At 36.5% G+C, this 72089-nt stretch overlaps 2 protein-coding genes, 1 long non-coding RNA gene and 1 pseudogene across 3 annotated transcripts; 2 read left to right on the top strand and 2 right to left on the bottom strand.

Moving 5' to 3' along the window:
* Positions 1–63: 63 nt before the first annotated feature.
* LOC147473049 (uncharacterized) lies at positions 64–4909 on the bottom strand. The gene is made up of 8 exons (XR_015210601.1): positions 3781–4909; positions 3084–3644; positions 2945–2989; positions 2557–2670; positions 1825–1981; positions 1628–1730; positions 719–881; positions 64–434 (listed from the first exon to the last, which is right to left on the bottom strand). It is a non-coding gene; the product is annotated as an uncharacterized LOC147473049 (long non-coding RNA).
* Positions 4910–5787: 878 nt separating this feature from the next.
* On the top strand, positions 5788–8931 carry LOC147473048 (pentatricopeptide repeat-containing protein At1g56690, mitochondrial pseudogene; annotated as a pseudogene).
* A 1332-nt stretch (positions 8932–10263) lies between these two features.
* On the bottom strand, positions 10264–12798 carry LOC147473047 (tubulin-folding cofactor C-like). Its single transcript, XM_086587880.1, has 2 exons — positions 11705–12798; positions 10264–10630 (listed from the first exon to the last, which is right to left on the bottom strand). Exon 1 carries the CDS (start codon positions 12736–12738, stop codon positions 11713–11715), a length of 1026 nt encoding a protein of 341 aa, XP_086444006.1. The 5' UTR covers positions 12739–12798; the 3' UTR covers positions 10264–10630; positions 11705–11712.
* A 28076-nt stretch (positions 12799–40874) lies between these two features.
* Positions 40875–42101, top strand: LOC147473046 (uncharacterized). Its single transcript, XM_086587879.1, has one exon. The coding sequence runs from the start codon at positions 40970–40972 to the stop codon at positions 41942–41944; it is 975 nt and encodes a 324-aa protein (XP_086444005.1). The 5' UTR covers positions 40875–40969; the 3' UTR covers positions 41945–42101.
* Positions 42102–72089: the final 29988 nt, after the last annotated feature.

The following is a 72089-nucleotide window of genomic DNA, read 5'->3' as shown; positions in this document are numbered from 1 at the left end:
CCACTTATTGCACCACCACTAAAAAATTATCAACGCCACCTCCAAAGATCTTCTTGAGGGCTCATTATCTAAAAGATCATTTTGACCATACCATAGCCGCTGCCACTTGCACCACCACTAAAAAAATTATCACTGCTACCTCAAGCAGCGGCACCATACTCCCCACCGCTTCCACCATAACCACCAGCAGTAGCACCTCCATCAAAATTGGTTCCACTACCATAGACACCACCTCCACCACCACCATAACCAAGCTTGGACAAATGGGTTTCATGTTAAGTCATAGAATTTACGCACTTTTAACATGTAATTAACTTTCAAATTGATCTTGAATGTCTCATGTTGACCTGAGCTCGTACTTGCACTTTTGTGGTGGTTAAGTACTCTTCAGTAGAATACGGCTTCTTCGTAAGTGATAGCATCTCAATACATTGCTAAATAAGATTTAATAGAAAATTAAAAGACACAGGTTAGAGGCAGAAAACACATTAACCACATTAGCAAAAACCTTAATAAGCACCATAATGTTCTGTTTAAATTATAAATATTCCAAAGTACATACCAAAGTCACATCTACAGAGCCAGATAGCCAATCTAGGCTTTGGCATAATAATTTAAAAAGTGTGTGCAAATGCAAATCAAATGTAGGCTTCAGTCTGCCTATTTATAAGATTAATCATGAACTGGATTGTTTATGGTATTAGCTAGAAGAACTTACAATGGTCCATTTGATCTTAGAGTTAGAAAGTGAAAGCAATCATATTGCGAAAGGAGTATGTAGACACGTATTGAGCCTTCATCTTTCTTCCAATGATCAGTGTAATGCAATTTGTATTGAGCCTTCATCTTTCTTCCAATGATCAGTGTAATGCAATTTTTTGCTGCAAAAGCAAAAAAATAAAAATGATGAGCAGCACCAAGAAAAAATATAGATGAGTTCTAGTGTTCGAAACCCTTTTATCCTTCTTTAAATTGGGGAAGAAAGCGGAAGTATTTGGCAAGAAATTGGATTTATCAAAAGCGGTGTTACTAAAAAATGAGAAAAGGACAGTAAAAAAAAATACACTACTGGAAACGGCATCCACTTCCAATCATAAAAATTTTGATATCAATTTTAGAGCACTTACTGCAATGAAAGAAATTAACATGACAAACCACAAACTCATTAACAACTACTAATGGGAAGACTTTAAAAAGAGGACAACTACTACGTACAACAACACTAAAAGGTTAGTTGCACGAAGCTTTCTGACTCGGATTCCTATATACAATGTAGCACCTGATTTTTTTACACAATTGCGTTTTGTTGCCCTTGGTATTTTTTTAAACAATAATTGTTTTTCAAAATAGATGTGTAAATAATTTGCAAGCAATGACATACTGATGTAATTTTGCTTGATTCTTCCTTATGGTCAAAAGTAAAAAAAAGTTAAGACTACATAGTACATATATAATTAATGGAGTTGATTGCAAATTAATCGCAGATTGCAAAATCATAAAAAAATAAACATTCGAAAAATCTCAGCATCACCAACACAAAGCACTCATTTATATACATATGTTAAGTCATGCATATCATATACTTAAACTGAAAAAGGTGAGCCAACACAAAGCCTATGAAGCTTACCAACTGATGGTCTTTCCTCCTGTGAAAATTTCTCCAGAGCCTCTCGATCTTTGATTGTTGCCAAAGTAGATACTTTGAGCTGGTACCATTGTTTATCGAAAACCTGCAAAGTGATTCAAGGTTTGACGATACGTTTTATAGTGCTGCAACAACAACTATTTCTACAATAATAATTTGTTAGGAAGCAATTTATCAACCTTGAATTCTTGCTTCACTTTCAATGAAACATGATGATTGCCAAGTACAATACACGTTCAGTGAGCAAGACAACTGGTTCCTCTCGCTCACTGCAAGCTTCCTCTCAAGCTTTGCATCAGACACATTTCTTCTCCATTTCTTGGAAAATGTGAGTAGCTACCATATATGAGAGAGTTTGAAACCAAAAAATCGTGAATAAATAGAGGAAAAGGATAAAAGAATAGGAAATTAATAATGATAAGCCATAAACCAAATAATCTGGGATAAATAGATAAATCAGTAAAAATATGAAGTATAGGGAAATAAGGATATTAAAACCACACAATCAAATAAATATATATAGTAGGCTCTCAAACAGGCGTACTTATATGGACCAAGAGAAAAAAAGTGGAAAGTTATCATGTAATCCAAGTCATGAGTTTGGTCAAACAGAAAAACTCTAATAAAGCCAACGAAGGAAACTCACTCTCTCTCTCTCTAAGAACCAATAGGTTTGCATCAGAATTGAGGATATATATATTCAAGTAAATAAGTTAATGAGTGTAGGGAATATAATATATATAAATCTATGTATAAATAAAGTAAGAGAAAAAAAGCATCAGAGACAAAAAAAAAACACGGAAATCAATGTAAATGTGAGAGCGTTTAGAGAAGAACAAATGGTGATGGTACCATAGTAGAGTTATCAAAAGAAATAGCACGCCTCATCTACGTGAAATCAAGGATGATACCTTAAGGCTGCTGGATTCTTTGGATGAGAAAGACTATGCGATATATGTTGTCGTGTAGATGCTATTGAGGATGATTAAAGTCGAGCCGGTGTATAACAAACTCGTAGAATTCAACTGAAACCAAAAAGGGCGTAGATTTAAAGCTAAAGATAATCACCTAAAGACAAAGATTTACATTGTGTACATATTTAAAGCTAATTATTGAGCCCGCATTAACCAAATTTTGAGAACATCGCGGAAACACCACAAACCCGTTTGTTATACTCACTGAAATAAAAATTAAGAGAACGCCTAATTAACCATAGAAGTATTACTTATATTGACGTTGAAAAAAAAAAACAAAAAACAGTTGAGCGATTGAAGAAAAACTATTGCAAGAAAAGCATACCTTGCAATAGAGCGACTGAAGAAGGAGAAAAGTGGCAATAAGTCACTGCATCCGATATTGGTGCAAGAGATTGAGCAAACGTTAGGAATTCCAGCACGTAAAAAATAGAATCTCTAACACTCAAATCAAATGTTCCTACCTTGCATCTTCTTGGAAGCAATCTCCAGTATAGTCGTCTCAGATCTTCCCTTAACGCAAGAGATATTCAAGCTGATGATTTCAGCTTGTTGGCGGAATTTGAAGCACAACAACAACAACAACATCAACATCAGCCGCTCCTCAATGAATTATCATGTTTCTCTTAACCACGGCTAATTCCTACATCTGCCAACCGCCCCATTCGTACAAAATCTCTAGCACCATCAAATTTGTAAGACCTCTTCAGTGCAGAGATGTCCTCATCTCCCCGGTATTCTAATCAGGCTATGTCATCTAGCATGTTTTCGCCATTACACAAATCAGCTGTCCTCAATCAATTCCAGCAGCAATAGAGCATGCTTTCTCCGATAAACACAAATGTATTCTCCCCCAAAAATGTTGATCACTCTCTCTTAAGGCTCCGGTCATCTTGTAATACATTCTTGCGAGCCATAAAATAATCGAACTTCAGTAGGGACTGTTGATATATCATTGTAGTATTGCAGGATGGATTCAAGTCAAGTATAATAGGAAAGCAGCCCCCACAAAAATATCCCACTTCCTTAAAAAATAAGGAAGTCAAATGAGCAAATGATACTATACTTTAATCTTTTCATGTAACAATAAGGAAGTCCTCATTTTCTTTCTCAGCCATATTTGTACTTAATATAGAATTGAGCATTTGGTGAGAACCTTACCTGGACAGTCGACACGCTGCCAAATACTATACATTCCATGCAAGGACATCTGTTGGATTTCATCTCATTTTCTGCAAAAAACTATAACAATACAGCTACATGCAAATAGAATGGATACATCAATTAATTGATTGGCTAAAAAGAACTCTAGGATTCGTACTATAGAGTAACTATGTTCTATGATCTAAAAAAAAAAAAACTATGTTCAAGCTGGAGTCGTTTTTTTCAAAAGGGATGAAAAATAAGTTCAAGCTCCGGTCGTCTTGTAATACATTCTTGCGAGCCATAAATGAATCGAGCTTCAGTAGGCAATCTTGATATATCATTGTACTATTGCAGGATGGATTCAAGTCAAGTATAATAGGAAAGCAGCCAACAAGGACGAAAGTGAACGGGAGTACGGCGCATGAGAAGTTTGTATAGTCCTTCAAGCATTCCTATTCTTGCACCCTCCCTGTTTCCTTCCTTACAAAAGCCGGAAATCAAACAATTATAAGTCGAAACATCATCACTGCAAACATCTCTTGCTAATGACATTGCACTATGCAACAGAACCGCTTCCTCCATTTTTCTATCCTTGCAGTATGCATCAATCAAGGTATTATACGTACCAATTGTTGGAGTAATACCTTGTCCTGCCATACTATGAAACAGCTCGTGAGCTTCTTTCAACATCCCCTTCTTGCAAAACCCCTCAATCAGTGCATTATATGTAACAACATTTGGCTTTACATCTGAAACTAACATATCTTTCTGCAACTCAAGTGCCTCCATTTATAATATAATTATAAGTAATCACATAAGGTCTGGAATCCTTCCGATTCTTCAACTCCTCAAACAACTTCATAGCAGCACCAACCCACATGCAGCAAAACACATTCACCAGACTTCATGCTTGCAACAGCTATTGCCAATCCTGTCATCTGATTTTTCTCTGCCACGAACAAAGAAAAACAATGAATGTACAGAACAATGTTTTAAAGGAATAGCAATAAGTTACAGCAACAGTCCATTTCCTGAAAGTTTTGTGTCTGGGCATCTTCAGAATTATGGTTTTGAAATTGTTGACTTGAGATAATTATATTTTAATGACATTTGTAGCTTATTAAATAAATATCAGATTTTATCTTAGATGCAATATAGGAGGTCGTAAATAGAAGATATCAATGAGGATAAATTAGGACAAACAAAAATCCAGAACGGTTACCTAAGGGGTTTTCTTTATAGAGGAAAGATTATATTTTCTGTACTATTCACATCCACAGGGAAGATGTACCATGCTTAGTTTTTTACCACTTAACCGCCAACTCTCCAGTCGGCATTATAGGTTCTGAAGAAGTACGTCTTGCAGGAGTAAAGGTTTTCTTAGCATCAGAGTCCGAGTCGGAATCAAATGGATTAGAATTGGACGAACCAAGAAATCCATGTACAACTGAGTTTTGTCCTCAAAAATTGCTTGAACTAATCAATAGGGAGTTGATGATAATGAAGCTGACGTTTAATTTTGACATCACTCTATCATTCTTAGTTTAATTTTGGAAGAAGAGAAAAATAAGAGAGAGGGTTTGAAGAGATGAATTTTTTTTTTGGAGAGTTGGGAGTGTTATGTAGAATTGAAAAAATAACGTGGAGAGATGTTTTTATCTATTTTGGGTTACGAACAATTGAAATCCGCAAAAAAGGGCGTAGAATTTCTTTTTTTATGAAAAATCTGATGTGTCAATCTCAGAGAGAAAAAAGGGGCTGACGTGGGTCACTGGGAGCATTTCCGAGCATTTCCCACTACTCAGTATTAATAGTCTTTGATTTATTATCTTGGTGTTGGTATAATCAAAACAAAAAAGAAGTTGAATACTAGTATGAGTATGGGCCTATGGGGTATGGGCTTAAAAACGGTTGAAAATCTATTCGGGCTCAACACAAACCCAGAGAAAATTTGTTTGGGCTCAACTAAGAATGACCCGAGCCCAAATCCAAGTCCAACTAGCTCGGCCCTTCACCAAATTATGTAATTACAGGTCCTATTTCCCGCCAAAATTAAGTCCTGGTTCTAATTTATTTATTATTAATGAACTTCCCGTCGACCCAATGTCTAAAACATTGTACAGAAGCTATCATTTCAGCAAATAATCGTATTTCTCACTATGGGCGACTTGGGAAAATTGACCGTGCACAGAAGATATTTGATGAAATGCCTGAAAGAAGCATTATATCATGGAATGCAATTATTGCTGGGTATTTCCAATGTCGTCGACATCGAGAAGCTAAGAATTTATTTGATATAATGCCTGAGAGAAACTTAGCTTCTTGGAATGGTTTGGTTTCTGGGTATGTGAAGAATAAAATGGTTAAAGAAGCGAGGAGAGTGTTTGATAGTATGCCTGAGAAGAATGTGGTTTCTTGGACTTCAATGGTTAGAGGGTATGTTCAAGAGGGTGTAATTGAAGAAGCTGAGTCACTTTTTTGGCAAATGCCCGAGAGGAATATTGTTTCGTGGACTGTTATGTTGGGTGGTCTTATTCGAGCGAGAAGGGTCGATGAGGCTAGACGACTTTTTGATAGTATGCCGGAGAAGGATGTTGTTACTTGGACTAATATGATTGCTGGGTATTGTCAAGAAGGGCGTATGAGTGAAGCGAGGGAGCTTTTGAAACCATGCGAAAAAGAAATGTGGTGTCTTGGACAACGATGATAACGGGTTATACGCAGAATTTACAAGTGGATGTTGCTAGAAAGATGTTTGAGGCGATGCCGGAGAGGAATGAAGTGTCTTGGACAGCAATGCTGACAGGTTATACACAGAGTGGAAGACTTGATGAAGCCTTTGAGCTATTCAAGAGGATGCCTGAGAGGTCGGTTGTTGCTTGTAATGCAATGATTCTTGGGTTTGGCCAGAATGGGAAGTTAGATGAAGCGATAAAACTTTTTGATCACATGAAAGAAAAGGATGATGGAACGTGGAGTGCAATGATAAAGGGGTATGAGCGAAATGGTTTTGAACTGGAAACACTCAACCTATTTACTCTAATGCAAAGAGCAGGAGTTCGACCAAATTTTCCTTCTTTCATTAGTATTCTTAATGCTTGCTCCAGCTTGGCAACTCTTGATCAAGGTAGGCAAATTCATGCAGTGGTAGCCAAATCTGAGCTTGCTTTGGAGGTGTTTATTGCCTCAGCTTTGATCACAATGTATATTAAGTGTGGTGATCTTGTTAAGGCTAAAAGATTGTTCGAAAGATTTTCTCCGAAGGATGTTGTGATGTGGAATTCAATGATCACAGGATATGCGCAACATGGTTTAGGGGATGAAGCCTTGCAAGTTTTTCAAGAAATGTGTTCTGCGGGAATGTTACCCGACGATGTTACCTTCATAGGCATTCTTTCAGCCTGTAGCTATACAGGGAGAGTTGAGGATGGAATGAAATTTTTTGAGAGTATGAGATTGAAGTATTCAGTGGAGCCAACTGCTGAACATTATGCTTGCGTGGTTGATCTGCTTGGCCGAACGGGCCTCGTCCACAAAGCGTTGAACATGATTGAGAATATGCCCATTCAAGCAGATGATGTTATCTGGGGCGCATTGTTAGGGGCATGCAGAATGCACATGAACATGGAGGTGGCTGAAGTAGCAGCTAGGAAACTTGTTCAGCTTGAGCCCCAAAATGCTGGGCATTATATCTTACTATCTAATATTTATGCTTCGAAAAAGAGATGGGAAGATGTTGAAGAGCTGAGGACATGTATGAAGATAAGGAAGGTGAGAAAGTTTCCTGGTTATAGCTGGATTGATGTTGAGAAGAAAGTCCATATGTTTACAGGAGGAGATAGTGAGAGCCACCCTGAGCAGACAATGATTATGGCAATGTTGGAAAAATTGGGTGGCATGTTAAGAGATGCTGGCTATTCCCCTGATGGTAGCTTAGGTGTTGCATGATGTCGATGAGGAGCAGAAGGTACATAACTTAGGTCACCACAGCGAGAAGTTGGCTGTAGCATTTGGGCTGTTGAAGGTTCCGAAAGGAATGCCTATTCGAGTAATGAAGAACCTCCGTGTATGTGGGGATTGTCATTCGGCAATTAAATTGATTGCAAAGATAACAGACCGAGAGATCATATTGAGGGATGCCAATAGATTCCATCATTTCAAGGATGGTTTATGCTCATGCAACGACTATTGGTGAGGGGTAACTTAGCTATGTGCTGGGTAATAGCTAAGCTATGGAAAAGCTTTCCAAAGGAGTTTAGGAGGATGAAAAAGCAAGCTTCTTTTAGATGGTGCGAGGTTCCTTTTCTTGTTAAATGTGTTAGCTAAATTGCTTGTTTACTATACGTCAATGCTACTTATTCCTGTTATCATTGCTGAGAGGCCGGATAGAACAGAAGGAGAAGAAGAAGAAGGAGACTTTGTGGGCTTCTCCAAGGAGAAGAAGATATTATCTTGTTAAGTTACTGAGGAAATGTTAAGATGAAGGTCTTCTGGCCGTTGGTGGTGAAGTTATTATATGGAGGATTAAGGATGTTTTCCCAACTAGTGAACACGCTAGTCATCCCAGAGAAAATTTGAGTGATCTACCACCAGAGGTTGGAACCTCTTCTAGAAGGAGCAGACATCGGAGTCATGGTAAAGAGAGGAATAGAAGTCCTAAGAACAATGATGAAGGCAATCAAGGCAACCCTGAGAAAGGTAAAAATAAGAGTCATCCTCACAGTAGAAACAAGACTCGACAAAGAGCCGATTTGCCATCATCAAGTTCTAGATGGCTATTCACCTTCTGTGTCGAGATGGGGGAATCAGCGTACTGAGGGTGGTTGCCATCATCAGTCAACCTATGGAATACTGCCAATTGGATCTTTGAATTGGTTGAGTCTTGACATACAGAAGCTCATGTATAGGAATACCTCAGTTCTGCCTTTGAGAAATAGTTGCCGGAAGAGAACTATACATGCAAACTTCTTTCACTTCTTTCACCTCTTTCCCTCAAGTGCCAATGTTGTACACTTCTCTCTTTCAGAGCAAGAAAGTTAATTGTGAAGTTTATCTCAGTCAGAAAACGTTGTATAGTGTCAGAATTTTACTTCATGGGGTGGTATTATGCCACAACAGTACACCAAATTACAGATTTAGTAAATAAAGCAGATTTTGTTTTCCTAATGAAGTTCATATGTACCATTCTGACGGCACTGATGCCAATAGTTGTAGTTTAATTTTTGTTGGAATGAGAAAATGTCTTCAAAATTCAAATGTTGCTTTTTATAATCCAGTGTGGGCTCATACATTGTTAAACTTTCCGTTTATTGATTTTCAGTAAAGATGATCTCTTCACTGGTAAAACTAACTTCGCCACTATGATGCAAAAAGTTGAGTTTAAAAAGCATCAGGTCTATTTTTACACCACTAAGACAAAATCTCAATTTTGCTACCACAGTTACGGTTGAGCTGTACTGCTTATGGATTCTTAGAATTTCGACCAAAACTTTGCCGAAAAAAGAAATAACGAAGCAACACAGATCGACAAAAACTCTCATTCAATAAAACATAGAGAGAGGCATTGACAGCAAACAAATGAAGTAACTTGGCTACATTAAAAGACTCTGTACAATTGCAAAAGTGCTACTATCCCACGAGCTTGAACAAGGGCTTGCCTGAGTTGAGGGTTCGAAAACTGCTGTTCTTTGAGTAGTGTTAAATGCTTTTCCAGCTGTGTGGAAGAGCTAAATTAACTAGTTAACATACGGAGCTTACGTGTGATTCTATTTAGATTGCTGCTGCTTCTAGGCATGGTTACCGAAACTGCAACAAACTTTTAGTCTAACACCTAAATGTGTAGCCATTACACTCAGAACATACACACATTCAAAAGAAAGGGGTAAGTCACGCTTTCAGGAGATAAGCTTGTAACTTGTACTACTGAACTGGAGGATAGGTCTAGTCGAAACTGGTTGGCCAGTGATGCTAGGTCTGATCCAAACTCGTCTTGTCTATGATGCCTTTGGGTGTTAGTACAGTGCTTGACTCCTCTGTGAACTCCTTGGTCCCGACCACACAAAATCCCAAGTGAGTACTGTTTCTTAAGCTGCAAGCCAAGTGACAAAAAAGAGTGTTTAGCGAAAGATAATTTAATCCATATGACTTCGGTCCAATAAGTCTGATCCTTGGACATTGGTACTTCTGCGAATTTGTTATCCCACTAAATTGATATTCCATGACTGATCCAGGTGAAGACATGTGAATGTCAGAATAAATTTGAAGACATTTATCTCACAAAAAAGCTTGAGAATGAAGGTCTCTGTGATGGATGGTAGTACTCAATGTTCAATTTTAGGTTGTGCGTAGAGGGTGAGGCGTTACAATAGTCCTAGGTCCCCCATTTGTTTTTAGAAAAAACATGTTTCTTTTTCCTTGTTGCAAAAGATACTATCATTCAAAAATGTAAAGCGAAAGGTATTTTCATTCAAAATTTATAGCAGATAAATAGATAACAGAGGAAGTACAAATTAACACACTAAGTAAGCAGCTAGCAGATTCATTAGACCAAGTTGTAGCTCACACACTTCAGTGCTAACAGGTATGCTCATGTGATACGTTCTACAGGTCTACCACATTGAATTATAATAGAGAAATAGTTGAAACTTCCTAACATAGTGTTTAAGAAAGTAGACAATCACAATTCACAGACAAAACAGAAGCTAGAGACGGACTGAGTACTAGACTGAGAAGTAGGATCCATCAACTCTTGCACTCACATCCAACCACCATGTTGTTGATTCCCAGAGTTCATGCTTTTTGAACCCCTTCCCACAAGGTAATGATATTGCTTCCTCTGGACCTCGCACACCAGATTCTGTGCTTCCTGCATAGATAAATTTATCAAAGCCATTTCCAGATTATAGTGCCTTCACAACTGGTGAATCTTCGTAAGAGAAAGAGTCATCAATGAAAAGCAAACAAATCTGATCTCCCAATTGTTAGGTAGAGGAAGAAGGGGGTGGATAATTGATTTTAAGGCTTCAGTTTGTAATGAGTGTGGATGCATATGGGCTTCCTTAGAGAGTAAATGATTGATTTCCTATTTAACCAAATAAAGTATGCCACGTTTGCAATTTGCAAACAAACATATTGCTTTTATAAATTCTGACTTAAGCTTGCATTAAGTTTAAATCGTCTGAACAATATCAAAGATACCAGCTAAGGCCCTAACTCAAAACTCTCGGGTCTCCAAGTAAAGGGGGAAGCAAACCATAACCAAACACAGGAGAACAAGGAGACCATCAATAAAACAAGACACTGGAGTTGCAGATGCTCTGGAAATCATCAGTCACTATGCGCATTATTTGCAGCAAAGCCAGAACTATATAAATCTTAATCTCTACAACTATTTTTTCATCACCAAGAATGAAATAACGATGACAGAGAATGCCCTCTCAGATAGCCTGACCGCTGACCCTCACGAAAAACAGATCCTAATGAAGTCTGTTCGTGTATGTGGCAAGCGGAGCATTATGTGTTTACAGAGACAAATCCTATAATCACTGGAAATTGGGACTACATCCATAAGTTATACAATCAGGTTTTCCAAACTCCCTATTGCATCAATCAAATCTGTAATTCCATGGATGTTCTTCCAACAGTCAATTTGTCACATTTATCTGCACTTGTCTTCACTGCGCTTGAGCTGTAGATGATGGAAATCTCAAGTTTAAGCGCAACACAGTAACAAGTTGAAAGAGATACATTCCATCATCCACAACTTTGAGCCTAACAAGTTGAAAGAGCTATAACATTCAATTATTCTTTCATTATTGACAACGACAAGAAACTACTCAACACTAAATTTCCATTAAACAAAACTACAATTACATAACATAACTAATACAATGTTAAATTCATTTATATCAATACTTCCAATACAGTGAAGAAAATTTACCTGCAATGTTAAAATTCCCCGACTCTTTTCACTGCAGGGGTCTCCAAACCCGAAATGTTAACAACCCCAACGCATTCTTCCTCCGGTATAACACACCAATTCGGAGATTGCACCGCTCTTAACCACCTAAAATCATCAACATTTTCCCAATTACCAGTATCTTCATCAAGACTACATTCTTTCAAATGCTTCTCAATCCCATCATAATCCAACAAATAAGGACCAAACCTAACACCATTACTATCCTCAATAATCGGCCTACTTCTAACACGTAAATAAAAATCACATTTCTTAGCAAAATGTATTCTAATCTGATGTGATGCCAACATAAACAAACAATCCTCCACTTCTTCAATATGTATTGAACCCATTATTGGTCCTATAAAAACTCGACAACTCTTCAACTTATGTATAAAAACCGCTCTACATTTCCCCGTTATCCGAATTTCGCACGAAATCAAATTACTTAAACTAAATTCCCCTCCTCCCTCTTCTTCCAAATCACCAAAACTCTTCACTAGTAAAGCCCCTTCTTTATCCTTAAACCCCTCCGTCTCGCGCACCCGAATCTTCTCTTCCACTACATTTTCCAGCAGCATCTTTTCTTGAACTACATTCTTAGTGGTGGACTTATTTTTGAATGAGAATTTTTTCTTGGGTAGTAATTCTGCATTGGCAATTTCTAGCTTGGCTCTCAAGTCAGAAATGGTTTTGAGTGAAGAACGGATTTCGTAATTGGGTAAATAGTAAGAATTTTCAGCTACCATTTTCTCGAGATTTGTAATCGAGAGTGAGATGTTTTCGAGATACGGTTTTGTATTGGGATCTGTGACGTGGTTGAGTTGGGATTGGATTGTGTTTTTAGATGTGGTGAAATTTTGTAAAAATGATTTAGTGGATTCTAATGATGACGTGGAGTCGGAAGAGTTGTTATTAGAACGTGAGATGGCTTGTTGTTGGAGACGTGATTGGTGGAGATTTTCGAGACGGGAAATCATTGCTGAGTGTTTTTGAGAGAGGTTTTCTTCTTCCATTTTTATTTGGAGTTTTGCTGAGTAGGCCAATGTTGAATGTGAACGCTTTGCTCAGCATACGTGACCCTCATTATATTTGTAATACACTGCCCAAGGCACTGTTTCAAATTAAGCCCAACCCCAACCAAACCAACCGAATGATAAAAGTCCACCCTACAAAACAAAACAAAAACAGTTACAATGATCCAGTACTCTTTCAAATTAACATTGTAAACTGCACATATCCTATAAAATTTTGGATATGTCATGTCACAACTTGTGAAATACAATAGTAGCCGCCGGATGGGGCTGTGCGGCCTCCACACCAAGCCTTTTTATTAGATAGATGTTCTGATGTTAAAATGCAGAGTTTTGTGGTTCCACTTGGATAATCCAATCTCTTCACCAAGGCAAAATTATCTAATCTATATTCTTAGAAAGTCTTTATGTATATATTTTTCTTAGGGAATTCATACACGTGTTTGACAAGGGAGTGCAGTTTGTTTATCTTCTGAACTACTCACCACGTGTTTTGTTTTTTTTCCTAAAGAAGAAAAAACAAATACCCTCCATTATCCTTTTCAGCTTGCCATTTAGTGTTGTTTTGGAAAATCACAATTTGATAGATTTGAATTAACGTGGATCTAAAACATTTTTTCAGTGTTCCATGAGTTCTATGAAGTGCTAAAAAGATACTTATCTCGAAAGATTTATGCTATGGCAGTAGTGGTGTAAGTCCCTCTATATAACGCTTAGTATGAAATTATGAATAGACTGATCATATGTGATCAGCTTTGGTAGATAACCATTTCTAATGTTTTTACCACAATTTGCTTTGGGTTGAATTTTATAGATTATAACAATCAGACCTACAATGATCCTTCTTTTCATCCAATTTGTCCAATCGTCATATTTTGGTTTCGTAACATGAATTTTGGTTATGTAGGCTCTTTTATAATGGAGTTTCATCCCAATTTAAGGAATATGTTAATTCCCAGTTGGAGATGAAGGTGTTGATATGCCTTTTATTACTCCGCCACCTCCCCAATTGAGAAATGTTTTTCCTGACGAGCTTGCAGATGCCACACTTCAACGCATTTATAATACTCTTATCAAAGTCTTTTCATGGTGCTATCAAAGGTGTTCAAGGAGTTGAGAATATCAAGAAGTCCATTGTGGCTTCCCCAAGGTCTGTAATACTCCGTTGTTATTTAGCAGTTGTTGCTTTGTTCTGTGTGAAAAGTACTCGGCTATGCTTAATAATTTTTGTAATGAGGAGGATTTCACGAGTGTGACTTGTGCTCTAGCATTGTCTGAATGCCAAAGAGCTTTAGCTGTTCTTTCTCCATTCACATATGAAACTGGGCGTAGCATAGAAGAACTGAGAAGATTACTAGAGTAGAGAATTCAGATGTGTGAGTTGTTACAATTGGCAAATGCCCAACTGATGACAAAGGGTTTGAAGAAGGGTTATGCTTCAATAATGGGAGAGATTAATGAGTTTCTCGGTTTTTTATCTAGAAAACACCTTGCTTTGAAACAAAAAGCAAAAAAGCACTCAATTTTCTCCTATTTTTCAAATAGACAGCAAGCGGATGCAATCATTTTTTAGCCAGTTTATACTATATTGATTGAAGTCGCAAAAGGTTCTTTGCACAAAACTTTAGATTCCGTATACTATACAAATGATGTTATAACATCAAATTTAAGTTCTCTACTACCGGTTTTCAGGCTGTTATTTGGTATATTGTACAACATCATTTGGTGATGATTCCATAAGGGAAGGTGCTGTCCAAGAATATAAAAAAAAATGTTGTATTTAGTATGTTCGAAGTTATTGTGCACATCAATTTATCATTTTAAACTTTGTTATTCGATTAGTAGAACTTGAACAGAAATATAAATTATTAATTTTCAATCAAACCAAATATAACCATCCATCTCAAAATCTCTAAGCTTTTCAAAACCCCAATAACCATCTCTCTCTCTCTCTCTCTCTGATCTATTGTATCTTCTTTGTTAATAGAGAATTGTTAAATCAAAACTTTACCGTTATTTGTAAATGGTGAAAGAGAATATTTATCTCTCAAATAAAAATTTGGTAAGTATAGTAGTAAATATATATAGGAGCATATTCTGTTTACCACATTTTTTATTCAATAGTTTATATCATGTTCTACAACTTTACCTACAACGTGGATTATAATTAACTTAGTTTTTTGTGAATGTGTTCAACTAACCATGAAGATCACCTCTATAAAATTTCAACTCATTTGATAATGTTTAACTATGTCAAAAGATGATTGCAAACAAATTTTGAGTCGTTAAAAACAATTCAAAGTTAACAACGATTTTTAATTAGGTTAGATATTTCTAAATAAGATGAATTTTTGTGGAGATGTTATCTATGGTTAGTAGATCATATTCACAAATTATTAGCACTTAACTCATTTTGTAAGGAGTGTGGTATAAACTATAGTATAAAAAGTATAGTAAACAGAACCTACTCGTATATAGCTAACATCTCAATAAATAAATGTCACGTCACACAATAGATGTTGCTACCCTTGTACATTATTCATGTTTAATCTTTAGGAAAAAAACAAAAAACAAAAAACAAAAAAAAAAACAAAATCATAAAATGTGTAAATTCATCTTTTTCAACTCAAAATCGGGTGACCTTTAGTTCAGAAAATATTCCGCGTTGATGTCACGTCTACAAAAATATCATAAGCACGTGCAAGTGTAGCGTCTTCAGGCTCATCATGTTTCTCAATTAGGAATGTGGTGGATCAATTACAGAATGAATCTGCCCTATCAAATTTTCTTACAATCAAACAATAACATGTCAACATCTTTATAAACTAAAAAATAAGGTAAAAACCTATCTAGCAAATAACAACAAATAAACTTTTAATCGACCATAAACAAAAGCAAATAGAGTCTAAACAATAATATTATAATACCAATAATAAGACTTAATTATCATTAATGATTCTTGTTGGAGGTCTTGGAGTCTAATACTCTAATCCCAAACACATGGAATCTATATTCAACCAATTTTGTAATATTGGATATGGAACCTCATTTGCATAATATCTATCCTCATGGTTCGACTGATACACTTCCTTATGCGACAATGGGCTCAGGTTCTTTGGCTACAATGGCTATGTTTGAGTCAAACTACAAAGAAGGCCTTTCTCTATCAAGAATTGATTGGAAGTATATCATAATCGACGAAGCACAACGAATGAAAGATAGGGAATCAGTTCTAGCGCGAGATCTTGATAGATATCGCTGCCAACACATTTACTTATTGCTGGCACTCCATTACAAGAGCGGCTGCTGCTATGGCTTGGAATGAAGAAGGAACTTTACTTGCTGCTACTGCAGTGAGAAGATTCTCAGCAAAGTCAGTAGAGGATAGTGAACTTCTTGCAGCTGAAGTAGCAGTGCAGTTGGCAAAACACTTAGGAGGAGGAAAATTTATTTTTGAGGGTGATAACATCAAAGTTATCAATAGTTTGAGCTCCCAGGAGCCCAGTATTGCTTGGTCTTTACAAATCATTACAAAGGCAATTATTAGAATTGCTAGTAAATTTAATTTTTCATGTTTTAGATGGTTAAGAAGATGTTTTAATGGTGAGGCTCATGATCTAGCTAAATGGGTTTATAAAACATCTGACATGAGTACTCTACCAAAATGTTGCTTAGATTTTCAGTGTACCCCCTTAATCTCTCTTTATATAAATATTATAGCTCTCCCCTCCTCAATTGAGGGAGCTTAGCTAGAGTGTCCACGTGTCCAGACTAATTACGATAAATCAGGAGGATCACACGAAATTAAATCGAAAATCCCAGAACCTCTTTCTTTTACGTCTGCAAAAACTAAGAAGAGTCAATCAAAATTAAAATGAAAACCCCATGTCCTCTTTCTTCTCCGCTAACTCATTCAAAACCCGAAAACCTCTTACTTCTCCTCTCACTCATTCATATGCTGAGTCGTTTTCATAGCTACAAAACTAGATTTATGGGTCGTTTGATAAGGCTTCTGAGAAGAAGAAGGGGTATGTTTTACCAAGGTCTAAGATGGTTAATGCTGATTTGTCAAGAATTATTAATTCTGATGAGGTTCAGTCTGTTGTTAGACCAATTAATAATGAATTGAAGACGGCCTCCTGGATTGGTCCTTTGATCACCGAGTTGTAAGATACAAGGTCTGGTTTCAATTTAGCTTTTTGTAGCCCCTTGAGGATCTCTTCTGCTTTCCAACAGTCTCCGTCACGTGCATACATGTGAACCCGTATGCTAAGACTACTAGGAGGATGGCACTTCTTGTTGAGGCGGAGCGTGTTAAGGCTAAGAAGGAGAAGCTTGACAAGAAAAGGAAGGTTATACCCAAGGTATATCACATCTTAGCCGTCATTTTAAATATTAAATGTCATGTGTACTAATTTTAAATTGTATATTACACTGTGTGAGTGCTTGGCATGTTTGTTTGGTTTTATAATCTTAGATTGTTGTGCCATTGTATTGTAGGTTTTGATAGTACAAGTTAGAAAGTGAAGTGCATCTTCAAGTGTTTAGAGTTTGAAATGTAGTTCGAATTGGGTCTACGTGGTAAAATCTGGTCTGAATGTTTTATGTTAGTCATTGTTAATTTTTTCAAAGCTAACACCAACATATATACGGATTCATTATTGTAAGTTCTTGCAACCTCTTATAAACTTGATGAGTTCTTCCTTGCTTTTACAATTTTTTTTTTCTTACCTCATTAGTATAAATAATTGGGGTTTATCCCATCCAGTGGATGGTTGATTTCTCTAACTAGGGGATATCTTTATATATATAAAGATGGTGGTGTAGAGATTTTATTTTATTTTTTTAAAAAAAAAAATTGGTGCTCAAAGTTCTCTGTGATGGGTTAATTTTACATTACTCTTACGAGAGCGTATATGGGATCTACTATGTTGGACCTACAACAGTATTACAGGGATGATTTGATGCTTGCTTCTTCTTTTTTCCATTTTATTTTTGATCAAATCACTATCTTAATATGAAGGCACCATTTGTGGAGATATTGAAATGTCTTACACCTAGGTACTCATGCTGATTCATAGCAATATATTGAGAGCTGGCAACGAACATATGGTTTCTCAACTTCAGAGTTGAGGAAGTGCAGAATACGATACCAACTTAGTGAAGTGGTCTGCGTATAGGAGAGAATAAAGCAAACAGTCAAGGTAGGTATGGTCTTTTTTCTCATTTGTCTAAGAAAATTATTAAGGTGTGGTTTTGACTTCCTGTTGGATAGTTGGGGTGTTTTGAAGTTTTGTTGTTTTAGGGAATTCCATCGTAGATAGAAATTAAACTGTAAATTGAAAAATGACATGAAACGAAAAATAAATGATGGACCTCGGTGCTCCAGCATTTACCTTTATTAGCCGTAGATACCCAAAAATGTCTTGCATAACTCTTTGAAATGTTAAAAAATAAATTGCATGTATATTCATTACTCATATTGAGAAGGTATTAAGTTGAACATTGATCTAATAAGGATCAACTTTTTGTGACAATTAGGATTTTTTTTTGGATAAATCCCCTTTACGGGGTTTTTTGTTTCTCTTTTTGGGAAATGGACAACTTAAACAGTTGTCAATCTGTGATCAACTTGCACTTGGTCTCTTACACTTCAACCAATTTTTTTGATAACTTGGTAACTCTAATTTTGGACCGGTTAAAAACTCAGATTGACTATATAGACCTGTGGCATGTATTGATATCTTCGTGTTTTCACTGGTTAAACTAAATTTATAACTTCCTGTGGATTCATCCTGCGACGTGCATGTGAATTTTTATACTGTTTCGGTCTAATCATCCAAATTGACATCCTTAATTTCATGTAGTGTGATTAGCATTCTATAATGTATTGCAGTGTCACGGTGTTACCCCCATGATGATTGTGTTGAAACATACAAAAAGAAGAATTACAATCGATTGTATAGATTTAGATAGATCATATTGGGCAGACTCAGCCATTACAAATTATATAGTCAAAGAGTTGTAATGAAACATAGGATAAAATGTCTTATACATACATATTTGTTTTTTATTTGAAATATGTTTGATGCCAATAGCAGGACGTCGATAAAATTTAGATTTTCATAGAAAAACTTAAATTTGTTCTTGAGAGATGGTTGAATCCTCTACATAAGACAAAGGGAAGGAAATCTTAACATAGCAAGTGGTTTATTCTGCATTTGTTTGTGTGCAATAGGAGCATAATTCTGTGTTGCGCAGGTATAGGAACCAATTCCTAAGCGTATGCAGCTTGCACTCCCCTCCTAGGCATATATATAACTCCTAAGCCTATTTTGAACGTTTATACTTTGTACTCCTACCCCCTCATCTCAGATTCCTGGCTCCTTCCTTGATTTGTTTTACTTTTTACATTCAGATCCTATAATTTTTTAACAATTCAAATGAGACCACCCATGAGCGATATGATTGGAAGAATTTTCCAACATAGTGACGCAAACGAATATAGACTATACACTATAGACATCTATAAATGAAAATTGGGCCACATGGCAAATCAGTGTTCCTCTTTGGTTTATTTTAAATGCAAACCAGCCGCTTCTATGTCTTTCACCGTCAACGAAAGTTGGTGTATTCAGATTGGAGGGAAGAAAACTTTAAGGTGTACTTTGTTATTTCACAGCACCTTTACATTCTCTTTTACCTAAACCCAGTTGACAGTTGACAATTAGCCTGAATTAGGCTGGTGAAAAAATATAAACACATATCATTCATAACGACCATTCTCGACAGAAAACTTCACACAGTGAATGAAATTAAACTTAACAAACAAAAAGGATGAAGGATTTTCCCTCAAACCCATAGCTTAGCGTGTGCAAATCAAAAACTCATAAAAGAAAGATTGTTGAAAAAACAAAGCATTGCAGTTTGGTAGTGAAATTAATTTACTTGGGACTTAAGTAATGGTTATAAAAACAAAATATATGAGATAAACTAACCTCAGCTAATTCTTTCTGGCTATTGGCCTGCCGTAGCTAATTCCTTGATTTGTTTTACTTTTTACATTCAGATCCTATAATTTTTTAACAATTCAAATGAGACCACCCATGAGCGATATGATTGGAAAATTTTTCCAACATAGCAACGCAAACGAATATAGACTATACACTATAGACATCTATAAATGAAAATTGGGCCACATGGCAAATCAGTGTTCCTCTTTGGTTTATTTTAAATGCAGACCAGCCGCTTCTATGTCTTTCACCAGTCAACGAAAGTTCGTGTATTCAGATTGGAGGGAAGAAAACTTTAAGGTGTACTTTGTTCTTTCACAACACCTTTACATTCTCTTTTACCGAAACCCAGTTGACAGTTGACAATTAGCCTGAATTAGGCTGGTGAAAAAAAATATAAACACATATCATTTATAACGACCATTCTCGACAGAAAACTTCACACAGTGAATGAAATTAAACTTAACAAACAAAAAGGGTGAAGGATTTTCCCTCAAACCCATAGCTTAGCGTGTGCAAATCAAAAACTCATAAAAGAAAGACTATTGAAAAAACAAAGCATTGCAGTTTGGTAGTGAAATTAATTTACTTGGGACTTAAGTAATGGTTATAAGAACAAAATATATGAGATAAACTAACCTCAGCTAATTCTTTTTGACTATTGGCCTGCCATAGTTAGGTCCATATACACGACCCTCTTTCTCAACTCCTCAAGAAAGGGAATTCCTGAGGTTGCAAAGAAGATACCGCAATTCCAAATTCAAGATGTGCCTGCAAATTTCCTACTTGATGAGCGAGTACAGTGGACTTAATCTTCTTATTCATCTGAAAGAGATACCTAGTCTCGAACAAAGGAAATAGATAAGATGAACTGACCTGAAGTATCTCCATCTTCATATTTGTCTGTTGTAGTTGAGTCGACTGAAGGTGCAACTGTCTATCAGTTCATCAGTTCATCAACCTTCAAAGAAGACGTCAGAATTACAAAAATTGTGGTTGTGTGCGTAATGGCGTGTCAGGCAGTCGCGGCGTCGCAGCGTCGTGTCGCGATTTTTGTTCTCCATCTTTCTCGTAATCCCCCTGTCCCTGTCGACGTGGACACCCTCAATGACCTCTAAAAGGGACTGCTATTAAGTCCTAAGTGAATACCATAAAGTCACATTGATGGGTAACAACATAGACTTCACTGCTGCAACCTGATTTCTGTTGCTTGCTTTCCTCAATGCATGCCTGGCATACATCCACATGTATTAGATACCTAAACAATTACCCCTTCCTTTAGGTTTCTTATCACATTGTAAACTATGCTGCTTGCAAAGACAGCGTGCATTTAACCCCTTCTAGCGTTGGATGCCTGATTAGATGATTCTAAAACGCAATTACTTTTGGCCACGCCAAGATCATATCAAAAGGTTAGAAAAACATAATCTTTTCATATACCAAAAATCCACTACCCAAACTCACACAAACATTACCCAGGTCCTAAAAACACATATCGAAGAAGAAAAAGTAACAATTAACTTGAGATCAAATTGAAACTCAATATATAACAAATTTAACCTTAAAAAAATGCCTTCATCACCAGAGAAATTGTACGTATTAATAAACCGAACCCTTTTTCGTTTAGTCATTCATCGACTGGAGAAATTGTATGGATTCAACTACACTAAAGCAAAACCCTTTTTTGTTTTGCCTTTCAAAATCTGTTAAACATTAAGGATTGAGAAGAGATAGAAATCAATTTTTAGAGAAAGGAGAAGGAATATGTGAATTGCCATCTTTTCTCGTAATATGTTATTAGTCGGGTGGAGAATTGATTGGCAAAGGTCTATTGAGTTCGACAATTTTTATTTTTTATTTTTGACTTTGTGAGAGAGTTTGGGGTTTTTGTTGGGGTTTACCTCTTCTAGTTAGTGGAGAAAGGCCGGCACAAAAAACGTAGATTAATTTTTTGGCTCCTGATTTCATGTAATTAGCTTTCCCTATTTTATCGTAATTAGCTTTGGCCACGTGGACACTCTCAAAACTCCCCCTCAATTGATGAGGGGACTGTCATAGTCAGGGATGTCAAATTTTCTTACTTCCCACAAATGCAATTGCAGCTCTCCTACATAATTTTCACCCGTAATTAATTTATGGTTTTTTATTTTCTTAACAATATGGGAATGAAGTTTAATAATATAACCAGTTCTAACTGTAAAATGTTATGGTAGGTCAATTGTCTTGCGCAATGACATCCATGAACCCCCTTATTTGGTTTGCCTAAACAGTATTAGGCTCTTATTATATTTCGTTAGTTAATTATCATACCTCATTCTTGGCATCCCGAATTCCAACACTTTTATGTGTCTTCCCTCTATGAGGTATCCCAGATTCGCGGGTTGATTTGAAACCTTAATTATTGGGAGATTGCTTGCGCAGTGTCCCTTTTACCTAGCCTGACTGATTTTCATCCACCCATCTGGTTGGATAGATGTGGGCGGCATGAGGGCAAGGGTGTAGATACTCCACTTAATCCTGTAATTTATTCATCTTTTTAAAATTTATGTGTTTATTCTAGGCATCTATGTGTGTGTGTGTGTGCGGAGTGTATCGATAATAAGGTTGTGGGCTCAATGTCATTTGGGTTTGCGTGAATTACAACTTGTAAAGCACTTAAACATTTCTGTTCAGAAAGGCCTATATAACTTTGTATAACGCTAGGGTAGTCTCTACCAGTTCCTCGAGCTCTCTGATAAGCAATACCTTAGAATTTGCAATAAACTTTTGACAATAAGAAAGAGCCCAATACCTTAAAACTCCTATAACCAAAATCCACTGAGCATATGCTCCTATGTTGCACGGGTACAACTGAGACACGGTAGGGACACTCCGGAGACACGACATTTTCAGTTAAAATGCGGAGTGTCCGACACGGTACGACTTCAATTTTGAAGTACGCTAATTTCTTCGCATTTATGAGTTTTAGTGAGATTCTCAAATTAGGCATAACAGCACTTGGCTGAGTTGATCGTAAGTTTTCGACCCAACCCTAATTTGTCCAACAAAATATGATGCCAATTCAAATAATATCTTATTAAGATTAAGAAACCATAAACTACAGTAAACTATTAGCATAACATTAGACACAACATATGGAATTATTTCTTGAACATTTAGATTCAACTTGGAAAAATAACAAACATTTAACATATTTTTCTTTTCAATTCCTTCTGTTATTTGGGCTTAATATGTTGTTTCTTATTGATTTGATTTACAGGTTGTGATATGATAGAAGATGACAACTTCATGTTGTCAATTGAAGCATTTGAGCAGATTATGAATTACAGGTTCTCTGACAAGTCACTATTGGCAAAAGCATTAACTCACTCTTCTTTTGCTGACTCATCGCCATCTTACATTCTTACCAACGTATAGAGTTCGTTGGTGATGCTGCTTTGGGGATTGCTTTTGCAAATTTCGTATATATCACATACCCTAATCTTGATCAGGGCCAACTCTGGCTTCTTCGTGCTTCCAATATTAACACTGAAAAGCTTGCTCGCGTTGCAGTCTGACATGACCTTTTTCATTTTTGTTAGGCACAATACCCCTTCTCTTGATGCAAAGGTACACAAGCTAAGAATATTCTGTTGGTTTTAAACTTTAAATATTTTGTTTGATCATGCTCTGATATTCGGGTTTGTACTATATTGAACTTAAGACCTGTATTAGTGTAACAACCACTCACTATTAACTGTTCCTGGAACCCCTCTTACCCCTCCTCTTTATAATTCTTCTCAATATTGGGAAATCAGTGGGACTGTGGGAGAGACAAGTCTTGAGTTGAAGTTATTGAGTCAGTTAATCCAACACCACAATTATTGATGAAATTATATGAAATATAAGAGCAAACCTAAGGAGAACATATCAACTTTCAAATCATCCATATGCTTTAAAATTTATTTCAAGGGGGAAAGGTGTGTGTGTATAAGGTACGGTATAGTATATATATGTAACTAGAGTATAAAAAAATGCATGTTTTTATATCAAAATTATGTAATGCTGGAACCAAGTTTAGTGGTATATATATACCTGCTTAGAGTCTCCCACAATATCGGTTATAACTCCATATCCATCTTCCATGACATTTCTCCTTCCTCTCCTACTGGCTACAAAAAAATCTTTTCCTTCCATCTCAAACTTAGGAAAAGTTCCGTAGGGAACTAGCACCTATTCACTATAGCCCACTTTGACACACATTTGGTATCCTCCCACAAAGCCTACAAAACAGTAAAAAATCCATCAATAAAACAAAACCTAAAATTTGCATGTTCTAAAAATACCAAATTACTATATGCCCTGACAATGGTGAGACTGCATATTTCTGGATAATATAAACTAATGTAATTTTTAAAATGCAGTTCATGGAGTATGAAACCAAACACAAAATTTCACTCAAGACAGCGTTAAGGGAAATTCTAATCAAGGCAAAAATTCAGGGAGAACCATTTTACATATCGAAGATTGAAAACAACCAATACGCTGCAGATGTCATAATAGATTTGCCGATAATGAGAGAAATCTTCAAAAATCCGAATTATCCTATAAGCCAATCATTTCCGGGGACGTATCAAACTAAGAAAGTGGACTCAGAAAATGCAGCTGCAGGAAACGCTATCCGCTTTCTATAGCAAATATACAAATTTGAGGTTTTAAACGTCAACCACAAAGAAGTCATTACTAAACGTGATGAGCTACATGAAGCAAATACTAGAGAAAAACAACTTCATCAATATATTGAAAACTTGAGAAAAGAAAATGCATATTTGAAGTCAATAAATGAAGCATTGCTTATAGGAGGACCAAATTGAGATATGGACTACCTAAGCATCCCAAATAATTCATCAGATTTGGATGAGGATTAACGTAGTGTTTTTCAAGCTGAATTCTATATTGGATGAGGATTAGCACAGTGTTAGATCCATCAAATTTATGTTTTTGTTTTTTTCAATTTGAATTATCTATAGTTCATCATAACTTAATGAAATATTTATTTTAGGACATATACAAAGTCGTTCAGAATTTTCTTTTGATGACATTAAGAACATGTTTTGGCTTGACTCCACCTAAGGTCATCTGAAACAAAACATTTTGCTCCTCACGTGTTAGCCTACCCCCATATGTATGACACTAAGTCGGTCTTCGGTGGGTGGTTGTGGCGACCACATTCAACACTCATCTTCCACTTATCATCACGACCAGGCAAGTAAATACCCTTAAGCAAGAAGGGACAATCACACTTCTTTGTGCCACTCTTTATCTTTCTTTTCTTTTTCTCATGTTGATCCTTTACTATGTTCTTATGCCTTTCAAAGTTCACGTCATAGTCAATACTTATTCCGATTTGATTTCCTTCTTTCCACTTTCCAGAGCAGCCGTAAAAAGGATGTACACGCGGCTAATAATGCGGCCAACACAGTTACGTGGACCAATAAATCTGTTCCTATTGTTTCTTATATAGTTATATCATCAGCAAAAAAAAAAAGTAGGTAACATTCGAAACTGACACCTCACAAACGGTTTCATCAGCTTTTTACCACCTCTCAAAAGTCAAAACCCCCCTAATCCTAGATTCCATCTCCAAAAAAATTTGTATCAAACTTTTACAATCATTGGATTCTTTTAATAGATACACCTCTCAAAACTACGCACCATCAGCACCCACGTTACCCGATAATTACGGACAAGAACCACTTTCTCCTCCAACCCACCAAATAACCATGTCCAAGGATCAGGACGTGAAGGTCCACTGTTTGAGATTAAAAGTCTTCCACCTATGGATTATAAAGTATAAACCATCACAAGTTTCTGGGTTTACTAATTAAAACCTATAAATCAGAAAAACGATGCTTACAGTCCTCATGAAGATAAGCAATTCCACGAGCTGGACAAGCAACAACCTTAGACCTGGTTCCCCATTCGATCCATAACAGGCCTCCCGTCGCCTGAAAAATGTGAATGAGAAAATTAAGAGAAAAGCTAAAGATACAATTCTTGAGAACACATCTACATAATCAGATACATATCTTACCATGAAGATTGGAGCAATTTAGTGTGAAAGGAAGCTGCGTGGGAAAAAGAGGTAGCAACTCAAATTTGAATTGAATTTGAGATACAATACCCGCTTAAAACATATGTTATAATTTGTTGGGCCCAGGCCCAACAGTAATAGTATACTTAGAGGTTTCTAAACCCAATAGCTTCAACCTAATTAAAAAAAAAATCTAATTTAAAATAAGGTGATTAGCTTTAGGTAGTCCCAATAATATGGGTATTTGCGTTGGACCCAAAGTTTTACGTTTCTTAGCTTTAGGTAACCCTATCGTTAGTTAACGATTCATTTACCAAGTTTGACCGTCTATTGTGGTGTGTCTGGTGTTATGCCCTTTCAAAATGCAACAACTACTCTTCACACGTTTTGCACGTGCCCACGCATAAAACTCAAAATCCAAATTTCAAATTACCCGACACGTGTCATAATCCATGCTCCTAATGGAGTGGAGGCTGCAAAAAAGGAGAAGCTCGCTGTTCCAAAATATCAAAATTTAAGAGATATACAAGACTAAAAACCTACGAAAAGTGAACTTCCAATCACTTAGTAAAACATAATCTATTAACCTAAAAAAAACAATTTAACTACACATATCGAAAAACCAGGTAGCCTATTTTCTTCCTCTTCTCTATTATTTACAATTATTTATTGACTTCATTTTATTATGTATATTGCAGATAATGGCGTATGAAAATTACAGCTTATGTAAAAAAAAAAAAAATGCTAAAGGAAATTCTAGAAGCCAGGACTTAACATTCAACAAGATCCGGTTTTACAACACGTAATTAGAGAGCCCGGACGATTCAAAAGCAATCAGAACATTAAAGGTACCAAAAGACTTATTCTTTACCAGTGAGACATCATAGTTAAAGAAATTGATGGAAGCCCAACATATTCTCAAGCTGCAAAAAGCAGAGGATTCAAAGCAGCTTTTCAATGCTAATCACTTTTATAAAGGATGAACGTGATATGGAAATTGAAGACTTCAATTTCAAAGAACTTATGAAGAAAAGAATAGAAGTTAAAGAGAAACAGAATCAACTCGACATCCTCAAAAATATTATGCTAGATTGTTTGGTTGATGATAAACACAACAAAGAAAAAATATATTATCTCGAAGAAAAAATTAAAGGAATGAAGGGCATGGAGAGTTCCATAATAAAGAAAAGAAAACCATGAGGATTAGTACTTTAATACCAAAATTTTATTATGTTGGTCACATAGTATTTTTTTAATGGCCGAGGTTTAACACTTATTATTTATGAAAGTTTGTCACTATTGAGTTCGTTAATTTTTAGTTTAAATTTATAATATTAGCACGCTCGCTTTTCCAATTCGACTACTTCAAGTTATATTGTGTTCGATATCGAAAAAAATATAAGTCATTTGTCACCTTTGGAGTAGGTATTCGTATCATAGCATTGTTTCGTTTGCTGACCTTCTAAAATAAGTGAGTGAATGTAAATAAGTGGATGCCCTGAACATTCTACAATGTAAATACTGGACAATGTCTTCCAAATATTAATGAGATAGCGAGTTCCTCCTTCAATATTCTAATGCCAAATACCAGATGATCTTTTAAAAAAAAACACACCATTGGGAGTGCGAAAGAATTAGGCAGTCAGCAACATTCTTAGATGTCTAGATTTTTTTAGTATTATCGGTGCAGTTTTGCAACTCCATTATATAAACTCTCCTAAATCACCACAAATTACCACAAGAGCACAATCCATCATGAAATGGTGAAACCTCATGTTATCCACTTATCCCTCAACAATCTCTCTCCTCATAATCAGAGATGCACCACACATCACAGTGTGGAAATCCTCACACACTCTGAGGTTCTTTACAATCCTAATGGGGTTCCAAAGAAATAGAGTCAATAGTCCAAATGATGTCTGTAAAAGCTCCTCCAGTGCTTCCTTGATCTCTTTTGACTTTGGGTGCGTTATGTCACCAGCAAATAACTCATGTATAATCCCATCCTTTGCTTCCATCAAGCTGTAGCCAGGGTTCTTTTTGAGTCCTTTTTCTCTAATCAGGATTTCCATGGATCCGACAAGCACCAAGGAGTGCTCCCCACACGCCTCAATAGGCATTGTCGTTGCAAGGTTTAAGGCTTCTTCCAAGTGTCCAGCACGACCAAGAAGATCTACCATTACTACGTCAAAAAAAACACCAAGAAAATTAATATCTAGATGACATATTACACCATTCACTATGACCAAGAAAATCGGTTTTGGAACCTGGAGCTTATAAACGACCTAAAAGCTTGAAACTAACTAAAAAGTGATGAAAAATTCCATGTTGACACAAATGAGGGAATGGTAGAGTTATGATTCTCTCTACGTAATTATCTATTCGATCTTGGAGGTGAGATGACTTATCAGACATTTTTACATATATGGAATCATATTTTTAGTAATACATGTAATCATTTTTAGTAATAAATGTAATCATTTCTTTGAACAGATATATTGCTCTAATCATGTATATTACAAAAATAAATTAATAAATAAAAAGTTGCGTTGCCACTTGCTAGTATGACATAATCATAAGTGTTAGGTTTAAAATATTAATTCTAACATAATCAGAAGTGCTGGATTTAAAATATTAATTCTAACACAATTATGCAAAGTGCCAAAAGTTGGAAAGCATATCGCACAATGTTTTCTTTGTGTGTTGTTACAACTCATTTTTCTGTTTCGTATAACATAACAAAATTGAAAGTAAGCAGATACCAAATCAATATATCATAACCCATTTAAAAGCATAGAATTGAAGGAGCATGCCACGCGCTGTATAGATGCATAAAGGGGTTCTAAAATTGCAGATAATGTACTTTAGAAGTAAACTAGACTTACAAGAGTAAACATTTCTTCAAGTACAGCTACTTGAATAGCAAGGAGTTCCCAATCATAATTCTCACATAAGTAATTACGAGTAATTAGAAACCCAAAACGAAAGTGAGTTTATAAAAACATACTCTTATATGTATGAAAACTGAATAGAAAATAAAAACTATCAAACTAACTTAGAAAAAAATTCAACGGGAAATAAAAAACAGGATGCAAATGCAATTAACTAAATCGGAAACTTAATGCAAATGCATTGAATTCACCACAAAGAATAATTAACATAAAATCGGGAATTGGATGCAACTGCATTAAACTAACCTCAATGTCTGCTGCTTCCTTTTTAATTTGAATGAGTGATTAAAATAATTTTAATATCTCATAGCTATGCATAGTTGCTAATATTTTTTTAGAATAATTTAATATAACGGCACCCGTTCGTAGGACGGGTTCGAAAACTAGTTATATATATATATATATGTGGTTTACAGCGAAAAAAAGTAATACTGGATATGGATATATATTTTTGTTTTGGGCCTTGTGTTTGGGTGCCCGTAATACTTAGTGGGCTTCTTAAACAGAAATCCAGTGAAAAAAACCTCTTTTGTTCACACCACCTTCTCTGTTTTTTTTTTTCCTCAAACAGAGAAATGAGTAGTCATCAAAACGAAGATGAAGATGAAGATGTAATGAAGAAAGTTACTTTACTAACAGAAGATCTCAAGATAGGTACATACATACACAATGATTGGTTAAATGCTACATAAGGCTTGATTCTAATCTTGAAAGATTGGATACGTAGGCAGCCTTATGTACAGGTGCAACCACTATATTATATATATATTATATATTAGTTTTTGTGATAAATATATATATATGTGTATAATGTTAGTGTTTAATTGTGTATGTGATTGTGGCTGTTTGAATTGTATTTGATTGATGACTATTCGTGTTACGTTTAATGATATTTAAATGCGTGAAAATAACTTTCTGCATGTGTGATCAATTGTTATGCATGATTAATGCTAGTACAATGATAAGTGAGCTGAGAATAGTATTTTCAACAAGTCGACCACACTTTTAGAACGCTCCATGCCTCAGGATTTGGTAATGATATATTATGACTTGAGATGTCATGTGATAGGAAGGTATTCATTGAATCTGCCATGAATGACCTGTTAGTGTTATGATGGGTATTCCTTCAATGTGGCGGGAATGACCCAAGGTATTCACTGAATGTGCCATGAATGACCTGTTAGTGTTATGATGGGTATTCCTTGAATGTGGCAGGAATGACCCAAGGTATTCATTGAATGTGCCATGAATGACCTATTACTGTATGATGGGTATTCCTTGAATATGGCGGGAATGACCCAAGGTATTCATTGAATGTGCCATGAATGACCTAAGATATTGAATGCCAATAAGAGGATGTTATTATGCGAATGGAAAGCCCAGAGATGGCTGTGACTCACAAGTTACAAGTTTGCAAGATGTAAATATGTTCCTGGAGGCGATATCCCTGCTTGGGACATATGTCTTGTAGTGGTACTCGGTGTGAGAGAGGCACACGGGTATGTGTGATTTGACAAATGTGTGAAGTGCAAATCATGGAGTAGGAACTAAAGGTGAGGTCAATAAATAAGTGATTAATAAACAAGATACATTGTGGAATTGAATTAACAAAAAGTATGTGAATTTGTGTAATGTTATGGATGTGAAGTGTGATTGTGAATAATATTAGTGAATGCTTATGATCTTTTATGTGATTGCGAAATGACTATAATTTGATATGTTATTATGAAAATATTAAGGACTTGTGATAGTCTGAGATCTATGGTTATGCATACAGAAACTTTATGACGTAATGATGCCATGTGAATGACTACCCTTGGTATATGTATTATGATAAATGGTATTCTCTGAATATGCGGGACGAACCAGGTTGTATCAATTATATTTAAATGTCTTAAATGAGGTTTGATTATGAATGGAAATTTGATTGGCTATGATAAATCATTTTATTGTGATGTCTAACTCTGTTTTGTAGGAGGGTAGGATCTATTAATCTTTTATGCTGGGACGTAAATATCCTATCCTAAGACAACGTGTTGGCTTAAAGGTAAGGTGTATCAAACTCATATTTAATTAGGTTATCATATGTGCATTTAATAAGTGGAATGTAAGTGGTATTTATATTGTGAGTTATTTTGAAAAGTGAGAATGATGAGTACTGTTATATGAGATTTTTGGAATTGTATATTGGGGGTGAAATATTACTTGGGAAAAAACTACATGCCGTTTTGAGAAAACGGAACTAACTTGTCTTCCAAGTTGAAATGATTGTAATAGTATATTCCTTTATTTGAAATATTGAACATGTTGTTTTTTTAGTCTTACTCATCATACCAGCAAATTCAATTTGCTGACCCATGTTTGCTTTCTTTTGCAACGTGGGTGTGTTCTTGGAAACATAGATGGTGGAGTGCAGTGGATGAGGACACGTGATTTGGATTTGCTTTTGGAGTCTTCTGGTTTAAGTTTTTCTGAAGTGTACGGTTTTGTTTTTGAGATAGATGTAATAGAGTTGGTTAGTTTCTTTGTAGTTTAATAATGTGATTGAAGGATTGTTCTTTTTGGGTTTAAATTTGATCTCAGATTTAATATCGTGGTTGATAATATGTTATTAGGGTTTCGTTTCATCATGGGTTTTCAGATGATTGAATATGGTGACGATTGAGATAATTATATCTTGGATAAGATAATTCTCTATTTTAAATAGGTTTAAATACAGAAATATGCAACGTACTTAGGTCCTATTAACACTTGTATCAACATAGAATTTTTTTTCACAAACGTATCAATGTACTATGCCCGATTTCACAAAAATAGCAATCCGTTAAGCTCTGTCAGTTAAGTGATGATGTGTTATTATTTTTTCAATTTCGTTTTATTTGTATTTTCCACTTGGCATGCCACATCAGCATTTTCTGCCACATCAGCATTTCCACCTCAGCGTTGCCAACTCAGCATTTTCGTTTTTTAAGGGACTTAAAAATAAATTAATAAATTTTTTTTGAATTAATAAATATATAAAAAAGAATAAATTAATAATTATATAATAATAAAATAATTATATAAAAAATAAAGAAATATATAAATAATATATTATTTATATATTTTTTTATATTATAATCTTTTTTTTTTATAATTTATAGTTTTTTTTATAATTTTCAAATATATATAATAAATAAAATAATATATTATTTATATATTTCTTTATTTTTATATAATAATTTTATTATTATATAATTACTAATTCAAAAAAAATTATTAATTTATTTTTAAGTCACTTAACTATAAAAGAAAAAAATATATAATATATATAATAAAAAAATAAAAGAAGTAATATGAAATGGAAATATATATATATATATATATATATATATATATGTATATTAATTTTTTTTTTATTTTTTTATTTATAGTTTTTTTTTTATAATTTTCAAATATATATAATAAATAAAATAATATATTATTTATATATTTCTTTATTTTGTATATAATTATTTTATTATTATATAATTATTAATTTATTCTTTTTTATATATTTATTAATTTAAAAAAAATTATTAATTTATTTTTAAGTCCCTTAAAAAAACAAAAATGCTGAGTTGGCAATGCTGATGTGGCATGCCAAGTGGAAAATACAAATAAAACGAAATTGAAAAAATAATGACACATCATCACTTAACTGACGGAGCTTAACGGATTGCTATTTTTGTGAAATCGGGCATAGTACATTGATACGTTTGTGAAAAAAAATTCTATGTTGATACAAGTGTTAATAGGACCTAAGTACGTTGCATATTTTTGTATTTAAGCCTTTTAAATATTCTAAAAATTTGAGGTGTGACACAGATCATCTCAATGTTGACCATATTGAAATGTATAATTGGTCTATTATTTGGTAAAGACTTTTTGAAACTATCAAAGACTATATTGAAACTGTCAAAGACTTTTTTTTTGGTAAAGACTTCAAAGACTTGGTTGAGCTACGAACCTTCATAGCAATTTAACATTTAAACAATCCGTCAAAGCTTAATTTTTTTCAGAATTGGTCTTGCACTCTCATTAACAAATTCTATGCATCCAATCAATGCTTGCTAACAGCACCATTATCGCCCTGCCCTTTCCATGTATGCGTCCTATTTTTTTTTTTTTTTTTTTATATTTCTAAATGTCGTCAAGTTTGCTTCCAAGTTTGATTGGATCGATCACTGGTGATGCATTTGTATTTCCAGGATATAGTATCAGCTCTGATCTGCAAACAATAGGTCGTGAATAATTCCCCAAGCACGTCTCTCTCTCTCTCTCTCTCTCTCTCTCCATTGCCACAAATTTTATTCTGCAATTAGGTCTCTCTCTCTCCATGGCCACGGACTATAGGTTTTGCAACTCAGTGGACATTGCTTGCTAATGTTGATTCGCTTTATTACTGGCTTTTTATAAGATAGAAGGATATACACTGAGCTATTGACACAAAACTCACCTACTGGGTAATGTTTATAGGTACATTCCACAATAACAAATCAGACCTCAAGGCAACACAATATATTACATGTAAGTACGTAAACCTGTAATAGGTCAGATAGGGTATCTCCCATCTGTTCACCATGTAGGTTTTCCTATTACAACTAATGTGTCATTGTTATCTAGATTTGCTCCAAACTTAGCAGATTTATCTAATTATCTGCTACTAGATTTACTTCTATGCCTTGTTAGCAAATCGGGATACGACAAAAATTTGGTACGGGAATAATTCGAGAATTATTCGGTGATTCAAAAAAAATGGTACGGCCAAAAATTTGCAATATGACAATTATGCGGTGTTTAATTAATACGCGTTTTAAACGTTTGGTTGCAAAAATTCAGAAGTCAAAAATTCGTGATATTATGTTAGTAAATATTAATAATAGTTGTCATTCTTTGCAACATAACAAACATATCTAAACAATTTAGCTACAAAAACATTGAAACCAATTTAATGGTTCATATAAGTACCTCCATATTATTCGTTTCAAGGCAAAAAATTGCGAATTATTGCGAATCTTTCAAACATTCGGAAGTATTATACGTTTTTCCCTTAAAAAATTCGATTCGCGAATTGCTAACAAGGCTTCTATGTAGTATCTTGTCATCCAAATGGCTTGCAACTTCTCCTTGCATTTGTTCCACCTAGATTGTAGCTCCCATGGCAAGTTGTTTTTCCCTATTATTGTGATCATCCAAATGTAAAAGACATGGTTGTAGATGGAAACGATTGGACGATTGATATTGTTAATTCACTTTTCATATTACTGATATAAAAGTGTATTGAGCTTCCAGTTGTGCACTTGTGCTAGTCTTGGGAACATCATGTTTTGTATTTCCTCACACTAAAACTTTCCTAACAATTAAGGCAATGTCCTTTGTGAGAAAAAATTCGCTCCTACACGCTTAGGAGTGAAAAGTCTCCTAAGCACCCATCTATCATACATCTACCATCTTTTTAACTAATGATTAACTATAGTATTTGAAATCTAACCAAACATTTATTTTATTCTCTTTCCAAATCTTTTCATTTTTTTCTCCACAATTATTTTTTTCTTTAATTTGTATTTCCACGCACCAGAGAATAGGGGTGTAATACGGGGCGGGCTGGGTCAACCGCGGGACAAATAGTGATGGGGCGGGTCGGGGCGGGTCTAGGGGATTCAAATCCAGTGGTCCCCGATAGGGCGGGGTGGGTTGAAGTGTCATGTCTTAGTACCATCACCCGGCTTGTTGGGTCAGCTTACGGGGCGGGTTTTGGGTGAGTCATTCAGGTCAGGTGGAAATTATTATTTTAACCCAATTTCACCAAAAAAAAAAAAAAAAACTTTCTAATTCAGCAAGTAATATATTTCCAATTCACAACATAGAGAAAAAAAATGGAATCAATCAATAAAAAATAAACAAAAATAAAAAAAAAAAAACTTGAACTTGAAGCCAAAACCATATCTGTAAATTTGAAACTTTTTTCTCGTGATTTACCATTTGTAAATTGATTATTTTCCATAACATGATAAAATAAAGATGGGAGCGAGGATCTATAGTACAAAACAATAAAATATAAACTAAAAGAATTCGAAATTAATACAAGGATGAATGATTCATCTTCTCCAAAATTCGAAAGTTGAATTTGAATTTTTGATATATATTTGCCAAATGTTCAAACTTGAATATTTGAAATTGATGTTGAACTCATAAGTTTGTGGTCATATCTCTCAAATTCCTACAAAAGTTAAAAGAAAATACAAAAATATTAGAGTTAGAGTCTTGAAATTGTGCGAGTCAATGAGGTTGGGTCAACGACTTTTGACACGGTGTGGGTCTGGTGGCTTGACGGGTCGGGTTTGAGCATAGAACCTACACCCATAGCCCGACCGCGTAAAAACGGTGGCGGGGCGGGGCAGGTCTGTTTTCGGGTCAGTGTGGATTTGGGTGGCGGGTGAAGACCGGGTACCCTACTAGATGATGGGTCAACGGTTTTTTTTACACTCCTACCAGAGAAGGAAACAAGTTTAACAAGGTGGGGGTGTTTTTCCATAACAATATAATACTAGTACTCTAGTACGTGCCCACAACACGTTCAAAACAAAAAACATCGAAATAGTGGGGCAAAGGGTTTGACTTTAACAAAAAAAAAAAAAAAAAACTAAAAAATCGTTATTGTCGTTTTGTGCTAACGGTATTTTCCACGGCGCATCCGGTTCACTCACCAGGTTATTGGGGGTAACACTAATTAATCCTTAACCCAACTAGTACTTTGACACGTGCCCACTGCACATTTTTTTTTAAAACAAAACAAGGAAAGTGGTTAGGGCATGGATCGGGTCGGGTTCGGGTTGGATATGGTTATATCCGAATCCGAATCCGAATAATTTCACAGTATTCGAATTCGAACCCGAACTCGATTATATCAAAAATTTAATATCCGAACCCGACTGAATCCGACTAACCCGATCGGATAACACTAAAAAACCCAAAAATTATATCCGAATCCGAACCCGAACCCGACATACCCAAATCCGAATCCGACCCAAATACATAAACGGATACAAAAATCAACCCGAACCCGATATATTTGGTAATCGGGTCGGGTTGGATTCGGGTCTACCCGACCCGATTCCCTGCCCTAAAAGTGGTGCGAAGGGTTTGAGTTCAACAAAACATTTTTGTCGTTTTGTGCGGTATTTTCCACAGCTCATTCGGCTCACTCGCCTACGCCTCTTTATAGTGTTAGGGGTGACTTCGGATCGGATCGGATCGGATTAACCTCCTTCGGAATTTTTCCAAATTTTTTTCGGAACTTAATATGCTAGCCAAATCCGATCCAATTTTTTTTCGGATTCAAAATATATTTCCAATTTCGGAACTTTCGGAAATTTCGTAATAACTCGAAATTTCGAATACTTGGTAAATTTTCAAAAATCTTTTACTTTCAATTATTTTGGAATATCATACCAATGTTCATTGTAGGAGGGAGAGAAAACCATGTCCACAACACCAATGTACCAACAACAATACGCGACTTGTTTACCGAGAAAACCCATTTTCATTCAAACAAGTGATCCAAGAAAAAAAGCGAAAAAGAACCCGCAGCCACCAATAACAAGCATTGCATTCTCGCTGAGGTCCGGGTATTTGTAATGTTTCAATTTTTTTTTTAGTGTGGGAAATTGAAGTGTGAAGTGTCCGCATAAATAATGGATTATGGTCTTGGACTCTAAGTAGCTTTACATAATATTCTATCTATTGAATTTGGCTTTTGATTGGTTTGGAAGTCATTGTATGACTCAATGACATTTTTTTCATATCATTGTTGTTATGGCGACGTGTAATGACAAGAGAGTGATCCAATTCAAGTGGGGAAGTAGCGGCTAGGTTATGTTTTTGTTTTGTTTTTGGAAGTAAAAACTAGAAAATGAATGAACGGGTCGAGATCTAATCAAGTGGATAGTGAGAGAAGTATATATTTTCGAATAAATTGGCAATAATATCGAAATTTCGGATCGGATCGGATTTTAGAATTATATCCAAATCCGATCCAATTTTTTTTCGGAATTTTTGGAAATCGGAAAATCGGCCCATGAAAACTACACCCAGAGCCAGACCAATTTCGGGTCGGGTTTCGGAAAAATCGGAAATTCGGTAAAAAGAGACACCCCTACCCCCTACCCCTATATAGTGTAGATAGAATAGATAAACAATAGTTGTGGACCTCAGCAGATTGGTTGGATCTTTTTCCCAATATGCTAGTTAATAATGTGGTGAATGCCACCTCCGACCACTTGTCCTTAATGATAAATCTTATGCCCAGTATGGAGGTTACTGAAAGGCCCTTCAGGTTTTATGATATGTGGTTAAGGGATGAGTCTTGTAAGCCTGTTATTGAACAGGCTTGGAAGGCAGTCACTCATGCTCTCCCTGACTGGAAAGTGGTCCATAAGCTCAAGAGTGTTGAACAAGGACTGAAAACTTGGAATAAAAAATCTTTTGGTAATATCTTTTATAATATAAAGAAAACTCAAAAAGATCTGGATAGAGTGCTCCAGAAACCTTTCTCTTGCCAAAACCATGAAAAAGCAAAACTGCTCAAGGCAAGGCTCTTCGACTGGTATGACAAAGAGGAAGTTTTCTGGAAACAGAAATCTAGTCAACATTGGATTAAAGAGGGGGGTAGAAATACAAAGTTCTTCCATCTATCTACAGTGTATAGGAGAAGAAAGAATAATATTGATAGGATTAAAGATAGTGAAGGGGTGTGGAGAGAAGGTAGGCAAGGGGTGGGGAGTGCTGTAAAAGATTATTTCGATGAGCTTTTTGCTTCGGATATGCCTTGTAATGATGATCAGATCCTAGACCTGTTTTCCCCCTGCATCACTGATAGAGAAAATGAGATCCTTAATGCCTGCCCCTCTGAGGAGGACATCTGGCAGGTGGCAAGGAAGATGGGGGCCTTGAAAGCCCCTGGCCCAGATGGCTTCCAAGGAACTTTCTACCAAAATTGCTGGGAGGTGATTGGCAAAGATATTATTGATTGTGTTAGAGATTTCTTTATGAAAGGTTGTATGAACCCTAGATTTAATGAAACTTTTCTAGCTTTAATTCCAAAAGTCTCAAATCCGGATCATATGTCTAAATTCAGACCTATTAGTTTATGTAACTTCTGTTACAAAATTATTGCGAAGATCTTAGCTAATAGGCTTAAGACACATATTAGTAAGATAGTCTCCCCGTTCCAAGGAGCTTTCATAAAGGGGAGGAACATAGGTGACAATATAGGGCTGGCCAGTGAAATCTTTCATAATATGAAGAGTATGAAAAAAAAACATGGTTTTGTGGCCTTGAAAATGGATATGGCCAAAGCCTACGATAGGGTTGAATGGTCGTTTCTGGACAAAATCTTTAATAGGTTGGGCTTCAATGCGAAGTGGAGACAGCTCATCTCCCAATGCATATCTACTGTCTCATACAAAGTCTTGTTGAATGGCTCTCCCCTAGAGAGCTTCAGTCCTGACAGGGGGCTTCGACAGGGAGACCCTCTCTCCCCTTACCTGTTTATCATTGTCTCTGAAGCGCTATCTCGTATGATAGCAAAGGCTGAAAGTAATGGGGATATCCATGGCATAAAAATCAGGAGAAATGCTCCCGCTATCACACATCTCCTTTATGCTGATGACCTTATCTTGTTCACTAAGGCCAGCTTGGTCGAGAGTGGAAAGGTAAAGACCATCTTGGAAAAGTATTGTGCTGCCTCTGGTCAGAGGATAAATTATGACAAATCTAGCATCCACTGTAGTAAAAATGTTCATAGAATGCATCAAAAGATTCTTAAGAGATTCTGGAAGATGAGAACTTTTGATAAAAGAGATAAATACTTGGGTGTACCCATTGTCATATCTCAGAGTAAAAAAGATGACTTTGATTACCTGGTTGATAAAGTACATGGGAAAATAAAAGGTTGGCGAGCTAAAGTCTTGAGCCAAGCTGGGAGAAATACTCTTATCCAAGCTGTGGCTCAAGCTACTCCTCTCTATGCTATGGCCACATACAAAGTACCTAAATCCACTTGCAATAAGTTAGATAAAGCTTACAGACAATTCTGGTGGCATGGTACGGAGGACAACAAAAGCCTCCACACCATTGGGTGGGATGGCATATGTAAGCCTAAAGCCTTGGGAGGCTTAGGTTTGAGGAAATCGGGGGATATGAACAAGGCTATGCTCTCTAAGTTGGCTTGGAAAGCTGTAAAGGACACTACATCTATATGGGCGAAGACTTTATAGCCGCGGTATGGCAAGCAAAGGTTTGATACTAAAGAGGAACCCCCACCCTGGGCCTCCTGGTTCTGGAAAGGGGTGCATAGAACTGCTCGGGAATGTCTTCCAGGGCTGATTTGGAGTATTGGGAAAGGGGACAAAGTGGAAGCTATGAAACAACCTTGGCTTCTCCATAACAATGCTCCTATAACTCTGCAAGAAGTGTTGCCCAACGCACTGAAATGGAGGATCTAAGAGTAAGAGACCTGATGCTAAGGGATGGGTCAGGCTGGGACTATCAAAAGGTGGAGTCTCTTTTTCCACCTGAGATAGTGACCATGATTACTCAACTGGTAATTAGACCTAACAGCAGTGCCAAGGATGAGATTAGATGGGCGCACACACATAATGGTCTTCTCACAGTCAGATCTGCCTATAGGTTTGTCACTAGATCTTATTGGCAAGGAGGCCCCTCCTCCTTCAATACTAAGAGTATAAAAACTCTGTGGGGCTTGCAGCTGTCAGCTAGCACACAGCTGTTCCTATGGAAGCTGTATATGAATTTGCTTCCCACAGGAGATGTGCTGGAAAGCAGAAACATTCAGGGGGAGCATAAGTGCCCATTATGTTGGCTGGCCCCAGAAGAACCAATCCATCTTTTCTTCCAATGTGAGTGGACAAAACTGGTTTGGTTCGCTTCGGAGTTAGGGGCCAGAGTTGAAGAACATGCAGAACACACTATAAGAGACTGGCTAGATGTCTTCCTGGGGTGGACACAAACAACTCCACCAAGGACTTGTAGAAAAGGATCGCTTTGCGCCTAATATCCTACAAGCTATTTGGGAAACAAGGAATAGAGCCAAGTTTGAGGGAAAGGTGCCCAACAGAGATAGCATGCTGAGAAGGACCTATGCACAGTGGAACAGGAGTCTGGAAGCATATAGAGAACCTCAGGGAGTAGTCTCTTCAAAATCTTATTTTACTACGAATTGGCTTGATAAGAACAAAAATCCTATTTTTCCTATTGTAGAAGTAAAATACCGTGGCTAATCGTTTGACGCGCTTTCAAGGGAAACAAGGGTGGCAAAAACAAAGCAGAACTTTGGCTTGGAATAGGGAAGGTATCATATTGGGAGCAGCTACAAGGCTTTTTGAAGCTGGTTCTGCAGAAGAGGCAGAGATGGTGGCTCTAGAAATAGCTGTAAAACTAGCAAGGACCACGGAAAGCACGTCAGTACTGTTTGAAGGAGACTGCCATCAAGTTATTTTGGCCGCACAAAACTTGAGGGAGCAACAGTCGACAAATTGGAAGCTTGATTCCATCAGATGTAATATTCAGGGGTTATGCCACTCTTTTACTTTCTGTAGCTTTAGTTGGATCAGTAGGCAAGTAAATGTTGAAGCGCATGAGCTAGCCAAGTGGGCTTCTAGACGTCAAGACCAGAACTCTCTCCCTGACTTTTTGCTAAACAGCAGTACTGTACCCCTTTTGCTATGATATCTATAAGACATGTTTTTAACGAAAAAAAAATAGTTGTGGACCTGTGGATGAATGGTTCATATTGGAAAAATTATATAATATATTTGCCAACAGCTAAAAATCGCAATCAAACAGTGGCAACTTTCATTAAGATGTAGGGCCTAGCGTTTGACCTGGGCGCAGAGTTGCGGGTCATTGCCGTCTATGGTTTTGTTTATTTTCTTTTTCTTTGGAGAAACAGAGGAGGCAACGCGTTAAATGTAAAAAAGTCGGAGTTTTATATTTCTTAAGTTAACCGTGATTAAGATATGAGACACGTATACTCATATTATTGGTCTTCGTGAGCACAAACAGCCATATATACCCCATGGGCAGCATTCAGAGCCAAACACTAGCTCAAGTCAGCCAGAGACATATCAAGAACAATGGCCAAGAACTACACTTCTGAGCCTCTGGGTGTGATTCATATTCTAAAGGGTGTCCCCAAGCTTTTTCACAGAAATAAGAAAATCATCCTGTTTATCATCCTTTTCACCGTGGTCTCTTACGCCTTTATTGATTTATCGATAAAATCATACTACGTCAACAACAATGATTTGTCGACAAAATCATACTCCAATGATTTCTCGATGAACGCTACAAACCCTGCCTCGTTTAATATGACTCCTACAAGCCTAGAATCTCTCAAACTATTCTTGGAAACTCAAAAAGGTTTCCCGCTTTTTATGTTAGTGGACTTGTTCCTCGCGACTGCCCTCTCAATAGTTTCCATGGTTGCTATAGTATATGTGTCTGCCATGTCTTATTTGGGAAAAGACTTGACACTCAAGGACCTGTTTTTGAGAATCAGAAACGTATGGACAAGGTCAGTGATCACCTGGTTCTATGTTTCTCTTTTATATGCAAGTTTCCTTGTTTTGGTTCTCCCAGTATCTTTTGTCGTTGTACTTGGTAATAGTCGGGGTTCTCTCATTATAGCAGCGGTTGGTATGATTGTTCTATTTTGCCTTGCTATGTTCTTGCATCTCTATCTAGCTTTAATTTGGATATGTAGTATGGTGGTTTCAGTACTTGAAGATTGTCATGGATTGCAAGCACTTGGCAAAGCTGAAAAACTTATCAAGGGGAAAAAGGTTGTAGGAATTGCTTTAACCTTTGTTGTTATGATTCTTTATGGTGCCAGTTTTCTTGTTTCTATTATGGTAAACGACAATCACCAAACATCAAAACTCCAGTTATTATTCATGTATGCAATAGACATCAAGCTGTTGGTGAAGGTACTGAGTGTGATGGCGTACACACTGTTCTACTTTGAGCGTAAAGAAAGCCATGGCGAACAAGTAGATGATGATGAGGACATTGTGTATGGTAGAGTACGTATCCACAGTTGCCCTTGTTGAGTCTCCATGATTATGTAGCTTAAACCTTGACCTTTGTTTATCATCTTCACTTCTTGTGATCCCCGACGATTATTGTAATTTAACGAAGTGTTAGTATGAGAATTTTGGAGGAAAATAATTAATGTTTATAAAGTGGGTGCATATTGGAACAATAGAATAGATTGTGCCTTCAAATAAAAAGTGCTCTTGAGTTTACACATAAACTAACTAAAGGACACTGCTCTAATTGTTAGGAAAATTATAGTGTGAGGAAATACAGAACATGTTCCCAAGGGAATCACAACTGGAAGCTCAATACACTTCTACATCAGTAATATGAAAAGCGACTTAACAATATCATCATTCACTCATTTCCATCTACAATTGTGGGAGAAGAAAGAGAAGGTGCGGGTCGCGCATTGGGCAAGGCCAAGTCGAGCGCGGGTCGCACTGAAGGTACTGGAGGTCGACCCAAGGCAAGAGTGCGGGTCGCGCCCTAGTCAGTTTTGACAGAGATTTGTCTGATTTGTATGTTTTCTATAAAAAGTCTCCAATCCTTTTGGAAATTATAGACACGAATATGCACTCATGTTGTGCTATATAAACACCTATGTAATACAAAAACAAAACAAACCAAGCAATATAAAACCTTTCTTCTCCCGTGGACGTAGGTCGCCGCATTGGCACCGAACCACTATAAATCATTGTGTTTTGTCTGTTTAATTAGGTGTTTAATTCTACATGGTATCAGAGCATTGCGCTTAATCTCTAAACACAATCTAGATGAACACAATACACTAAGTCAGATCCAAAACCAAACCCAAAGTCTGCTGTTACAACAGAGACTGATTCTAATCCCCGTTGGAAGTCGCCATCGGCCTCTCTTTGAATGGAACGAACTATATACCTTGGTCTAGGGCGGTTTCGCTATCGCTTGGTGGAAAGAGGAAATTAGGGTTCATTAATGGTGCAAAGGTGTGTCTTGCCATTGATGATGTCGAATATGAGAATTGGGTTTCCAATGATCAGCTTGTTTAATCTTGGTTACTCAATTCTATGGAGTCTACTATTGCTGGGATTTATACTTTCTTTGATTCTGCGAAGGAGGTATGAGATTCAATTTAAGATTTATACGGAAACCAGAACAATTCTGCCCGTGTGTTTGAACTTCAACTCGCAATTGGTGCTTTGCAACAAGGTGAGAAAACTTTTACAAAACACCTTGGGAATTTGAAGAAATTGTGGGATGAGTTAAACATATATCATCCACACACCACTGATGTGAAGACTCTGTTGAAACGGGCTGAAGAGGATAAAATCTTCACAGTATTTCGTAATCTTAAACCAGAATATGAAAATATGGAAAACAACATTCTAATGGAAAGCACTCTTTCATCACTTGCTGCTGTTTGTGCAAGTATTTAGAGGGAGGAAACAAAGAAGAAAACCATGAACTCCAAGGTAAAATCCTCAATCTCTCGATCTCCATCAGATACTTTGCAGAAAACGATTTTAGAAAGAAGTCACAGGGATTTGAAAAGGGTAAGGGAAAAAGGGAACCGTCTCACTGTGATCATTGTGGAAAGAACTGGCACACCAAGGATCATTGTTGGGAATTATATCCACATCTTAAGAAGGAAAAAGAACTGTCCAAGAAAGAGCATGTCATTGCTTTGAGACATCAATGTCCAACTCGTGATATTAGTCATCGGGTTGAGTCAAATTCTCCAACAACTCACTAAGTCCATGTCTTCTAGCAAAGGTCGGTTTGCCTCAACTCATGTGTCGTAATTTACATGCCTATTTTACCGTGCGTAAAATAGTAACTCATAGATAATTGATTCAGGGGCTTCTGATCATATGGCTAATTGCCCTGCCTCTGTCCATAATTTTGTGTCCAAAACTGAAAATCATAATATTTCCATAGCAAATGGTTCCACTGTTCCCATTCTAGGTAGTGGTCAAGTGAATTTTTTTGATAAAAAACTCAAGAGTGATGCTCTAGTTATTCCTTCATTCCCTGTTTAACTTCTATCTGTTGGAAAACTTACCAATTCTTTAAATTGTGATGTCATTTTTTCTCCTAACTCTGTCGTCTTTCAAGATCGAAAGTCGAAGAGGACGATTGGTGAAGGAATTTATTCCAATGGACTCTATTTGTTGAAGTCGCATAAGAAGGCGTGTCAAGCTAGTGCTTTACTTGAGAGTCGTATTTTGCATAAAAGAGTTGGGCATCCATCTAGTCATGTCTTGTAAAATTTGTTTCCGCATGTTTCTTTAAACTTTGATAATGTTTGTGATGTTTGTCAATTTTCTAAACAACCTCGTTTATCATTTCCAAACTCGAATTCTGTGTCAAATAAGTTGTTTGAGTTAATTCATTCTGATTTATGGGGACCTGCTCCTGTTAATTCTTATGATGGCTATAAGTATTTTGTGTTGTTCATTGATGATAAATCTCGTGCTACATGGTTATATTTATTGAAATCAAAAATTGAGGTTGTGACTGTATTCAAGGATTTTCATACTATGATTACTAACCAGTTTGGTACTAATGTCAAGACGTTTAGATCTGACAATGGCACTGAGTTTTGTAAAGGTATGTTACCTGAAAGTATCTTCGTAGCCAGGGGATAATTCATCAAGCTAGTCGTGTTGGCACACCTCGCCAGAATGACGGTAATTAAAGAAAGAACGTATTAACCTTTTGGAGACCACTCGTGCTCTTATGTCAAGGCATGAATGTTCCTAAGCACTACCGGGTCTCATAGCATCTTAACCGCTGCCTATTTGATTAATCTTCTTCCCACCGGTTCTTGGTTTTAAATCCCCATTGAAGTGCTCAAAGCTAGGCCGCTAGATCTCTCTCATCCCGCGAAGTGTTTGGTGTGTCCGCTTATGTGCATCACCAAGCTATTCATAGAGATAAATTTGATGCTCGGGCTACTCGATGTGTGTTTGTTGGTTATTCTACCACATAGAAAGGCTACATATGTTACAATCCTATGACAAGGAAACTGGTTGTCTCTCGTGATGTCCGATTTGTGGAATTTGAAGCTTTCTTTCACGATTCAACTGTGCCTGGGAATCTGTCCCTGGGGGAGTGTTTGGCAGATTTGGCACCTCTCCCAGCTGTTATTACGGCTAATTTGGCTCCTCTCCTAGTAGTTGGCGAAGGCATTATTCTTGTCCCAATGGTTGGTGAAGGTATAGTTCCTGCCACTGAAGAATTGGGCTCTACTGAAGCAAGGGCGCACTTACATACTGAGTATATTGAGGATGGGGCGCGCTTTGGTGCTTCTCTAGCTCCTCCAGTTTCTAGACAATCTGAACGAGAGAGACGACCTCCAGTAACTTTCAAGGATTACTACAAATCTAATAGAGAATGACATCCTCTAGTGACTCACAGGAATTTTTATTCTTTGCATGATGTTACATATCCTCTACAGGAGTATATAACGTATGCCAATATCACTTCATATCATCATGCTTTCTTAAGTACAGTCAATGACGTGCAAGAACCCAAGAACTTTAGAGAAGCTAACTCTCGTTTAGTATGGAGAAAGGCAATGCAAGAAGAACTTCGTGCTCTAGACGAGAATAACACTTGGGATATTGTTATGCTACCATATGGAAAGAAAACTGTTGATTGTCGGTGGGTGTTCAGAAACAAGTTCAACAGTGATGGTTCCTAATAGAGGTCTAAAGCTCGACTTGTTGCAAGGGGATTCACCCAAACTTATGGTCAGGACTACAAGGAGACTTTTGTACCAGTTGCAAAGATGAATACGCTTAGAGTTCTTGTATCTCTAGCTGTGAATCAAGACCGAAATTATTTCGTATGGATGTGAAAAAATGCATTTTACACGTAGATCTTAAAGAAGAAGTGTATATGAGCATTCCACCTGGACATCCGAAGGAGACTAAGGTCGGATTAGTATGCAAGTTAAAAAAGGCTATCTATGGACTTAAACAATCTCCACGACCGTGGTATGCCAAGCTCAGTTTTGTTCTAGCTATGACGGACCTTAAGCGAAGTGATGCTGATCCTTCCTTATTTGTTAAATCTAGCAGGTCAGGCTTGGTTATTGTTCTTATTTATGTTGATGACATAGTTATCACAGGTGATGACTTTATCGAGATTTCTAAGCTCAAGGAGTTACTGCACAAGAAGTTTGCCATCAAGAATCTAGGTATTATGAAGTACTTTCTTGGGATCGAAATTGCTTATTCAGAAAAAGGTATATTTCTAAATCAAAGAAAGTATGTGTTGGATATTTTGAGTAAAGCAGGAAAGCTGGGGGTAAAACCATCTGATTCTCAAACTGACAGTGGAGCCAAGTTGGATAACACTGGTGATCTTCTCACTGACATTGGTCAGTATCACCGATTAGTTGGTAAACTAATATATTTAACTATTATCCGACCAGATATTTCTTATGCAGTGAGCTTGGTTAGTCGTTTTATGCATGCTCCAAGGACTCCACATATGAATACAGTTTCTAGAATACTACAGTATCTAAAAGGGTCACCAGGCAGAGATATTTGGATGCGGAAAAATGGGCATACATCTATTACTGCTTACACAGATGCTGATCGGGCAAGATGTCCAGTTGATCGGAGGTCTACTTCCGGTTATTGTACCTTTATGGGAAGTAATTTAGTCACTTGGAAGAGCAAGAAACAGAATGTAATGGCTCGTTCTAGTGCAGAAGCTGAGTACAGGGCTATGGCTTCCACCACTAGTGAAATCATATGGCTTTGCGCTATTCTAAAGGATTTGTGTTTTGGGTTGCATCTGCCAACTACACTTTACTGTGATAATCAAGTTGCTATGCACATTGCTGCAAATCCGGTGTTTCATGAGAGAACTTAGTATATCGAAATTGACTGTCACTTTGTGCGTGAAAAAGTATAGTCTAACATTGTCACTACCTCCTTTGCTCGAAGTGACCAACAGCTTGCAGACATTTTTACCAAGGGACTTCTAGCTTCTAAGTTCCATGATATTCTCTCCAAGTTGGGTTCGCTGGATATCTTCGCACCAACTTGAGGGGGAGTGTGGGAGAAGAAAGAGAAGGCGCGGGTCGCACTGAAGGTACTGGAGGTCGAACCAAGGCAAGAGCCTAGGTCGCGCCTTGAGCAAGGCTAATTGGAGCGCGGGGCGCGCCCTAGTCGGTTTTGACAGAGATTTGTCAGATTTGTATGTTTTCTATAAAGGAAAGTCTCTAATCCTTTTGGAAACTATAAACACAAATATGCACTCATGTTGTGCTATATAAACACCTATGTAACACAAAAACAGAACCAACCAATCAATATAAAACCTTTCTTCTCCCATGGACGTAGGTCGCTGTATTGGCACCGAACCACTATAAATCATTGTGTTTTGTCTCTTTAATTAGGTGTTTAATTCTACAACAATCACCCAAACATGTCTTTTACATGTGGTTGAGCTCAGTAATACGAAAAGCGAATCAACATTAACAAGCAATGACCACTGAATTGCAAAACCTAATTACATGCAGAAGAAAGTCCGTGCCTATGGAGAGAGAGAAACACCGTACCAGGCTGTGCTTCGGGCATTATTAGTACAACTGTACAAGGGCCATGTTCAATTGTGTGCAACATTATTCAAGGGCCGCGGATTAAGCTGAGGTTTTACGACCTACAGTCTGCAGATCATAGTAGGCTAGTAGCTGATACTAGATCCAGGAAATACAAATGCATCACCAGTGATAGATGACCCAATGCAAACTTGTAAGCAAACACAACGACATTTAGAAATCTAAGAAAGCAGGACACAGACATGGCAATGATAGGGGTTGATGGGGGTGCTGTTAGTAAGCATTTATTGGACATGAATAATTAGTTGAATAGATTAGAGCAGGATATTTTCCGCTCTAAGTGCTTCATTAAAGAAAATGTGGAGAAAAAAAATAAAATAAACGCTTGGTTAGATTTTAAATAACTAGAGTTAATCATTAGTTAAAAAGATATATGGTGGATGTGTGGTGGCTTAGGAGACTTTTCTCTCCTAAGCGCGTAGGAGGGAATTTTTTCTTCAAGTTCTCCATGCGGTGCACTTAATGTTTCCAATTTGAAACATTTTAAATCCAATACCCACGTCACCCTGTTCTCAACAATTCTCCACCTTGGTGAAGATTTATCCAAATTTGAGCCAATCAACCAAATAGCAAATCTTTTCTTCAATGCACAAATGTCCAAAGGACCAAACAAAGAACAAATGTCCCAAAAGACCAAACACGATTGTACCACATAGTGGTTGCCTACAGTGGTGGAGCCAGGATTTTGAGTGAGGGTGAGCCACAAAATGGGGAACATTTGAGGCCTTGTCTGGTACAAAACTAAGAGATTGCATTGCATACAATTATTTTGGTGTATGTTATTACGACACTATTGTTTTAGTTTAATCTAGTCCTATTTTTGCTCCAATTATATGTCACCAGGGGCGGACCCAGGAGAGGGCTGAACCAGGCTTCAGCCCGGGGCCGTTTCGTTAAAAAAAGAAGTAGTATGCCTATTATTAGCCCATTAGACCAAAGAAAAAAAAAACAAAGGCGATTCTTTCTCCCTTCGACTACGAAACCCCTCCTCTCTCAGTCTCTCTCTCTCTTCGTCTATTGATTCTTCTATTCAGAGTCTGTTCCTGGAACTATTTGTGGTGATTTTTCTGTTGAGATTGGCAGGTAATTAGATTTGTTGTTCATTTAATTTGTTACATTGGTTTAGTTGTTGTTTTTGATAGATTTCAGTTGCATGAGTTGGTCTGATTATATATAGTATAATCTTGTTATGGTTGTTTAAATTAGAATTAGCTGAATAAGATATTTCATGAATTGCAAAACCATTTCTGCCTCTCCCATAGGTAGGATCTTTTTGTGCAAGTGTATTGAAACCATGTTTTCTTTAAGGAGTAATCTGTAAGGTTTCATGCTTCCTTCAGTCGTTCAATGTCGAAGGGAGTGTGAAAGATTGATTCTTTTTTTAAACCAAAAGAAACAGCCGACACATCCAATGTTGCTAGTACTACGGAAAAGGATGATCAAGGCCGTTCAAAGTTCCAAAGAGTTGAACCCATTGAACAAGTTCGTCCCAACTCTCAAGGGATTGAACCTATTGAACAAGTTTGTCCCAACTCTCAAGGGATCGGATTGAATCTAGTCTAACCGGTGTTACTAGTTCTTTGGTACGTGACCCGGGGTTACGCCGTCAAATAAGTGAATAACCTATTAATCAGCGTGACGAGATCCGACGAGCTTATGTCACATTTGAGCCACTTCATTCTAGACTCGATGAATATCCGCCTGATAAGCACCCAAAACTGTATTATAAAACCCCGTAGAGACATAACATTTCGGTTAATTTTGTGCTTAATAATCATGAAATAATTGTATTCTCGTGTTTTTGCAGGTTGGAGCAACGAACGTAAAAATGGTGATAAAACCAGCAGTTAAGCACAGAATATGGAGTAAACATAAGTTTTCTAATTAAGCCCATGTGAAGCTCGATAAAAATCCAGACTAAAGCCCAAAGACTCAAACAGTACAGAATCAAGTCAGAAACAGGATTATGTTAACAAAAGCATCAAACTTCTGAATCTTATATCTTTGGAACCAGGACTCCGAATACGACAAGTGAGCTACTCAGACGATTAGTGCGATGAAATCTACGCATAGGCGGGAAGTTGTAAAAATGCCAAAAGACCGGACCGCCACTGGACACTGCACATGGACCCACCATACAGGCTTGAAAGATTTGATGAGTCATAATGCAAGTCAAAACAAAGGTGCAAATAATTGGCATAAAATTGACACCTTGCATACAATTAATGAAGTAGTTGGGTTTAGGTGATAATTATGTAGAGAATGCAAGGTGTCAAAAGGGGGTGCAGTGTTTGGATAAGAATGGAGTAAATAAGGGAGGTTTCACGTGGGAGAAGAGAGAAAGCTCTTTTATGTATTAGGGGGGAGGTTTTTGGGAGCATTAACTTCTACTTTTGACTCCTTTTTCTTTCCTTGTCTAGTAGTTTAATTTTTAGTTTTTGTTTTATGTAAGAAAAAGCTTGTAATAGTGTTAATGGGGGAACACTTTTAGTTTTTGAATAAACTCTAACATTTTCCTTAAGGCAAAGTTAGTTTTTCTTCTTTCATTCTTCTTCTTTCACTTTTATAATATCCTAGAACTTATTATATGGTCATTGTAGCCCTATGATCATAAGCTAGACCCTTCCTTGTGGAGGGTTAAGGATGCTCATGTGAGGAACCACCTTGTTAATTGATTTTCTAGTTAAGTTGTTTAAGAAAATAACTAGACTTTATATCCTACTCCAAAATGGTAGTTGGTGTAGAGTATAGTTAGGAATTAAGGTAATGACTTAGAGATAAGTCATTGTTTTTGTTCCTTATGCTAAGAATATGATATCAGAGATGAATTATAATGTTAGGGATCAAAATATAATCTTTATTAGGATTTGTCTATGAATTCTAGGAAGATTAAGAGACAATAAACTAGAGTCAACAATAGAGGTGTGTCTTCACACGAGGAGAATTAACTCTCCACACCTTTCTATACATCGATGTTTACCTTGTTTTAGTGTGCATGTGTTCGTAACTTTAAGAATCTAAAAAAAATAGCTAAGTAATTTTAGTATAACTAAATCATAAAGAACTTACTCACTAGTTTCCTGACTTAGAGCATAAGAAAGTTGTAGGTTGTGGGTCTTTAGGTGGAACGAATCCTTACTTGATCAATACAAACGAAGAACGTGAGTAAGGAACTTGAATTTTGGTATGAAACGGACCTAGATAACCAACCAATTCTAAATCCCGCAAAAGTACCAAGATCAAATGGTGTCGCTGCCACCCAAGGAACATTGCGTACAAACTAGAATTGCTCCAAGGGGAAAACCCCCACTCTCATTCCCTTCATTCTTTTCATTTGTTGTGTTTTCGTCATTTTTTTTTGTTTTGAAATTTTCCTGTGATTTTGGTACTGATCCCAACTCGAATTTTTGGTGGCACTTGCAGGAACCAAAAGTTAGGACCTGGACCCTCATCTATACACTGTTGTAAGACTACTGTCAAAATTTGAGCCATCTGTACCGGATTACTGCGCGTGCGCAATACTGGACTCGTATCCGCTATCATACCCTCGCGCGCGCGTGTTTGTAATCCTAACCTGCTCGATTTCATCAGCAGCAACTACTGGCCTATTTCATTCCAGTAAATGGCCTAAGTTTTTGATCTTGAAACAGCCACTTCAAAATTCCTTTTGGTATTCGGGAAGTCCACGGTTTGAAACGACGTTGCTTTTCTTTGGCGGACTTGCGGGAAGCTAACATGTTTCAAATTTTAATAGACTATTATATGATTCACATGTATTATATAGTATGTCGTAGGTAATGGACTATTATTTACGTATTAGGTTAGAAATATGTATGAATCATGTGAATACGCCTGTTAATATATATATATATATATATCGGTTTGGCTAGGATGACATTCTTATCGTGACATATTTATAGTGACATCCTACTGTTGTGGATCGGGTGTGTTGTAGTGGATCAACTATCTTGCCTTTGTTGCCTCACAAGCTCTTGCTAGAAAGCAAGTGCTATTCGCTGCTTCATCTTGTTGGAAAGCAAATGGTTCGAGCTGATTTCCTTTTTGTTTGTCGCTGCTGCCGGTGTGTTGTACAATCGTGATAATCTCTACAGCTTGTTGATTATTTCGAAGCTCGAGAGAAAACAAGAGTGAAGACTTTATGTTTTGAAGTATTTGTAGTAGTAGTAGAGCTTACTGTAGATGTATTAAACATAGCCGTATGTATATATGGCCTTTGTGTACTGAGAGAAGAGAGAGAGTGAGGATCTATCTCTTTATGAGCTTTCATTTATCGATTCATTTATTTACTTTGGAAGCTATTTTGTTTTGTTGAAACTTGAAAGAGAAGGAAATATGGAAGAAATGTTAAACGCTGTAGTTCTTCTTCTATTGCTATATGTGTTTGGTGTTTGGATTTTATTTGTTTTCGTTGGAATTTTTTGGCAATAGGAAAGTCTATTTTATTTCTTAGCTGAGTTGCTTTGGATGATTGGCTGATTGCCAAGGAATGTAGAAGAAGTCCTTATCATCAAAGTTCATTTCATTTTGTTACTCAGAGTTAATTCTGACAAAACATCAAACTAACTCATTAGTCTTTTTACTCCTTTTAGCGTGGTTTTCTTAACATATATCGTGACAAAAACAGTTTGGAACTTCTTATAACAGAAACTTTCTAAAAGCAAACTAGATGAATGAAACAAAAAGAAGCATCACACTGAAGAAGTGCCTACAAGGAGTGTATCAACTAACTCTGCAAAATCTTTAAAACTGCCGCCCAAAACCGCCGATTGATTATTACAAATCAACTTTACAAAATTCTGACATGTCATCAAAATTTATAACAGAACTGCTGAATTGCTGCAAGCCTTTTGCCAAAAGCTTTAAGACCTTCTGCCAAGACCTTATGTCGGGACCTTCTGACAGCTTAGTGTTTTCCTACTTCTTGACCCTCAACATGCATTAAGCAACAGAACCATGTCTTCAATCTCCACCGACATATATGCCTTGATAAAGACTAATTCCTATTAACCCAAAAAAAAAGGAACCATCTCTTTAGTACATTAAACAACAACTTCATACACACCTAAAACATTGTCTCTAACTAACTTTGACTAACTTTAGTCACACTATGGAAAATACAACACATGGCATTCACATTTGAGGGAATATCATTATGTCTAGTTAGATCTCCCCGCTAGCCAACGTAACGTACATTTTTCCAGATACTCGGCTTCAACTTCCATAGTTATGAAGATTTAAAGCCACTATAGACCTTACACTGCAAGTACATAACCTTTGCCAGATCGCCTGATTAAAGACAAATCAATACAGCGAAGTATCAAAATTCAAAATTGCATATTAAAAACATCATAGTTCATGCTATTTCTATTTGTTCTAAGAACCACGTCCAAAGGAAAATATAAAATGCATCAAGGAAAATATAAAATGCATAAGCCTTAGGATCTCATATGTCCGAAGGCCATCCCGTTATGGATATTTATACAACAAAATGAAAAAGAAACATGCCTCTAATACTTCCATCTAAGATTACATCAAGAAAGTCATACAATAGTGGAAAGTATTGACAACACAAAAAATACTTACATTTCACAAATTACTTGTTATTTTTCTCTGGACAATTTCTCGAGTCATGCTTAGCAATCTTTCCACAGGATTTACACATTCTTCCTGGATTGTTTAGGGCTATCTCCCTGGGAGATTGAAATCTCTCCTCGTTCTTCTTCCCTCTCCCTTTTGTTTGAGAAATGTTGGGATTCAAAATCAATATCTGAAATAAAGATTTGAAAATCAAAATAAAAAAAACTATTTATATCAAATTAAACATTAAAATCAAATAACATTAAACATTAAAATCAAATAACCTGTGAGGTATTAACCGAAGGAATTGAAGGCTCTGCAACTGGAGGCTCTTCATTATATGCATCTCCTTCGCAAGAAGTTTCATTAAACTTTGAAACTCCAATAGCCATTTCTCCAATCTTTTCTATAAAATATGAATAACCCTCAACAGTATGCGATGCAATGTAAGCCAATTGAGAAGCAACCTTGATACAATGAGCCACTCTCAAAGGTTCATGGTTTTCATGGCCGACCACTAATCCAGTATCAAACTCCGCTCTATACGTGTTTGCCTTTTGCATCCACCACTTCAAAAGAAAATGCATTGGAATCTCTTCAATCTCATAACGCATAAAAACCTTTAACATATGACCACAAAGCAACCCCATAAACTGAAAGTACTTGCATTCGCAGTCTCCCTCTAAGGTTCCTCTATCGAAACTCACTCTCCAAACATACTTCTTCAGCGGGTCTCTCCATTTCACCATGTAGCTTCCGGTTCCATACCTGTCAATCTATTCCCCATCAATTTTGTACTCCATCTTTGCCTTCTGGTATTGCTCCTTAAATTTATTGAATACTCTAATTGTATAGACCTTCGCAGCATGCATAAGGAGGAAAGCATCTTCAGCCACAATTCGTGAACTATGCTCCGTAATCAGAATCTCTTTCATTCCTAGCAATCGAAGCCAGAGACTTCTCATTACCATGTACAAACTACATCATTGTAGTTCTCGAATTGACAAATTGGTCATAATGAGAATTCATCGATTCACTTCTTCCAATCGTATGCATACCAGCAAAAAAAGTGTCACTGAGATAACAAGGAACCCATTTCTCCCGCATATTATATATTTCTGTCAACCAACGATTTTCAGACAACTCGTTCTTCTTTATGATTGTACACCATCTTCTTTTAAAATCAGCAATCATATACGAGAAAGAAATAGTATTCTTCGTCGATTACCAATGTCTCAATTTTAGTAAAGGGATGACTTCTCTTGGAATTTCTGCATAACATGCCAAATCTGATAATGATGACGAAGTATCGGAAACACTTTAGCAATGGCTGCAGTCATCGCTCTATCCTGGTTAGTGATAATTGCAGTTGGCGCACGACCACCCATGGCTGCAAGCCAAGCTTTAAACAGCCATATGAATGTATGTTCTGTCTCATCAAGCAACAACGCGCAACCAAACTAAACTGACTGCAAATGATGGTTGACTCTAGTAAAGGGGGGCAAAAGGCATAGAGTATGCATTGGTACGATATGTGGTATCAAAAGAGACAACATCCCCAAAGTATTCATACTGGACTCGAGACCTCCCATCAACCCAGAAAAAGTTTAGTGCAGTCCCATTTTGATCTAGATCAATGGCGTAGTAGAACTGGGGATCCTCCGCAATCCTCTGCATAAAATAGTTTAACACGGCTGTTGCATCACCTTCTTTAGGCATCTTTCTAGACAAACCATAATAATGGTTCCAACAATCCTTCTTTGTAAACCCAACTTCCTCCCCATGAAAAACAGATGCCACTTTCCCAACAAGTAAACTGTTATCACTGAAAATCTCAGTCAAGCTCTTTGCTGCTTCAGGCATAGTTTTGTTAATTTTCATGCAAATTCTCTTCACTGGAGTCACGCAACCGTGGCTATGTTCATTATGAGCAATGCTGACATCGTATATCTCTTCATGTAGTCTTTTCTTAACACGCATTTTAGCTTCGCAACCGCACCGGATAGTCGATGTATTTCTTAATCTCACTGAATCTCTCTTGTTAGGGGCACCTTCACGTGCGCAAACAAATAAACAATTAGTAACCACATTCACATCAGTTCCCTTCTTCTCCGTCGTCCGAACACGAGTCTCAAATCCCTCTTGTTGACCATACTCTCTGTAGTAAGTCTTTGCCTCGTCAATACTTCTAAAAGTCATACCTACATACGGAGCAACTAATATCGGCGTGCTGTGAATAGGAGATTTAGTAGACGAAGAACCAACTACATCTTCTTCGATTTCTATCAGATTCATATCGGCGTCGTAATGAACACCAGCCATTATATCAAGACTATATAATACCTGCATGTCAAATTCAGCATCAGACTAGCATGACAAGGGAGACTACACAGATTGACTAAAAGTAATAAAATTTATTTCGATAAATTTGCCAAGACAAATTTGCTTCCAGAATCAATATGCCTTAAAATTTCATAAATATATAGCATTTGGAGTTAAATAAGTTGGTACATAAGCGCGCAATATAATAACTTCACTTAAAGTTTTATTTCATGATTAGCGTGAAAATTGATCAAATATTATTCTAGCAAGCATTTAGAAAACTCAATCATCAAATTTTTAACCCGATTGAAAGCTGCTTCATATTTCAAGACTATACATCTCCTCACATACAACACAAACACTACAATTTCCCTAAACATCCCAGTAAAACAGTAAGTGAAGTTACATCAAAATTTTCATAAAGACTATACATCTCCTCACATACGACACAAACAACACTAAATTTCCTAAACATCCCAAAAAAAAAGAAAAGGCGCGACGAAAAGATGTACCAAAACAAGGGAAGTAACTAACCTGTCCTTCAAGCTTGCGATGACGTGGGATGTCGGAGTGGGATGCCGGAGTTGGTTTTTCAATTTGGAGTTTGGAGTGTGGAGTTTGGTTTCGGTTTCGGACACTGTTTGACGAAGGTTTGTTAACAAATTTCTGTTTTGTGTTTTATTGGTTCGTGGGCCGGGCTTTAAGAACGTGAACAGTAGGATGTCACTATAAGAATCTCATCTTAGCCAAAACCGTATATATATATAAGTCGCATGTTTAGCATATATATTACCTTATGAGTGGTTATTTGCATGTTGACATATATAACTTATGAGTTATACATAGTAATTAAGGTGTATTTTGGTATTTTGGCCATAACTTTGGCTACGGTTCTCTGAATCACGCGTGTGACCTCAATTCGGAAAGATCTCGATGGTGCGCACGCTGTCACAATCAAGCTATGTTCTGTGGTGGTCATTTTTAAGGTCAAAATCCACTGTTTTTCCTTCCAAAATCATCATTTTAGAAAATTGTGTTGTTTAATAAGTTGATTTTGTCATGAAAGAGGAGAATATTCTAACGAGGGTTAAAATCTGAGTTGGATAAGTTGTTTCTAAACCCTTCGGGGTGAAACTGCTCTCTATATGACATTCGTAATCTCATTGAATATTGACAAAATCAATTTATTATGCAAAACACGAGTAGTATAAATTCGCCTGTTAGCGTAGATATACGTATACGTAATATATATTTGCCTCTTAGCCTACATATACGTATTACTGATGTGTATTTGCCTGTACGTATCGAAATATTTATTGATGATACAACCTTGCCTATAAGTATTTATATATGTATGAGTAGAGTATCTTCCCATGCTACTGTATCTGGTAATGTATGAGTCAGTGATATTTGCATGATTGTACTTAAACTCTATACGTATGAGTTATATTTGCATGATTGTATGATTGTAATTTCTCCCTTGCATAAATTTTAATTAAAAAAAAAGGACCTTGCATAAATGTTAACTAATAATGATAATAATATTAACATGTAGTGGCTTTATCCCTTGCATAAATTTTAACTAAAAAAATAATAATAAATAAATTAAATAAAAAGAAAAAAGAAAAAAGAAAAAAGAAAAGAAAAGAAAATAATAAAAAAAATCCCATAAATCTTAATCATATTCTAACGGTGTCTATGAAACTTGAAAGATTGAGGTTACTTAATTAGAACCGTGCTTGCACGGAAATCCTCCCTCATATCTTTTTTGTGACCTGACTGTTGGTTTATGCACACGTATTCCTAGCTTTACTGCTATGTTAGCAGCAACTTAGGCCTACGTTGGTCACTTGGAATACTTCAGAAAATAATATAATTCAACTAATAATAAGTTCCTTGTGTGCATAAGATCTAATTTTATGCTTGCATGAGATTAAAGTCTGGTACTACTAAAGAATTTGAACATACTTATCGTAGGAAAAAGTACGATAAACATTTGCGTAAGTTCTCACCTTAAAATAGTTCATCATCTGTTAATAAAAGTCATCAAGATCCCTTGTCACCATTAACTTCATTCGTTATGGCTGACGAAACTCCACCAGCTGAGAAGCCCCTTTCGGACTTCTATACAGCATTATAGGAAGGACCTTCTTCTTGCATCAAACTCGAGGATATTGACGGCGATTTTCGAATCCCGCCTAACGTTTTTGGTTTGTTACCTGTTTATCATGGTCTAGACCATGAGAAACCATACAATCACCTCCGTAGGATTCAGCAAGTAGCTACAACATTTCACCATCCAGCCGTCTCTACCGAACAAATCTTGCTTCGGTTGTTTCCTTTCACTTTAGCTGATAAAGCGTCAGTTTGGCTAGCTATACAACAGCCACAATCCATAGACACATGGAATAAGCTTGTGCAAGCTTTCATGCTGCAATTTTATACTCAGAAGAAAACTACTTAAATGCTTCAGAAAATCCAATTCTTTCATCAAAATCCTCATGAATCCTTTACGGAAGCATGGAGTCGATTTACCGATCTTCTTTTAGAATGTCCTCATCACGAGCTAGACACCGCTGTCCTTGTTCGTTCATTCTTTAATGGACTTTCTGATCATCAAAATGAAACTCTTGATATAATGAACGGCGGTTGCTTCAAAGGAGCCATTGAAGCATATACTTTTCTTGAAAAACAAGCAACAAGAGGTACACACTGGGGTAACATTGATTTTTCTAGGTCATTTAAGGATATTGTTACAAAAGCTACATCTATTTTTGAAGTAAAACCCGATCCCGAATTAAAAAATCTCATTGAATCCCTCACTAAAAAAGTAGATGCCCTCACAGTTCAAGTAAACGATCAACTCCTACAACAGGTCATGAACGTTAAAACCTCCCCGTGTGTTCTTTGTCTCAGTCTTGATGTTTATTTTTCCCTTGTTATATGCCCCACATACTCAACCATCATAAGAGGCATGTGCATTCAACATTTCTAATGCACCTTGGAGACAACATCCGAATTTCGCTTAGCGCCCGAATAATCAACAGATGGCTCCTCAAGGTTTCGCCAATCCACCTGTTCGACTAACCAACAATTTTATTCCATACCGCCAAGGAAATAATCAGCAATACCAACAAAGTCAAAATCAGTTTCAAAGTAATTCCAATGCTAACTATCAAAACAACCGCAGCCTTGTTCCAGCCAATCCAAATTCTGGCTATAATCAACAACTTCTAAGCAATAATTGTGAACTAGTCCCTGTTGCACAACCTATGCCTCTCGCTACTGATAGGACAAGCGAGACTTTTTTCGCTTAGATGAACCTGTAGGAACCGTTATTTCAAAATGACTATTTCTACAAACCGCGAACACCACACGCAGCGGAATTAATGGGTGTCCACGATTTTTGATAGAAAGTTCATACCTTTTTGAATCCAGCTTTGTAATATCTCTGAGAATCCAATAGAAATGAAATGAGCAACCACCTCTAGATCTTCTGTTGTATTCCTTTAGAATAGATTGGACGTTATGTGGACAACGGTCTACCAATCCCTTTCTTTCTCTCAAGATCAGAAACAAATTCAGATCTACTTTTCTTGTCTTTTTTTCTAATACCGTGAATAGTGATTTTTGGCCAGAGAGAGAGTATTCTATTTATAGGCTACAACAGGGACCATGAGGAGAAATTAGGGTTGGGCCTTATGACGGGCTTAGGCTTCCCATGTTCGCCCAGAACACACGGCCCAAGTCCGTCAGCAAATGGTTTATTCCACTAAAGGCCATTGTTGCACTACCGCCCTAATCCCAAATTATGTATCAACGTTTATGGGCTCCATATTATATACTCGTTGATCTCCCCGTGTTTAAGATATCGAATGTCCATTGATTAAGTCAAGTTACTGACAACTACATTAATCAACTTCTTATGTCCTTGAGTAGTACCACTCAACCTCATTGTCATGTCGGAATAAATCCACCTGCAGGGTTTACATGACTATCTTTTTGAGCTCCTCAAGGGGACATCATCCACCCGACTTCCTGCGGGCCACAGATTCCTTCTATAATCAACAACACACCTTACATACAATGTCATTACCCAATTCATCGAGTTTGTTGATTCACAAATGAATCTCACTCATTGATGATTTAAAGTAATATACAATGCACATAAGTGCTCGTTATTATATTCGGATTAAGAGGACAAGCATCCATAATAACAGAGGTGTTTGTTCTCTTATATAGTCAGTATAAGGAGAAACAACCTCACTTGGTCCTGTTCAATACACACAAAGTGTACTAGTGTAATCCTATAGTCAAGATAGACTAATACCATATTATACTACAACCGTTCCAATGGTTTGTCCAAATCCATATAGGTTGTGAATGATTACTTATACTTTATAAGGTACTGATGATATGAACTTTTGTGTGTTCACATCATATCATCTACAACATAAAGTATTAGACACATGCATATAACTAATAACATATATAATATGCATAACATTTGCCCATATGATTCTCATTCAAAATATAAAGAATTAGAGTTAATACAAAAGTAATGCTTTTAGTATATAACCCTATCAGAACCAACAATTACAAATCCTAACATCTATCCAACAATCACTTTAACAATTAGCGCAAGAAAAGAGTCAGAAAGGCGTGTTTCCTGGCCAAGCAGTTCTGAACCCTAAGCCAGCAAACACTGCCTTTGAACTCTCCAATACACTTGGTACAAATGCTCCAAACCAAGGTGAGGTGAATGCAATCACTACTCTTCGATCTAGTAAAACCGTTGACAATCAAATCCGTATGCCAGAGGATCAAACAAAAGATACCGGAGGTTCCAATAAATCTGTTTCCAAGAATGAACCTACGATGGCAACACCAAGTTCAACAACATCACCATCTAAAAAGTTGGGAAACGAGAAAGCGGATCCTTATGCCAAATTCCGCCTTAAGGTATCGTTTCCTACCCGTTTGGCAAAGAATAAACCTGACAAAAATTTTGATGAAATTCGAGAAACTTTTAAGAATTTGACAATCAACTTACCTTTTCTCGATGCCCTAAAACAATCGCCAAAACATGCAAAATTTTTTAAAGACATGTGCACCACAAAAAGAAGAACAAATGTGTCTCAACAAGCATTCCTTACCGAACAGTTTCTATCCATCACTGAATACAATGGTATAGTCAAATACAAGGACCCCGGTAGACCAACAGTTCCATGCACATTAGGTGAGAAATATACGGCTACTCCATTACTAGACCTAGGAGCTAGTGTGAACTTACTTCCTTATTACTTATTCAAACAACTAGGTCTACATGAGCTTAAACCTACCACAATGACTCTACAGTTAGCCAATCGTTCCATTAAGTATCCAAAAGACATTGTGGAAAATGTCCTTGTAAAAGTCCAAGACTTTTTCTATCCTGTCGATTTTGTCATTTTGGATACAGAAGTTGCCTGTGACTCCATTCCTATCATATTAGGGCATCCGTTCCTAGCAACTGCTAATGCCCTCATAAACTGTGGGATGGGTCCATGACCATGTCCTTTGGAAATCTTTCGGTCGAGGTTAATGTGTTCAAGTTGATGAAACAAATTCCAGAGAATGACATTGATGGTGAGGTTAACCTGGTTGACACTCTTGTACAAGAATATTTCACAAACTTTTTTCATGAGGATGAAGTACACCAATTCCTTTCATTTGGTGATTATGAATATGATGTTGATGCTTACGAGTTATTAGAGTCAATACCACTGTTTGACCCTACTACCGTCCCATCAAGCGACTTAGACGAACATCAATCTGTTTTCTCTATGGAAGACAAATTTCCTCAAGAATCTTTAATACCCACTCCTCCCACCCCTGACTTAAAACATATTCCTTCGGACTTAAAATATGTACATCTAGATCCAGATGGTAGTCACCCAATTATCATATCATCACAATTGAATGCCGATTAGGAATCACGTTTAATTAAGGTCATTCAAGAACACCGTTATGTTATTGGATGGTCTCTCGATGACATTAAAGGCATTGATCCTAATGTGTGCACCCATCGCATACATCTTGAAGAAAATGCCAAGACATCACGTGAACTGCAACGTCGTCTAAATCCCACCATGAAGGATGTGGTATGGGAAGAAATTTTAAGGTTACTTGATGCAGATATTATTTATCCCATCTCGGATAGTGCGTGTTTGGGTGAGTCCCGTACACATTGTTCCCAAGAAGTCTAGCATTACAGTTGTGTGAAATGATAAAGATGAATGCATCTCCTCTTGTATTCCAGTGAAGTGGCGAATATGCATTGACTATCGCAAACTTAATGCGGTCACTCGTAAGGATCATTTCCCACTTCCCTTTATCGACCAAATGCTTGAACGGTTAGCGGGTCGTGCATATTACTGTTTTCTTGATGGTTATTCAGGATATTTTCAAATAGTCATAGATCCTGCTGATAAAGAAAAAACAACGTTCTCTTGTCCTTTTGGTACATTTGCATATAAACGAATGTCTTTTGGCCTTTGCAATGCACCTGGTACATTCCAACGCTGTATGCTTCACATTTTCAGTGATATGGTTATGGAAGTCTTTATGGATGATTTCTCAATATATGGTAATTCTTTCGATAGCTGTCTATCAAATCTTGAAAAGGTTTTAGTACGTTGTGTAGACAAAAATCTCGTTCTTAATTGGAAAAAATGTCATTTTATGGTTACAAAAGGAATAGTTCTAGGTCATATTGCTTCAAAGGACGGAATCGAAGTCAATAAAGCTATGATTGAAAAAATTGCTTCTCTTCCTATACCAAAATCAGTTCGTGACATACATGCATTTTTTGGACACGCAGGGTTCTATAGGAGATTTATTCAAGATTTCTCAAAGGTTGCTCGACCTTTAACAAATCTCCTACTTAAAGATGTCGTATTTGACTTCACTTTCAATTGCAAACACGCTTTTAAGACCTTAAAATCCGCCCTGACTACAGCTCCTATAATTCAACCATCTTGATTGGTCTAAACCTTTTGAATTAATGTGTGACCCGAGTGACTACGCTATTGGAGCTGTCCTAGGGCAACGCCGAGAGAACAAGCCAATTGTCATTTTCTACGCTAGTAAAACTCTTAATGAAGCTCAACGTAACTATACTACCACTGAGAAAGAATTTCTCGCAGTTGTATATGCCCTGGATAAGTTTTATCCTTACTTAGTTGGTTCTTCCACAATAGTCTACACTGACCATGCGGTGCTTCGTTACCTATTAGCAAAAAAAGATACAAAATAGAGGTTGATCCGATAGATCCTCCTCTTGCAAGAGTTTACTCTAGAAATTAGAGATAAAAAAGGTTGCAAGAATGTGGTTGCAGACCATTTATCACGACTCGTCAATGATGTCGATAATGATGCCGAACCCTTATGGGATTCATTTCCAGATGAACACTTGTATTCCATTTTTTCGTCTCCTTGGTATGCTGATATAGTAAACTATCTAGTTACTGAGGAGGTCCCTTCATCTTGGACTCATACGGACCGGAAAAAGTTCTTATCCATTGTGAAATTTTATTTCTAGGATGATCCCTACCTCTTCAAGTATTGTTCCGACCAACTGATACGCCGTTGCATTCCTGACTGGGAACACCATGATGTGTTATCCTTCTGCCATGAACAATATTGTGGTGGTCATTTCAGTGGTAAGAAAATTGCGGCCAAGGTTCTACAATGTGGATTTTATTGGCCAACGCTGTTTAAAGATGCACATGAGCATTGGAAAGCATGCACCCGCTGCCAGCAGCTAGGACGCATTACTCAACGCAATATGATGCCCTTAAATCCAATTTTAATTGTGGAAAATTTTGATATATGGGGCATCGACTTCATGGGTCCCTTTCTAAATTCTCATGGCTTCCTATACATACTGGTAGTTGTTGACTACGTGTCAAAATGGATTGAGGCAATGGCATGTCGTGCTAATGTTCATAAAATTGTCGTTTTGTTCGTAAAGGAAAATATTTTCTCTCGATTTGGTGTTCCCAAAGCTATCATTAGTGATGGGGGAAAATATTTTTATAATAATTTTTTTGAATTGTTAGTAAAGAAATATGGAGTCACTTACAAGGTAGCAACTCCGTATCATCCTCAGACCAGTGGCCAAGTCGAAGTCTCTAATAGATAGATTCAATCCATTTTAGATAAAACAGTTAATCCATCTAGAAAAGACTGGTCTCTCAGATTATTTGATGCCTTGTGGGCATATAGAACGACTTTTAAGACACCTATAAGCATGTCCCATTACCACCTCGTTTTTGGAAAACCTTGTCATCTGCTGGTTGAACTTGAGCATCTTGCTCTATAGGCCATAAAAAGCCTAAATTATAATACCAATACGACAGGCGAAAAGCAAAAATTGCAGTTAAATGAGCTTGAGGAAATTGGGAGTGATGCCTATGATCTTTCAAAGTCTTATAAAGCCTACATGAAAAGAGTGCATGACAAGCACATATTGAAAAAAGATTTGAAAATTGGTCAAAAAGTTTTGTTGTACAACTCGAGATTACTCATTTTTCTAGGAAAATTTAAAACTCGATGGTCTGGTCCTTTCACTGGCTCTGCTGTCACCTCTTATGGGGCTATCTCTTTGAAAAATTTAAACGATGACAGCGAATTTCAAGTAAATGGCCAACGCCTTAAACATTATCATGATTTGTGCTCTCCAGATGTCGAAAAGACTCTTCTCAAAGATCAGTGTACAAAGACTAAAAGATTCGCTGGTGTACTTCCTTCCATGTGTTTAAAACTGGGGAAGTACGCCATTAGGGTAGCCGGGGCCCTCTTCTATTTTCTTTTCTCAAATCTCCTAGAGTGTGTGGTTGCAAGCGTTGGAACCTTAGTCCACAAAAACTCTATTTCAAAACTGAGTATAAATGTTTTTTGATAATCGAGCAAATGTGCCTTATGGTAAACACTGGGTACCAAAAATTTCACCTCCTTCTTTATCTTCTCTTTTCTATTCTCTTCCTCGCGAACTCCAACTCATCATTTGGTGTAAATCTCATCCATCTCGACTAGGTAATGATCGTATTACTTTTGCTCGTAAGCAACGTGTGCGAAGGATGGGGTGGTGTATGAATTGTCAAACACCTTTCTGTCCAGGTCTTGAATTACTATCCGATATAAGCCGGTATAAGGTATATTTTTGTCTGACACCAGCTCAGTAGGATAAACTTCGTCATCGCCCCGTTGCTCCCACAGGTTGGGATTCATTTTGAGGATCTGATGTTAAAAGACTCACATTCGTCTTGAGGATCTGACATTAAAAGACTTAACATGTATATACTCGTGTCTTTTATTTTTCCCTTTGCACTAAGCATTGTGCACAAAGAGAGTCATGATGTGCATCGGATGTTCCCTCGTTCGCACGGGCAATGGATTTCACCAGGCCAACCCCTAGCAGTTTTCTATTTGATTTCATTTCGAGGCAGTTTAAGGTTATACCATATGTACTAAGGGTAATATTATTATTAGACCATTGCACATTGGTCATGGATGGTACCGTCCTGAACCCTAAGCCCCCAAAACATAAAGGTTAAGCCACAGTCTGGCTGGATTGGGTTCTCTCCAGAGTCGACATGACAGTTGTCTGATTTTACTGTAATGGTTTTCTTCTTGAAGTCCGGTGTTGTTGACACGTTCATCTCCCCTTGTATACTTGTACATTTGTACATAAAAATTGAAAAAAAAAAAAAAAAAAAAAAAGTTATGTTCTGTTGTTACAAAACTCAACTTCCTTTAAAAATAAAAAATAAAATAAAAAAGGTGCCTTTGTCATATTCCATTGGATGACATTTTTAATGCCGATCGTTTTGGCACCTCATTCGCTCCATTTGGAGTTGAAACGAATCGAGATTTCAATTTCAAAATTTCAAGACATTTCAGGATATAATGGAAATTTCCGGACTTTATACGGGCTTGGGCCAAAAATTCGAAACCGACCCAAGTCACGTGCCCAGCCCATAAAGACTTCACGCGATACACCCCACGCGTCATTTATGTTTTGCATTTTATTTTTCTAAGTAATGTAAAACAGTTTATAAATTAATTTCTCATAATTTTGTATTTCTAGATAGATTAAATGAGAAATTATTTAAGTGAGGAAATTATTGTATTCCTTCTATACATATATTAGTTATTCCTTTCTGCATTGGACCTACTTTTTAGGCCCAACGGACTGTTTCAAATTATATCTTCATCGGAATTATTCACTAGGCCCAATGGTCAGATATCCACAAACGGTTAGATTTTCGCCTATAAATTCTGACACTCCCCATCACCTTTCACTCATCCCATTCTCTCACTCTCCACAACTTAATCTTCACATATTATCATCTTTTTCAACATAATGGATCCGATCGAGAGATTGGAAAAGGAGTGATTTTCACAAATTCTTGAATATTTAATTCCGTCGTCTAAAACTTGTCAATTAACAAAAAACCTCTGGTTACTGCAAAATAATCAATAATATCTTATTAGAATAGCGGTAAGTGAGGTATCGATCCACATCTTGAAGTGAATAAATGGGGGAGAAAAGATTTCATAAACCAATAGCTAACTTGGTGATTAATATTAAAACAATTGTTGAGGATTTCTAATTTCTTATCTAAACTAAAAATAAAAAACTCAACTTCCTTCTGTTGTTACAAAACTCAACTTCCTTTAAAAATAAAAAATAAAATAAAAAAGGTGCCTTTGTCATATTCCATTGGATGACATTTTTAATGCCGATCGTTTTGGCACCTCATTCGCTCCATTTGGAGTTGAAACGAATCGAGATTTCAATTTCAAAATTTCAAGACATTTCAGGATATAATGGAAATTTCCGGACTTTATACGGGCTTGGGCCAAAAATTCGAAACCGACCCAAGTCACGTGCCCAGCCCATAAAGACTTCACGCGATACACCCCACGCGTCATTTATGTATTGCATTTTATTTTTCTAAGTAATGTAAAACAGTTTATAAATTAATTTCTCATAATTTTGTATTTCTAGATGGATTAAATGAGAAATTATTTAAGTGAGGAAATTATTGTATTCCTTCTATACATATATTAGTTATTCCTTTATGCATTGGACATACTTTTTAGGCCCAACGGACTGTTTCAAATTATATCTTCATCGGAATTATTCACTAGGCCCAATGGTCAGATATCCACAAACGGTTAGATTTTCGCCTATAAATTCTGACACTCCCCATCACCTTTCACTCATCCCATTCTCTCACTCTCCACAACTTAATCTTCACATATTATCATCTTTTTCAACATAATGGATCCGATCGAGAGATTGGAAAAGGAGTGATTTTCACAAATTCTTGAATATTTAATTCCGTCGTCTAAAACTTGTCAATTAACAAAAAACCTCTGGTTACTGCAAAATAATCAATAATATCTTATTAGAATAGCGGTAAGTGAGGTATCGATCCACATCTTGAAGTGAATAAATGGGGGAGAAAAGATTTCATAAACCAATAGCTAACTTGGTGATTAATATTAAAACAATTGTTGAGGATTTCTAATTTCTTATCTAAACTAAAATAAAAACTCAACTTCCTTCTCATTGTTACAAAACTCAACTTCCTTTAAAAATAAAAAATAAAATAAAAAATGTGCCTTTGTCATATTCCATTGGATGACATTTTTAATGTCGATCGTTTTGGCACCTCATTCGCTCCATTTGGAGTTGAAACGAATCGAGATTTCAATTTCAAAATTTCAAGACATTTCAGGATATAATGGAAATTTCCGGACTTTATACGGGCTTGGGCCAAAAATTCGAAACCGACCCAAGTCACGTGCCCAGCCCATAAAGACTTCACGCGATACACCCCACGCGTCATTTATGTATTGCATTTTATTTTTCTAAGTAATGTAAAATAGTTTATAAATTAATTTCTCATAATTTTGTATTTCTAGATAGATTAAATGAGAAATTATTTAAGTGAGGAAATTATTGTATTCCTTCTATACATATATTAGTTATTCCTTTATGCATTGGACCTACTTTTTAGGCCCAACGGACTGTTTCAAATTATATCTTCATCGAATTATTCACTAGGCCCAATGGTCGATATCCACAAACGGTTAGATTTTTAAGCCTATAAATTCTCGACACTCCCCCATCACCTTTCACTCATCCCATTCTCTCACTCTCCACAACTTAATCTTCACATATTATCATCTTTTTTCAACATAATGGATCCGATCGAGAGATTGGAAAAGGAGTGATTTTCACAAATTCTTGAATATTTAATTCAAGTGCCTAAAACTTGTCAATTAACAAAAAACCTCTGGTTACTGCAAAATAATCAATAATATCTTATTAGAATAGCGGTAAGTGAGGTATCGATCCACATCTTGAAGTGAATAAATGGGGGAGAAAAGATTTCATAAACCAATAGCTAACTTGGTGATTAATATTAAAACAATTGTTGAGGATTTCTAATTTCTTATCTAAACTAAAAATAAAAGTAACTTGTAAGGAAATAATAACTAACTAAAGCAATTAATTTTCAAAGATCAATTTATCAAAACCCTTGGTAGAAAGTTACTAACTCACCAACAATTCTTGTATTTCAGTTTTATACCTCTTGTTAAATTTCTCCGAAACTTCACTAAATCTTAAACGCTAGTTCTAGAATTAGTGGAAAATATAACTTGAAGAACATAATAAAACATCTCAATATTAAATTCAATCCTCTATTCTCTTTGACTCCAAATGAGGAATTTTTAGGCATTCAATGTCCACAATAAGAAGTACAAAAAATCCCAAAAATCCCTTAATGACTAATAAAGTTGAGTCTAAAAGATTTTTAACAAAAAGAATAAACTAACAATGGAAAATACCCCGTATTTTTCACGGTGATAGAAACCATGCACATTTAACCTTAGTGCAAAAATCAATTAAAAAGAGATATCATTGGATTTCATCAAAAACACATATAGTGGAGATTCTAACAAAAAGGACAAAAACAAAATAACAAGAATTTCATAGAGAACTTTCACTTTCCACCATGGGGTGGAAGCTTAGCCCTCCATGCTATTAATTAACATGAAAGAATAATTAAAGACAAGGGATAAAGTGAACATTGAAACCGCCTTTATTGCTTTGATGTTGATCTTCGGAAAATTACACACTCAAGAGCACTCTTCCTCACTAATTAAATGAACTAAAACTACAAAGCAAAATTTCTACTATAATGGTGTAGAATGCTTGTAGAATGGTGTAGAATGCTTCCCCTCAATGCCAATTCTCTTCTCTATTTATAGCTTCCACCAACAAGATCTTTGTGCATATAATATCTTCACACAAAATAGAAATAATCTTTGGGATATAGGAAGAAAATATAAGATAAAAGAATTTAGGAAATGGAATACGGAAGAGATATTATCAAGGCATGAGGAAAGAAAGAAATATAAATTGGAAATCAAATAAAGGATAAAATGGAATGATATGGTTTTGAATTAGGAATGGAGTGATTGGCAAGAATATGGTGAGGATATGGGAGAATATATGGTGGCTAGGATATAAGGTATTATGGAATGATTTGATATAATAAAATCTAGGGAATAAGTAATTAATGGAAATTGGGATATTTAATGTGGTGAAAATGGTAAGCATATATGGTGGTAGTTGCAATTATCCTTTCTTGATTTCCTTCCATAATTATCAATTCTCTAACATTTCCTTCCATTCTTGATAACACAATTTACTCCATGAGATCTCACTTATTGATTCTTTAAATGATCCTATGGGCTCAGGCTTTGATTGGGCTTTGACCAACATCTTTATTTCCTACAAAAAATATTAAACCAAATTAATAAAACATATTTTGCATTGGACTTTTCCAAAGACATGCACATATATGCAATGCCATGGACTAAAGCAAATGTATGGTTTTACGTTAAAAATACGAAATTAAGCATAAATGATATTATAAAGTGCCTATAAAACTATATATAAAATATACAATTTTAGGCGCTTATCAAACACCCCCAAACCTACATTTTGCGAGTCCTCGAGCAAAACAAAACAAAACAAAATCCTAACTCACTTTCGCAGGAATCGCAGCTGCACTTAGTTTGTGCAACAAACCGTTAAACCTCAAGGTTACCCCTAGAGGACGAGTGTTGTCTCGTGAGGGTTTGTAGAGAATATACCCACAAAATTCTGGTGTTCGGAATTAGACTATAAAGACTCGATTATCAAGGTTATCACCTTAAGTTATCTCAGCAAAGTCCTTTCATCTCTTTTGGCAACAAACTTCAATTCTCGTGACACCAGAGTTAATAAGAATGCAATAAACACAAGCATTAAACAATATAAGCATTGTGCTATGAAAAGATGCAATGCTATGCACGAGTAACTTCACTTCTGGTATATTTAAAAAGAATCATTAACTTGGGTTCTCACCGGTTGTGTCATAGACACGTATCACTCATATTATTACACTCCAAGTCAAGGTCTCTCTAGTGTGCGAGGGCACACTCAATCCTTACACTCTTAATGACTAACCAAAGAAGCCGAGGTCGATCAGCACATCATCTTCTTACTTTCACACCACACTTAGCCTAGAAAGCTAGAGGTCTTAAATGGGTTGTAATGGGGCTTAGGTAGGGGTTCACAAGAAAAGGAATGGATATTTCAAAGAGCTATTACTTGAGAGAATAGGGTCTTCACAACTACTTAGAGAAACTTCGAACTTTAGTGCTTCTTCAATTCAAATTGTAACTTTTTTTTTTTTTTTTTTTTTTTTTTTTGAAAGTGGGCACATCTTCTTGCCATTTTGATTTTTAATTAACTTGTGGCAAGGTCTTGAAATTCTGAATTTTCTGTTAAGGAAGCAACTGACTTTGAGTACACTTTCTTTATTTTCTTCACAGTCATCTTGACTCTCAAGCAACAACTTAGGTAGGCTATATTATGGGTTAAAAGATATGGTTTAAGGAGTTTGGTTCACAAGAAAAGGGCTTAAAGAGCAAGGCTTCAAAAGGGCTTCTAAGGAAATGATATATATAGGTGGGATATACCAAGCTCAAACGGTCAAAGAATGCCTAAATTCTGCCTAGGTGTCCGTGTGGTGATCTAGCAAGAAGAAGTGTGCATCTCTCTACTCGGAAAAACTTCATCCATGGTGTCATCACTTGAGAAAATTCACACATAATGCAGGCTTTTGGCTCAGACTCACAGGTTTTGTCTAGTTAATTCATATGATTCTTGGATTCCAGAAGTTCATTACTCATAAAATGCAGTGCAAGATTCATGCAAAGATACTCAAGAACTAATGCAAGGTCTATTACACTCTAATTAGCTCAGATTCTAAGACTCAAGTCAAAGTATGTAGCCAAATTGAGACTTCTAGATCTATTTCATCATCGAAAGGGTATCAAACCTTTATTATCATAAGAATCCCATAGTTGAAATCTAGAACACCATTTTTATTTTTATTTTTATTTTTTTTTAAACAAAAATCATAAACATCAAAGAGAAAATTTTAAATTTCAACAACCCCAAACCTAAATGAAACATTGTCCCCAATGTTGAAAACTAAGCCACCAAAATGACAATAATGATGTTAAGGACAAAATGAACGTAAGCTTGGAAAGAGAGAAATTAAAACATTTTACCTTGTTTGATGCTTATTTACTAATCACATTTCCTGCCAATAAGAATGAAAGCACATGGAAATGCAACTATACTACAATGACTATATATACAAGTGCACCCCCAAACCTAGAGTTTGGAATAGGTACAATACTTTGGGTTGCCTCCCAAAAAGCGTTAAGGTTTACGTCGTTAGCCCGACGCAGCGGTGATCGAAGAGATGATTAATGCTGATAGACAGGATCTTCCAGAAGTACTTCTTCTACTTCTGGGGAACGTAACTCCAAAAATGGCTTCAAACGTTGACCATTGACTTTAAAAGTACTACCATCTTTTGGGTTCTCAACTGTGATTGCTCCATAAGGAGTGACATATGTGACGATGAAAGGACCAGACCAACGAGTTTTCAATTTCCCAGGGAACAAATGAAGACGGGAATTATAAAGTAAAACTTTTTGACCAAAGAAAAATTCCTTCCTCATGATTTGGTTATCGTGCACCCTCTTCATATTGGTTTTGTACTTTTTAGATATGTCATATGCATCATTCCTAAGCTCCTCGAGCTCATTCAATTGCAACTTTCTATGGTCACCAGCCTTGACAAGGTCAAAATTAAGGCTTTTTACAGCCCAATAGGCTTTATACTCTAATTCCACAGGCAAATGACAAGGCTTACCAAAGACTAGACGATAAGGTGACATACCAATGGGTGTTTTAAAAGCAATTCTGTAAGCCCAAAGTGAATCAGGGAGTCTTAAACTCCAATCTTTTCTATCTGGTCGGACCGTCTTTTCAAGAATTTGCTTAATTTCCCTATTGGAGACCTCGGCTTAGCCATTGGTCTGGGGGTGGTAAGGTAAGGTAGCTTGTGAGTAACCCCATATTTCTTCACTAAACTTTCAAAAGCTTTGTTGCAAAAGTGTTTTCCCTCATCACTAATGATAGCACGGGG

Source organism: Coptis chinensis, unplaced genomic scaffold (assembly GCF_015680905.1).
Source record: "Coptis chinensis isolate HL-2020 unplaced genomic scaffold, ASM1568090v1 utg535_pilon_pilon, whole genome shotgun sequence".
NCBI classification, from domain to species: domain Eukaryota; kingdom Viridiplantae; phylum Streptophyta; class Magnoliopsida; order Ranunculales; family Ranunculaceae; genus Coptis; species Coptis chinensis.
Note: the sequence above shows the minus strand (reverse complement) of the source record. Positions and strands in the feature narration are given on the sequence as shown.

Coding starts and splice junctions, on each gene's coding strand:
- LOC147473046 (XM_086587879.1), top strand. CDS start 40,970: ATGGCCAAGAACTACACTTCTGAGCCTCTGGGTGTGATTCATATTCTA.
- LOC147473047 (XM_086587880.1), bottom strand. CDS start 12,738: ATGGAAGAAGAAAACCTCTCTCAAAAACACTCAGCAATGATTTCCCGT.